Consider the following 72,089-nt stretch of genomic DNA (forward strand, 5'->3'; position numbering starts at 1 on the left):
ATCTATTTGAATTGCCTTCACATTAGTAAGGATTGTGTCTCCTACACTGTTATTGCATATGCAGCAATTTCAAGGGCTGCCAAAAATTAGGACGAACTCCAATACACATTTGAAGAGACGTAAAAAAAAAAAAAAAACACAGCAGGATCTTTTTAGCATAAAAACCAGACTCGACAATGTAACCTCAATGTAATCACATTGTTAAGCTCCTGCACCTCCTCCTCCTCCTCCTGTTCGGCCTCCATCTCCGAAATGACCACATCAATCACAAGCTGGAAGCACTGCAGCACTGACTTGGCCAAGCGGCAACAGGCTGTGCTGAAGACAATACGCTTAGGTGACAAACCGCCCACTGCTGCAGAGTTGTTGAAAGCTGTAACACAGCAGCCTGATCTGTGGCTCTCACCGCTGAACATACAGCCAGGCATGATCGTGTGTGACAATGGGTGGAACCTGGTGGCGGAGAAATGACAGCTGGAGTAGATAAGGTTTCTCTCTATGCCAGTCCTTTCACAGAGCTAAAGATTATGGCTGTGGTGAAATACAACTCTCACCGAGAAGCAGTGTCAGACTGAAAAACATTGGCCCACCAGAGGATTTGATTCTGAGGGCCCACCTTTCTCCCCCACTCCAGAGCTCCATAGCAGCTGCAAAGTTTTCACTATCATGAACTCTCCTGATGGAGAAGCTAGGGCCCACCCGAGGATTCTCTGTTGTGCCGGCCAAACCTTCTGAGAAGCAGCCATGGCTAAGAAAAGTCTGTGGGAAGGTTCCTGGACACTCTATGGCTGCTTCTTTATTGAGGGGGAAACCTACGCAAACACGGGGAGAACTTCGAAAACCCTTGCAGATGTTGTCCTTGGTGGGATTTTAATCCAGGACCCCAGCGCTGCAAGGCTTCAGTGCTATCCACTGAGCCACTGTGCTGCCCTCTCTGTTCTTCCTCTGATATCTAACATGCTGGAGAAACTTGCACCTACTACCACTCAGTATCTTCAGCTCCTTTGTGAGAAACTAATGTACTTGGGCAGAAGAAAAGGAAATTGTGGATGGCTTCGCTATTGGTACTGAGGGCACTGCTAATACCATGGCATTGTGCCATAGTTCACTGGAAATATTCCAGGCTGGTTGGAGCCAAGCTGATTCCCATAGAAAAGTACCAGCAGCAAGCTAAGGAGATGGTGGCCTCTATCATCATCACAACCTCACCTCAGCACTATGAACTCTCCTGAAGGAGAAGCCAGGGTCCAAAAGAAGAGCCTCTGGTTCTCTGGTAGGCCCATCCAACCCTGCCGAGAAGTAGCCCTGGCTAAGAAGGAAGGTTCCCGGACACTCTATGGCTGCTTTTTTACTGTGGACTGGCTCCAGCAATCTATAAGATTGCAATTTATGATCCATCACTAGCTCCCCAGTGGCCAGAGACTTCAGTTCAAAACTGTAACCATGACATGCAAAGCCATCCACAACCTGTCTACTCCATATATCTGTGACCTAGTCTCCCAGTACATACCTGTATGCAACCTCCAATCCTCACAAGATTTCCTTCTCTACTCCCGTCTTCTCTCCTCTTCCCACAATCGCATACAAGATTTTTCCTGTGCAATCCTTCTATTCTTGAACTCTGTACTCCAACATATCAGACTCTTGCCTACTGTTGAAACCTTTAAAAGGAAGCTGAAGACTCACCTCTTCCGACAAGTCTACAACCTGCAGTAACCCTCGTTCCACCATACTGCTGCACTACCAGCTGTACCCTCACCTACTGTATCCTCACCCATTCCTTATAGACTGTTTGTGCGCCCTCACGGGCAGAGTCCTCTCTTCTCTTGTACCAGTCAGTGACCTCTTTTCACACTTAAAGCGCAATGGAATAAATGGCTCTATAATAATAAATAATTATTTTACTACTTGTACTCTGGGTCAATTGAGGGCACTTTCCTGGTGACTGCCCCTAAATTGATGTGTTTTGGCAACTTTTGGTCCCATTTAATGGTATTGTGTATACATTTGGTTTTGGCACCCATTGAATCCAATGACGTTCGGCAATGTTCGGCGAATATTTGACAATTACACTGCGAATATTGCAAAAACAGTGATTGTAATCCGAAATGAGTATTGAAATATTCGCTCGTCTCTAATCAGAAACACCCTTAAAAAATTATGTGGGTGTTGCCTCACGGTCTCCCTGGTGATATGGTGGTGAAGGATGAGGAGAAGGAGGAGAGCGACATAAAATAGAACAATTCCTGAAGGGTATACCCATGTCTGGGTGTGAAGGAGAGCATGGGAATAGACCCCCTAAAAAAATAACCACTGGATTTGAGTTTATGTTTGATGCTATCATCTGGTGGTGTTGAGAGAATGCTGAACCAATCCAGCCCTTGTTCATTTTTATAAGCGTCACCCTGTCAGCATTTTCAGTTGACAGACGGATGTGCCTATTAGTTTTATCAGTTATAATGCCCTCGGCGGTACTAAAAACCATCTCTGACAAAACGCTAGCGGCCAGGACCTCCAAGGTATAGAAAGACAGTTCATGCCCTGTGTCCAGCTTGCATCTTCCAAAACTTTTCCCTCCTTGTCAGAGTACCCCATGTATGAGGGACTGGGCACTGGGAGGGTCTAAAAAAACTGTTCCAGACCTTTGACAGCGTTGTCTTGCCTCTGCAGCATATGGCTTGTGTCTCCCTCACTTGTACTCCTTGGTTGTCCAATGAACTGTCTGATTTTGACCTCTGCCGTCGGCATTGTCAGATGGGTATTTTTTGTTGTTGTTGTAATTCTTCAACAAGAGCCTGAACTTAATATCTCCAAAAATGAACCCCTTCAGTTTCCTCCCTCTACTCATCTACCTATACCTGACTTTGCAATTTCCTTTAGGTGGTGCCACCAAAACTCCCACTCGGTATGCCTGCGATCTTGGAGTAATATTTGACACACAACTTTCCTTTATTCAATGTGGAAAATCACTCACTCGCTCATGTCACCTTCACATTAAAAACTTCTCCAGAAGTCGACCCTTTCTCACTAGTGTTGAGCGATACCTTTCGATATCGAGAAATATCGGATCGGATTGGATCGGACCGATACCCAAAAAATATCGGATATCGCCGTTTCCGATACCGGAAACCAATGCAAGTCAATGGGACACAAATATCGGAATGAAAATAAACCCTTTCTTTCCTTGTAGGTTAATTCTACATGAAGGAAAACAACTAAGAATAATGTAGAATGTATTGGGGGAGGTGGAGGAGACATTAAAGGCATAGAGGTTTAGCCCAATCAAATGGAATAGCAGGAATTAATATTTTTTTTAAGACATTCGGAGTTACAAAGATATTGACTATGTTAAGCTTTTTTATATTTTGTCAGATATTTACTGTATGTTTCACTACTTCCATGCTCTTCGCCTTCTTTTTTACTTCTCCCACACTTTCTCCTTCATCATCCTCAGCAGCAGCATCTTTTTCATCAACTTCTTCTTCACCTTATTCATCTTCTTCTCCTTCACCTTCTTCCTATTATTCTTTTTTTTTACATTCTTCATATTCTTCTTATTCAACTATTATTCTTCTTCATATTCTACTTCTTCATCTTCTTCATATTCTTCTTCTTCATCATATTCTTATTTGTGACAGGCATTCCTGTAGTTGTTATCTATAAAAGTTTGAAGATTACACCTTCCTTTCTGCCTGTCACAAAAGATTTACAACAGGATTTGTCCACGTTCAGTTTGGCCTGCAGCAGCACGTATTTTCCAGGGGCACCACGAGGAGGAACGGACTCACCCACATACACTGCTTAGTCTTTTTCTGCTTATAATTTAGATAATATCTTTTGCTCTGATTTTTAGTCTTATGCTTAATGTTCTTCTGCTTTTTGTTCTGCAGCTTCTTGTTCTTCTGCTTCTTGGTCTTCTGTCTCTTGTTCTTCTGTATCTTGGTGGTTGTCTTCTTGTTCTTTGTCCTCTTGGTCATCTTCTTCAGGGTCATCTTCTTGGTCTTCTTTGGGGTGGTCTTCAGGGTCGTCATCTTCAGGGTCATCTTTGGGGTCATCGTCTTCTTCAGGGTGGTCTTCAGGGTCGTCGTCTTCAGGGTCATCGTCTTCGGGGTCCTCGTCTTCTTCGGGGTGGTCTTCAGGGTCGTCGTCTTCAGGGTCATCGTCTTCGGGGTCCTCGTCTTCTTCGGGGTGGTCTTCAGGGTTGTCGTCTTCAGGGTCCTCGTCTCCTTCGGGGTGGTCTTCAGGGTCGTCGTCTTCAGGGTCGTCGTCTTCGGGGTCCTCATCTTCAGGGTGGTCTTCAGGGTCGTCGTCTTCAGGGTCATCGTCTTCGGGGTGGTCTTCAGGGTCGTCGTCAGGGAGATCCAGAGTGATTACCAAAAACCATTTCAAAAAGCTTGAACTTGGAAATGTAGCAGAAGGTACAAGAAGGCTGAGGAACTGCCGAGAACCAGCTGACGGTACTGGAACCCGGATGGGTAGCAGAAGGCACAAGAGCCAATGGAACTACCGAGGACCAGCTGATGGTACTGGAACCCGGTTACTAAGCAGGAGGTACCTGTGCCAGAAAGCACTACCAAGGACCTGCAGACGTTGGTGGAACTCAGATACCGAGAAGGAGGCATCTAAGCCAAAGGCACTGCCTGGAACCAGCTGATGTTACTGGAACCCAGGGGGACATATTCAAGATTGACTTCCAAAGAAACAGCTAATGGCACTGGAACTCAGATAGGCAGAAGAAGGTACACATGAAAAAAAAGTTGCAAGGCCGCGAGCCGGTCGGAGTTACCAAAACCCACAGTCCTACAGGGGGTGCTTGTCCTATGGGCACTATGGAACCAGCCTTCATTGCCAGATCCCGCAACCCACATAGAAGTCACCTAAACTGCAGGCACCATAGAGTCGGCTAACCCGACCGCAACACGACAGGACAACGTATTGGAGGCAAAGTGACGTTGACACTACCCGGAAACAGCTAGCGTGCTGGAACCAGGCTGGGCAGGAGGAAGTACCCGTGCCAAAGACACTGCTGGGAAACAGCTGGAGGTGCTGGAACCCAGAGTAAATACTAAAAACAGAGTGGAGCCAGAGGCCTAATTGGAGCAAGTATAAAATCAGTAATAGTGTCAATGTGGACAGAGCAGGATAAATTGCCGGACACACAGCAGGGGATCAGCTGACGTTACTGAACCCCAATAACACTGGAGCAAGTGTTGATTGTGAAGATGGCACTTCTGAGCAGCAACTGGCTGTGTTGGAGCCCAGGGTGAATACTGAAAACAGAGAGGAGCCAGAGGCCTAATTGGAGTAAGTTTAAAATCAGTAGTAGTGTGAATGTGGACAGAGCAGGAGAAATTGCCGGACACACAGCAGGGGATCAGCTGACGTTACTGAACCCCAATAACACTGGAGCAAGTGTTGACTGTGCAGACGGCACTTCTGAGCAGCAACTGGCAGTGTTTGAGCCCAGGGTAAATACTGAAAACAGAGTGGAGCCAGAGGCCTAATTGGAGCAAGTTTAAAATCAGTAGTAGTGTGAATGTGGACAGAGCAGGAGAAATTGCCGGACACACAGCAGGGGATCAGCTGACGTTACTGAACCCCAATAACACTGGAGCAAGTGTTGACTGTACAGATGGCACTTCTGAGCAGCAACTGGCGGTGTTGGAGCCCAGGGTAAATACTGAAAACAGAGAGGAGCCAGAGGCCTAATTGGAGCAAGTTTAAAATCAGTAGTAGTGTGAATGTGGACAGAGCAGGAGAAATTGCCGGATACAAAGCAGGGGATCAGCTGACGTTACTGGACCCCAATAACACTGGAGCAAGTGTTGACTGTGCAGACGGCACTTCTGAGCAGCAACTGGCAGTGTTTGAGCCCAGGGTAAATACTGAAAACAGAGTGGAGCCAGAGGCCTAATTGAAGCAAGTTTAAAATCAGTAGTAGTGTGAATGTGGACAGAGCAGGAGAAATTGCGGACACACAGCAGGGGATCAGCTGACGTTACTGAACCCCAATAACACAGGAGCAAGTGTTGACTGTGCAGACGGCACTTCTGAGCAGCAACTGGCGGTGTTGGAGCCCAGGGTAAATACTGAAAATAGAGAGGAGCCAGAGGCCTAATTGGAGCAAGTTTAAAATCAGTAGTAGTGTGAATGTGGACAGAGCAGGAGAAATTGCCGGACACACAGCAGGGGATCAGCTGACGTTACTGAACCCCAATAACACGGGAGCAAGTGTTGACTGTGCAGACGGCACTTCTGAGCAGCAACTGGCAGTGTTTGAGCCCAGGGTAAATACTGAAAACAGAGTGGAGCCAGAGGCCTAATTGGAGCAAGTTTAAAATCAGTAGTAGTGTGAATGCGGACAGAGCAGGAGAAATTGTCGGACACACAGCAGGGGATCAGCTGACGTTACTGAACCCCAATAACACAGAAGCAAGTGTTGACTGTGCAGACGGCACTTCTGAGCAGAAACTGGCGGTGTTGGAGCCCAGGGTAAATACTGAAAACAGAGAGGAGTCAGAGGCCTAATTGGGGCAAGTTTAAAATCAGTAGTAGTGTCAATGTGGACAGAGCAGGAGAAATTGCCAGACATACAGCAGGGGATCAGCTGACGTTACTGAACCCCAATAATCCCAATAACACTGGAGCAAGTGTTGACTGTGCAGACAGCATTTCTGAGCAGCAACTGGAGGTGTTGGAGCCCAGGGTAAATACTGAAAATAGAGAGGAGCCAGAGGCCTAATTGGAGCAAGTTTAAAATCAGTAGTAGTGTGAATGTGGACAGAGCAGGAGAAATTGACGGACACACAGCAGGGGATCAGCTGACGTTACTGAACCCCAATAACACTGGTGCAAGTGTTGACTGTGCAGACGGCACTTCTGAGCAGCAACTGGCAGTGTTGGAGCCCAGGGTAAATACTGAAAACAGAGAGGAGCCAGAGGCCTAATTGGAGCAAGTGTAAAATCAGTAGTAGTGTCAATGTGGACAGAGCAGGAGAAATTGCCGGACACACAGCAGGGGATCAGCTGACGTTACTGAACCCCAATAACACTGTAGAAAGTGTTGACTGTGCAGATGGCACTTCTGAGCAGCAACTGGCGGTGTTGGAGCCCAGGGATTACAGTTCAGGTGGTAGAAACATGAACACAACAGGAGACCTGGATACTGTTGACAACCAATTATTTAATCTGGAAGAGGACTGGCAAATTCATGCGAGATCCAGGCCTTGTTCATTTTCAGAAAAGTAAGCCGGTCAATGTTATCGAAGGATAGTCGGATGCGACGGTCTGTTAGTACACCACCTGCGGCACTAAAGACGCGTTCCGATATTACACTAGCAGCAGGGCAAGCCAGCACCTCCAATGCATACTGTCTAAGCTCTGGCCAAGTATCCAGCTTAGAGACCCAAAACTTGAAGGGGGAAGAGCCGTCTGGGAGTACACTGACAGGGCAAGACATGTAGTCTGTCACCATCTGACGGAAACGTTACCTCCTGCTGACTGGAGCCGTCTGTGATGGTGTAGACATTTGTGGCGGGGACACAAAACTTTGCCACATTTGGGCCATACTGGTCTTGCCTTGTGCTGAGGCGCTGCTTCTGCTTCCTCTTTGTGCAGAGCTTCCTCCACTGCCTCGATGCACTGAGCTGCTTTGTAAAGCACTAGCAGCACTGCTCTCGGGTGGAATGGAGAACATGATGGAATTCACCAATGTGTCTTGGTACTCCCGCATTTTACGCTCCCGGTTCAATGGTGTTATGAGGCTTTGTAAGTTGTCCCAGTAGCGAGGATCTAGGAGGGTGGACACCCAATAATCAGCCATGTTGAGAATGTGGGCGATGCGGCGGTCGTTTCTCAGGCACTGCAGCATGAAATCAACCATGTGCTGCAGACTGCCAACTGGCTAAGAAACACTGTCCCCTGCTTGAGGCGTGATCTCTGCCTGCTCGGCATCACCCCACCCTCACTCTAGATACTGACTACTAGAGCATTGTGTACCTCCCTCCTCTGGACAGATGTCTTCCTCCTCCATTGACTCCTCCTCATCCTCCTCACAAAGTGTCCCCTGCCTAGGCCTTTGTGAGGAACCACGTTGCGCAGACTGTACAGAAGCAGATGGCATTTGTGACTCCTCATCCTCCACCTCTTCCAAAACCTCCTCCCTTAGTGCTTGCAGTGTTTTTTCAAGCAGGCAGATAAGGGGGATAGTCATGCTGACTAGTGCATCATCTGCACTCTCCATCCGCGTGAAATAATCGAAGGCACGCAAAACGTGGCAGATGTCCTTCATAGAGGCCCACTCAGTGGTGGAGAAGAGTTAACGGCGCGCAGTGTGACTTGTTTGCGCCTGCTGCAGCTGGTACTCCATTACTGCTGCCTGATGCTCACACAACCTCTCCAACATATGTAACGTTGAATTCCACCGGGTGGGTAGGTCACATATGATGCGATGTTCCGGAAGGCGTAATCGGCGCTGCAGAGCTGCAATGCGCGATCTTGCGATGCTGGAACGCCAAAAGTGAGCGCACTCTATGCGGACCTTGTGCAGCAGTGCATCAAGATCCGGATAGTCCCTCAAAAAACTCTGCATGACCAAGTTGATCACATGTGCCTAGACATGGGATGTGTGGGATGTTGCCTAGACCCAGAGCTGCCACCAGATTTCGGTCATTGTCACACACTACCATGCCTGGCTGGAGATTCGCTGGCACAAACCACACGTCGCTCTGCTGCTTGATGGCATTCCAGAGCTCCTGTGCTGTGTGGCTTCGATTCCCCAAAGAAATTAATTTCAATACGGCCTGTTGACGTTTGGCCACGGCTGTGCTCATATTGGTCATCATAACAGGTAACCATTCACGGGTCGATGTGGAGGTAGACCGTGACGGCTCCTGCAGCGCTGATTCAGAGGAACTGGAGTATGAGGAGGAGTCAATGTGTACAGACTGGATTCCTACAATCTTTGGAGTTGGCAGAACACGTACAGTGCCACTCTCAAGATCTGAACCCGGCTCCACAACATTTACCCAATGGGCAGTGAGGGAAAGGTATCGTCCCTGTCCATGCTTACTGGTCCATGCATCGGTGGTCAGGTGGACCTTGCTACTGACAGCGTTTTGTAGCGCATGTTTAATTTTTCCCTCCACATGCTGTTGCAGGGCAGGGATGGCTTTCCTGCTGGAATAAAAGCGGCTGGGCACGTTGTATTGTGGGACTGCCAATGCCATCAAGTTACGGAAGGTGTCAGTCTCCACCAGCCTGAATGATAGCATTTCAAGGGACAGTAGTTTTGCAATGCCAGCATTCAGAGCCTGTGCTCTGGGGTGGTTTGTCGAGTATGGGCGCCTTTTCTCCCATGCCTGTGCTAACGATGGCTGTAGACTGGCCTGGGAGCGCGAGGATGACAGGGAACGTGGTGCTGTAGGTGGAATGACACTGTGTCTCTGTACAACAGTGCCAGAGGTTTTTCCATGGCGATCCTGTGAGGAAGCCGAACCAGCTGTGTGTGAGCTGGAGGAAGAGGCTACAACACGAGCTGAAGAGGTGGTAGGTGGCACTGTAGGTTGGCCTAGGTCTTCATTGTGTTTTTGTAACTCCACCATGTGCTTGGCCGCACATGTTTCCACATATTTGTGGTATTGAGGTAGCTGACACTTTTCCCCCTTTTCACTTTCTGATTACACAGCTTGCATTTGACAAAGCAAATGTCATCTGCAACTGTGTCAAAAAAGGACCAGGCACTGCAAGTCTTGGGATCGCCCGTTTTGGGTTTTGGAAGATGCATGCTCCTAATGGGTGCCGAAGTGGAGGCTACAGGCAACTAAGTCTGCCCCCTCCCTCTCCCTCCTTTTTGGGCTGTTCAGGGAATCTCTTCCTCAGAGCTGCTCCCACCACCTTCCTGTACCTCACGCCATGATGGGTCAAGGACCTCATCATCTACACTACCCTCTTCAAACAACTGCTTCTCCTGGGTAGTCTCGAGAGCACAGTACGCACCAGAAAGTGGCACCTGAGTCTCATCATCAGATGCGCACTGAGGTGTGCTGACCATAGGCACTGGCCCACCCGCCTCTTCAGATTCAGAGAGACAAAACGGTTGCACATCACTGCGTACTACCTCTTCTTCAAATTCTAGAATTCTACTTGGCTGACCCCCTCTTTCCAAGCCAAGAGATTCAGAGAACAGAAGTAGAGATGGCTCCTCTCCAGGGCTCTCTGATTGCCTGGGCAATTTGGCAGGTGGTGAAGAGACAGATGGGTGCTCTTCAGTGCTCAGGACCTGAGAGGATCTGGAACTAATTGAAGTCGATGCGTTAGCTGCCATCTATCCGACAATGGCTTCAATTTGGTCCTCCCGCAGCAGTGGGGTACGGCGAGCTCCTACAAAGCTGGGCATAAAGGACTGTTCCCTGGTAAAACTGGGGGATGCTGAGTCACTGGTTCCCGCAGCAGGCACAGAATCCCCACGTCCTCTCCCTGCAGAAACTCCACGCCCACGACCACATGCCTTACTCCCTGCCTTCTTCATCTTGGTAGACTGATAAAGAGAGGCAGAAAAGTACTAAGGGCTTAGTGTGCTTATTCCTGAACAGCTGCTAACAGGTATAAGAAACACTAATTTTATAAAGTGTGAACTAGACTTTAATATGAGCTAATGTGGCCTACACAACTGAAAAGTGGAGTGTTTGGTGAACTTTATTTACGTTTTTTTTTCACAAAAAGACACTGGATGTGCCCAAAGATGTAAAACCGATAGTATCACAAACTTTTTGTAGCTATTACAATGCAGAAAGGTAACCTACAATGCAATAGATGAGGCTACAAAAAATAGGCTAATACTAATCTGGCTCGGGCTGCAGGGCACAAGGCTGCAGAAAGGCTCCTCTATCTACTCCTATATAGTTTGTTTGCAAGCAATCTAGCTGGATACGGATGGAACCACACTAATAGGAGAAATCAGGAAAAATGAGCAGCACTAATGCAAAAAAGGACAATGTATGAGGCAGTGACGCACGCTGAGCGGACTACAACCGGATGTGGCTGCTGAACACACTACAGCATGAGCTGCACTCACACACAGAGACCTCGCAGAGAGCAGTGAACAGTGCAGAGAACTGTGCACTAGCGCTGCAAGGCAAAAGAAAGCTTCTCTATCTACTCCTATACAGTGTGTTTGGAAGCAATCTAGCTGGATATGAATGGAGCCACACTAATAGGAGAAATCAGGAAAAATGAGCAGCACTAATGCAAAAAAGGACAATGTATGAGGCAGTGATGCACACTGAGCGGACTACAACCGGACGTGGCTGCAGAACACACTACAGCATGAGCTGCACTCACACACAGAGACCTCGCAGACAGCCGTGAACAGTGCAGAGAACTGTGCACTAGCGCTGCAAGGCAAAAGAAAGCTTCTCGCACAGCGGTTTATAAAGTAGCCTGGGTAAAGCACAATAAAGCAAATCACTAGCTCAAACTGTCCCTCAGAACAGCAGCGTCCTGTCCCTAACTGAATTCACAGCAGAGTGAACCCAAAATGGCGGCGGCGGCTTTTATAGTGCATCATGACATCATTTCAGCAGCCAATCACAGCCATGCCATTAGTTAACATGCCTAACATGCCTAACAGGATGTGCCCACACTTCTTAGGATCCTCATTGGCTGAATAAAATCAAACACGGCTCATTGCATTATGGGAACTTCCGATTCCGGCATTCGATATTCTAAAAGTATCGGAACTCAGTATCGGAACTCCGATACAGCGAATATCGGTCGATACCCGATATTTCAGTATCGGAATGCTCAACACTATTTCTCACCTTTGATACCGCAAAAACTCTAACTGTAGCTCTTATTCACTACTGCTACTCTCTTCTAATTGGTCTCTCTCTAAACAAACTGTCTCCTTTCCAATCCCTTCTGAATGCAGCAGCCAGGGTCGTATTTCTATCAAACCGCTTCACCAACGCCTCTACCTTGTGCCAGTCATTGCACTGGTTAGGTTAAATAATCACTACAGAATACAATACAAACTCATCTCTTTCACCCACCAGGCTGTCCACAGTTCTGCACCGGTCTGTATCTCTTCCCTCATTTCTATGTATCACCCCTCCTATGCCCTCCATTCTGCAACTGGTCTAAGACTGACATCCTTTTTAATCAGACCCTCACACATCCGTCTCCAAGAATTCTCTTGTGCTGTGTCAGTTTTCTATAATGCTCAAAATGCGTACAACGCGATGGTCATGATAAAGGCAGGGGAACATAAAGTCGGCCATGTGTGCCAGACTGCCAACAGCCAAGACTTCCCTGTTCTCACCAAGAGTACGACTGTCTATGTTCTCTTCCTCCTCCGCCTCCTCATTATCACCCAATCCACGTTGAGATGAGATGATGCTGGGCTGGGTAGCATCACCCTGCATAGTTCCTTGCTCCGCCTGCAATGCCTTCTCCTTAATTGTGAGCATTGAGCGTTTCAGTAGACAGAGAAGCGGAATGGTGACGCTAATTATGGCGTCATCGCCGCTCACCATCTTGGTGGAGTCTTTAAAGTTTTGGAGGAGGGCACAGATGACATCCATGCCCACTCATCAGCTCTTATGTGTGGAGGTTGACCTGAATGCTGACAGATATGTTGAAACTAGTACTCAACAACTGCTCTCTGCTGCTCAAAATCATTTCAAACATCTACAACGTTTATTTCCAATGCGTAGTCACATCGCACATCAAAATGAATCAAGTGATGGAGATGGAGGCTGAAGAGGAGGAGGAGGTGGTGAATTAGGGGCTGTAGAATGTAGGGGTAACCCTGATTGACCCAGGGCCCACAATCCTCTGCATCAGGAGGACGTGTTCTGTCCCAGGGTCAAACTGGGTCCCGGCCTGCACAATATTAACCCAGTGGAATGCATCAGTGAGATGAACCGTCCCTGGCCACATTCACTTGTCCACGTGTTTGTGGTTAGGCGGTCCTTCCCACTTAAGTGCACTGGGGAGGGCATGGGTAATGTTCTGGGACCCGCGCTTGTTGAAGGCGGAGACGATACTGGGAAAAGTAGTGACAGCTGGGGACTGAGTATGGACATCCGGCTGCCACCGCTGCCATGAGGTTGTGGAAAGCTTATACCTCCACGAGCCTAAAAGGCAAAATTTCAAGTGCAAGCAGTCCAGAAATGTGGCAGTTTAGTATTGCAGCCTGTGGGTGGGTGGGTGGGTGGTTGCCTGCATACTTGCGCTTGCATTCCAAGGACTGTGGTAGGGACCAGTGAACACTGGGAAGGGACAAGGACGTGGACGGTGATGGTTGCAAGTCTGACAGGTTCAGGGCGGGAGGCATCTTCGCATGCACCATGGACAGGGGATTGGCGTGCATGCACAACAGTGTAAGAGGCAGTGGTGTCACCTGCAGATACTGTTTCTGGACCTTGGTGTTCAACCCAGCTAGTCGGGTGCTTTGCAGTCATGTGCCCGATCACGATGATGGTGATCAGGCGGGTAGTTTTGGTGCTCTTGCTGATGTGGCCAGGAAGATGTTGCAAATGCCCTTTTTGAGGTTATCTGAACAGTCTTTTGAAAAGAATCAGACTCAAGAAGACCTAACAGTTGTACTGGCAACTTCCGTTTTGTTGGTCTTCCGGGTAGCAGTTACCCGCCTTGTGTGTGACCACCACATTGCTTGTTCCTGCCTGTTGTGGTGCTACGCCTCCCTCCCCCTGTGTGCTGCTGTCCTTGCTCTACATGTCCCCTTGCCAGGTTGGGTCAGTGACTTCATCGTCCACCGCTTCGTGATTCACTTCCGCAACCTGGTCCTCCTCCTGACTTTCTGTCCATTGCGTCTTATCATTATCCACCTCTTGCGACAGTAATTGCACTTTATCACCGTCGCCTTCGGGTGACCATGGCTGCTCAAATCGCTACATGCGATCTTCTGTTGCCCTGCTCAAAGCTAGCCGGTCGAGAGGCCTGAATCTATCAATGGAAAGATGAAAAAAACAGCTCTTTGGAGTGTCCGAGTGTGAGATCAGTTGTCTCAGGGCACTCGGAATGGTGGGAAGAAGGGGGATCAGGGTGAGGAAGATGCTGACTCAAAGTAAAAAAAAATCTCCCGGATCCGCACTTTCCTCAATTACTAATCTACAAAAACATTAGTGCATGCCCTCATCATCTCCCTTCTCGACGACTGCAACCTCCTGCTCTGTGGCCTCCTTTCTAACACTCTCGTATTCCTCCAATCTACCCTAAACTCTGTTGCCCGACTAATCCACCTGTCCCCTCACTATTCCCTGGCCTCTCCTCTCAGTCAATCCCTTCACTGGCTCCCCATTTCCCAGAGACTTCAGTTCAAAACCCTAACCTTGGCATGCAAAGCTAACCACAACCTGTCTCAACCATACATCTGTGACCTTTCCTGGTGAATACATTTTTCACCATTGAAAGCAATGCAAAAGTGCAAAAAGGCATCAAAAACGCTACGTGTAAATACAGCCCAGGGTGTGGAGGAGTATTTTTGTTTTTGGTTATTTATTTTGTCTTATATACAAGTCATTACCCTGGAAAGGATGTTCCTTGACATTTTTCCAAGGAAAATCTATTTTGGTTTAATTTTTCTATGTTTTATTATAAGTCCGTAAAAGTGGCGTAATACCTCTGACAACATTGTTGACAACAGTGACCTGGGAGTCAGATATGCTTCCAGGGGTCTTCCTCATGCTGTTTCCATGTCATTTGAGCACTGTTCCCATCGATTTGGGAAATTTTTAGACCCTCTGCAGACCGCCGGGGGGCGCCGGAAAAATCCTTGAGTTTCCCATAGAATTACATTGGGCTTGTTGCTCGGACAGAGCACTCGAGCATTTCAATTTGCTCAACCCGAGCAACGAGTACCCAAGCATTTTAGTGCTCGCTCATCACTAGTGAACACTAAATGTGGATTAGGCACATTGTGCAGCTCTGAAGAGAGGGGGGCAATTGCATTTGAGACAGCAGAATTTGCTGTATTTCTTTTTGGGGGAACTATAGCGCTTTTTTGGAGCCTTTGTGCTACCAGTAACGTGGAATCCCCTTGTATTTCCATCGACAGATGATGGACCTAAATGGGGGCTTTTTTTGTGGGTTAAGTTGAAGCTTTTTTGGGGAATATTTTTGCATAACATTTTGGATTACATTTATCCTGTCCTCTATGCTGAGCACTTGCATCGGGGTTTCCATCTAAATCTCCAAATGACATGATTCAGATGAAACCAGGGGAGGAGTCCAAAACCAGGGGAGGAGTCCAAAACCAGGGGAGGAGTCCTGAGGAGATAATTTGCATATTCCCACTGCATTTTGGGGTAAGTGAAGAGTCTCCGCGAGCTCAAAGAACACTGGATTTTGGCTGTTGGAGCTGAAAAGAGGACATCGGTAAACCAGGGGAGGAGTCCTGAGGAGATAATTTGCATATTCCCACTGCATTTTGGGGTAAGTGAAGAGTCTCCGCGAGCTCAAAGAACACTGGATTTTGACTGTTGGAGCTATAAAAAGGACATCGGTAAACCATTTTGAAGCTTTTTTTTAAGCTTTTTTCACTGTTTTCAGAACATTAACAATAAGAACATGGAAGAGTCCAGGAGCCATTTGGTGAGCTGCATATCCTGCTACATGTTCACAGACTTGCCAGTGGAAAAGCTAAACTTCACATGCCAGAAATGCAAGCTTGTGTCCCTGTTGGAGGAAAAGTTGCGAAATCTAGAAGAGAGGTTAACTACCTTGAAAATCATTAAGGAAGGTGAAGAGTTCTTAGACAGAGCAGAATTATCTCTTCATGATTCAGAAAGAGAAGAAATTCGAACTGCACCTGACGAAACAGAGGAATGGAAGCACGTGACCCACAGAAGCAGGAGGATCGAGAGGCAGTCAGCACCCATACTGCTCAGGAACCAGTACCAGGCTCTCACGCAGGAGAACCATGAAGAAATACAGCAAAATAAGACTTTGCCAGCAATGAATAACCTTGTAAGCCCTCAGAATCCTCCTGGATGCAGAAAGAAGAATGTTGTGAAGAAAAAACGGAGAGTGGTGGTCATGGGGGATTCCCTGTTAAGAGGAACAGAGGCCGCTATCTGCAGACCAGACATAACCTCAAGAGAAATGTGCTGTCTTCCAGGAGCAAAAATTAAAGATGTGTCTGACAGGATATCAAGACTCTTCAGACCTACAGATCACTACCCATTCCTGCTAATACATGTGGGGACAAATGACACCGCAAGAAAGGACCTGGAAACCATCTGCAGTGACTTTGAAGACTTAGGCAAGAAAGTGAAAGAATTGGGAGCGCAGGTGGTCTTCTCATCCATCCTCCCAGTGGATGGCCATGGAACAATGAGGTGGAATAAGATTCTACAGGTGAACAACTGGCTACGTCGATGGTGCCGTCAACAAGGATTTGGATTTCTGGATCACGGAATGAATTACCTATACGATGGACTACTTGCTAGAGATGGAGTGCACCTTACGAAGACTGGAAAACATGTATTTGGAAGTCGCCTTGCTACACTCATCAGAAGAGCTTTAAACTAGAACAATGTGGGAAGGGAAGCAAAAGGCCAGAAAAAGCCATACAGCTGACAAATACTATTGAGATCTCTGCTACTGGAAGTGGAAAGGAAGAACAAAGACAAAACAATTTAAATAATAAAAATATGGGAGGAAGAGAAACCAATCACAAACTAAAATGTTTTTATACAAATGCACAAAGCATGGGCAACAAACAAGGAGAATTGGAACTACTAATGCAGGAAAAGGAATATGATGTCATTGGAATCACTGAAACTTGGTGGGACGATACACATGATTGGAATAAAAGGCTAAAAGGATACAACTTATTTGCAAGAAACACACTTGATAAACGAGGAGGAGGTGTTGCATTGTATGTTAGAAAAGCGTATATCTGCACAGAGATTGAAGCTTCAGAGACTGGGGGTTCTGTGGAAACTGTTTGGGTAAGAATACAAGGAGAGAACAACGGAAAGGACACCATTGTAGGCATTTACTACAGGCCACCTGGGCAAGCTGAAGATATGGATGAACTCTTTATGTATCAAATGACCAAGTTCTCCAAAAAATATGACGTAGTGGTCATGGGAGATTTCAACTATCCAGACATTTGTTGGGAATCTCTCTCAAGTAAAACTAACAGGTCAAGCAAATTCTTATCCTCTCTTGCTGACAACTTTATCTTCCAAAAGGCAGGGGAGAAAACAAGGGGATCTGCTACTTTGGATCTAATCCTTATAAACAGGGAGGAAATGGTTGAGGAGGTAAAGGTGGCTGGGACCCTAGGAGGCAGCGATCATGCTATTATAGAATTTTGGATAACTAGAAGAGGAAGACATGTGAAGACTCAAACTTCAAGGTTAGATTTTAGAAAGGCAGATTTTAAGAGACTCAGAAAGAGAATAGGAGGGATCCAATGGCTGGATGTCCTTAAGGACAAAAATGTCCAGGAAGGATGGGAAATTTTTAAAAATGAGATTCTCAAAGCACAATCGTTAACAATCCCGAAAAGTAGGAAGAATGGGAAGCATTTAAGGAAACCAGGATGGATGAACACAGAACTTAAACACATGCTAAAAAGAAAGAAAGAAATGTTTATTAAATGGAAAGAGGGAGGCATATCTAAAGAAGATTATAATGCAGTCTGCAGATCCTGTAGGGCACGTATCAGGTTAGCTAAAGCTGACAATGAATTAAGGCTTGCAAGAGATGTCAAAAGCAATAAAAAAGGATTTTGGGGGTATGTCAAAAGTAAAAGAAAAGTCAAAGATGCTATAGGATTTTTACAGGATGAAAATGGAGAAATGGTAAGAGAGGATGTTGAGAAGGCCGAACTTTTTAATTCCTATTTTGCATCTGTTTTCTCTCAGAAAGAAAATGTAACATCAACTGATCTTCACTGTCCTTTTAAAGGAATAGAGGAATCCAAGTTATCTGTAAACAGAAAGATTGTGAGGGAATATTTAGCTAACATAAATGAGTTCAAGTCTCCAGGTCCAGATGAATTACACCCCAGAGTACTGAAGGAGATCGTAGAAGAAATTTTAGAACCACTCTCCATAATCTTTGAAAATTCTTGGAGAACAGGAGAAGTCCCAGAAGACTGGAGAAGAGCAAATGTTGTTCCTATCTTCAAAAAGGGGAAGAAGGTGGACCCAGGGAACTATAGGCCGGTGAGTCTGACTTCTATACCAGGAAAGATCTTTGAACAAATTATTAAACAACATGTATGTAAGTACATGGATAAGAATGAAGTGATTAACCAGAGTCAGCATGGGTTTGTAACTAACAAGTCATGTCAGACTAACTTAATTTCCTTCTATGACAGAATCACTGACTGGGTGGATCAGGGAAATGCTGTAGATATAGTATATCTTGACTTCAGCAAAGCATTTGACAAAGTATCTCACACCATCCTTATTGAAAAAATGACCAAGTATGCAATGGACCAGGCAACTGTTAGGTGGATTCATAACTGGCTTAGTGATCGGACTCAAAGGGTGGTTGTAAATGGCTTCACATCCAGCTGGATGAATGTCTCAAGTGGGGTACCACAGGGCTCCGTCCTGGGACCTGTATTGTTCAACATCTTTATCAATGATTTAGATGAAGGAATTGAGGGTAAACTGATTAAATTTGCTGATGACACAAAGCTAGGAGGGATAGCTAATACTAGAGAAGAGAGAGAGAGGATTCAAAAAGACCTAAATAAACTGGAGCAGTGGGCAGCAAACAACAGAATGGTTTTTAACAGGGAAAAATGCAAAGTACTACATCTGGGCAATAAAAATGAAAAAAGCATATACAGAATGGGAGGAATAGAGCTAAGCAACAGTACATGTGAAAAAGACTTAGGTATACAAATAGATCATAGACTGAACATGAGTCAACAGTGTGATGCAGCAGCAAAAAAGGCAAATACAATTCTGGGATGTATTAACAGAAGCATACAGTCTAGATCACGTGAAGTCATTATCGGTCTTTACTCCTCTTTGGTCAGACCTCATCTGGAATACTGTGTACAGTTTTGGGCACCACATTTTAAAAAAGACATAGACAAACTGGAGCAAGTTCAGAGAAGAGCGACCAGAATGGTGACTGGTCTGCAAACCATGTCCTATGAGGAACGGTTGCAGGATTTGGGAATGTTTAGCTTGCAAAAAAGAAGACTGAGAGGAGACTTAATAGCTGTCTACAAATATGTCAAGGGCTGTCACATTGTAGAAGGATCATCTTTATTCTCATTTGCACAAGGAAAGACTAGAAGCAATGGGATGAAACTAAATGGGAGGAGACACAGATTAGATATTAGAAAAAACTTTTTGACAGTTAGGGTGATTAATGAGTGGAACAGGCTGCCACGAGAGGTGGTGAGTTCCCCTTCAATGGACGTCTTCAAACAGAGGCTGGACAGACATCTGTCTGAGATGATCTAGTGAATCCTGCTTTGAGCAGGGGGTTGGACCAGATGACCCAGGAGGTCCCTTCCAACTCTACCATTCTATGATTCTATGATTCTATGATTCTATGAAACCCCTGAGGCACATATTCACTAGAATGATGTACTAAAGTTACTCTGGACTTTGTCTGGCCTCTGTTCAGCGGTGTCCTTTTCAGACCTGCACAAAACTGTGGCCCTCGGCACTTTTGTGCACAGTTAAAAAGACAGACACCCATGGATCATAGACTAGACATAGTTCACAGTGTCTCCATCTGCCTCATTTTAGGGAATTTTTTTTCAGCGGGTTCCATCTGAATTATGTATTTCAAAGATTTGCTCGGTGTAGACTCTCAGTGTAGAGTGCAGGATGAATGTGAGCTGAACCTTACTGCGATCTTTGGAAGGCAGAATAAACAAATCAACAGCTGTTGAAGAATTGGTTTTATTTACTTTTTATGCCATTTGTCATGCGGTATAAGTTATTAGACGACTTTATTCTTTGGGTCAGTGCAATTACAGCAATACCAGATTTATATTGTTTTTTTATGTTTGGCTGCTATTACACAAAATGCTTTATTTGCAAAAACAAGTTTTTACATCTCCATACTTTGAGAGCAATAAATGTTCTATACTTCTTCTGACAAAGTCATATAGGACTTGTTTATTGGGGGACGAGTAAATATTTTTATTGGTACCATTTTCGGGCACATAACAATTTTTTTATCACTTTCTATTCTGACTTTTGGAAGGCAGAATGAACAAAGAACAGCAATTCAGGAATTGTTATTTTTTATGCTGTTCACCATATATGGTAAACGTGATAAGGCAGTTTTATTCTTTGAGTCAGTACAATTACAGCGATACCACATTTACAGTTGTGCTAAAAAGTTTACATACCCAGGTAGAATTTTTTCTTTATTGGGATGTTTCAGAGAATATGAATGATAACAAAAAAAACTTTTTCTCCACTCATGGTTATTGGTTGGGTGAAGCCATTTATTGTCAAACAATAACAATTTTTATAGTAAAACAAAAATTTTTTTTGCATCACTATATTCTAAGAGTTATAGCTTTTTTATTTGCTTGATGATGGAGCTATATGGTGGCTTGTTTTTTGCGGGACAAGATATTGTTTACAGAAATACCATTTTTATTTCCATTCGACTTTTTGATCACGTTTTATTCCATTTTTTGTTCGGCAATATGATGAAAAAGCATAGTTTGTTGCCCCTTTTTTTCACTGAAGGGGTTAACTTATGTGACAGTTTTATTGGCTCAGTCGTTCTGGACCCAGCAGTACCAAATATGTGCTCTTTTTTTTTTTTTTTTTACATAAATATACTTATTTATGGGTATGATATTATTTTAGTTTTTTTTTTTTATTTTGTGATTTTTAAAAATTACAATTTTTTTCTTTTTTTTACTTAGCCCCTGGCATGGTCTAAAAGGCTTGCTGCTTGCTAACCTGGAGATTGTCATGATAATGATCTGGCCCTTGCGAAGACATCGCAGGGGCGCTGATCGGACAGGAGCCCCTTCCCTCTCCTAGCCTCCTAAATGCTGTGATCGATATCGATGATGGCATTTAAGGGGTTAAACAGTTGGGGGTGGTGCTAGCATTGCTCCTTCCTGTGACAGTCGGGTCTTGACTGTCACATAAGTTGAGCTCCTGGAGGCGATCGCACGGACACAACTCCTGTGCTGCGCACGATCGCCATGACGTACCCATACATTAAAGATCGGGAACCCTTAGCCGATCATGACGAATGGGTACGTCACAAGTTATGAAGGGGTTGAAAGGAACCCATCACATCAGATAACACTATTAACGTGCAGATATGGGGTTAATCTGCAGGTTAATAGTGTTAGAAAGGAGCCTGGCTTTTGTACTGAAAGCGCAACTCCGGGAGAAAAATGAACTTTATTTCTGTTGTGGATGCATCTATAGTCACCCCTCACAGCACTGAGGGCAGAGGGTGTAAGCACTCCCATATCCTAGAACTATGACTAACAGCTGTGTCCTCACTGAAGTACTGCAGAGCCGGTTGTCAGTCAAAGTGCCAGGGCGTGCTTACAGCCATCGATCACTATGCAATGAGTGGTGGCTGTAGCCACGCTGGCACATCTGTATGACTGATAGCCAGTTGCTCCCGGGAGGAATAAAGTTAATTTTCTTCAGGGTGCCGCACTTTCAGTACTGCAGTCGGACACCTACAGTGCATTGTGAAAGTATTTGGCCCCCTTGAACTTTGCTAACTTTTGCCACATTTCTGCCTTCAAACATAAAGATATAAAATTCTAATTTTTTGGGGAAGAATCAACAAGTGGGACACAATCGTGAAGTGGAACGAAATTTATTGGATATTTTAAACTTTTTTAATAAATTAAAAACTGAAAAGTGGGGCGTGCAATATTATTCAGCCCCTTTACTTTCAGTGCAGCAAACTCACTCCAGAAGTTCAGTGAGGATCTCTGAATGATCCAATGTTGTCCTAAATGACTGGTAATGATAAATAGAATCCACCTGTGTGTAATCAAGTCTCTGTATAAATGCACCTGCTCTGTGATAGTCTCAGGGTTCTGTTTCAAGTGCAGAGAGCATCATGAAGACCAAGGAACACACCAGGAAGGTCCGAGATACTGTTGTGGCACAGTTTAAAGCTGGATTTGGATACAAAAAGATTTCCCGAGTTTTAAACATCTCAAGGAGCACTGTGCAAGCGATCATATTGAAATTGAAGGAGAATCAGACCACTGCAAATCTACCAAGACCCGGTCGTCCCTCTAAACTTTCATATCGAACAAGGAGAAGACTGATCAGAGATGAAGCCAAAAGGCCCATGATCACTCTGGATGAACTGCAGAGATCTACAGCTGAGGTGGGAGAGTCTGTCCATAGGACAACAATCAGTCGTACACTGCACAAATCTGGCCTTTATGGAAGAGTGGCAAAAAGAAAGCCATTTCTCAAAGATATCCATAAAAGGTCTCGCTTGAAGATTGCCAAATACAGGACCATTCTGGAAGAAAACCTGTTGAAGTCTGCAAAAGACCTGAGACTGGGAAGGAGATTTATCTTCCAACAAGACAATAATCCAAAACATAAAGCAAAATCTACAATAGAATGGTTCAAAAATAAACGTATCCAGGTGTTAGAATGGCCAAGTGAAAGTCCAGACCTGAATCCAATCGAGAATCTGTGGAAAGAGCTGAAAACTGCTGTTCACAAACGCCCTCCATCCAACTTCAATGAGCTCGAGCTGTTTTGCAATTAAGAATGGGCAAGAATTTCAGCCTCTCGATGTGTAAAACTAATAGAGACATTCCCCAAGCGACTTGCAGCTGTAATCGCAGCAAAAGGTGGCGCTACAAAGTATTAACTCAAGGGGGCCGAATAATATTGCACACCCCAATTTTCAGTTTTTAATTTGTTAAAAAGTTTAAAATATCCATCGTTTCACTTCACGATTTTGTCCCACTTGTTGTTGATTCTACCCCAAAAAATTAGAATTCTATATCTTTATGTTTGAAGCCAGAATTGTGGCAAAAGGTAGAAAAGTTCAAGGGGGCCAAATACTTTCACAATGCACTGTATATAAAGGTAGTCTGTTGTGTATAATCTAAGTGCAATATTTAAGTGTACTGCAATTATTTAAACTAGAATTGAACCAGAAGAGAACTGAAGATAACTGGATACATAGTCACAGTAAACGATGTTTCTGTTTGTTTTCACTCTCATCCCTATTGTCTTAGTCTGCGTGCCAACGATGCGAATTTAATGCGTTTCCGCGGCCGCATTTCCGCCGTGAAAACACATTAAAAATGCATGTTAAGTTGTCTGCCATGCTTCCCAATGATAATCCGCATGTTCTGTGCACATGCTGCAGAAATTTTCGCTGTGGATTATCATTGCGGAAAAATCCGCAGCAATACCATTAATTTTGCGGAATCCTGGCAAAATTGCCGCCATTGACTTGCATTGAACCGCATAACATCCGCATGCATACAAGTATTTATGCGGATGTTATGTGATTCAATAAACGGATGGTACCCGGGTCTGGAGAAGAGGAGACTCTCCTCCAGACCCGGGTACCATAGTACCTGTAGTTAAAGAAGAATAAAATTAAAAGAAAACATATATTTACCTTCTGATGGCCCCCTGTCTGCTCCCGGCGGTGCTGCTGGCTCTTTGGCTGCTCACGATGGTGTCAAAGGACCTTCTATGACGTCATTTAGTCATGTGACAGGTCACACGACTGCTGACGTCGGCGGACGCGTGACCTGTCACATGACTAAATGACGTCATGGAAAGTCCCTTTTAGAGCACCTCGAGTGGTCAAAGACACCGGCTGCACCGGAGAAGGAGACTGGGGGCCATCGGAAGGTGAGTATAATGTTTTTTATTATTTTTCAACATTTTTATTCTTTTTTTTACTATTGATGCTGCATTTGCAGCATCGTAACTTGGTCATACAACAAGCCGGCTGCATGGATTTATATAATGTGACCAAGTTGTCAAGCACTTTTTCAAGTGATGCTAAAATCGCTTGGAAAAGCGCTTGACAACCCGCATGCGAAATTGCATGTTCAAAACGCTTCACAAACGCTTCTTCCTAGCAGAAAAAACACATATAAAATCCGCATGTGTTTTTTTTCTGCCAGGGAGATGCAGAAACGCTCCGCAGCATTTCTGCATTGTGGGCACTTAGCCTTACACTTTCTACTAAACCCCATAATCCATACACCTATTAATGAACTGGTTATCTCTCCCTCCATCCTCCTCATGCTTATCACCTCTTCTGTTCCTCAACATAAAATCCTCTGTCTCCAAACATAGACAGCCATATTATGCCCTCTCCTGCTCCCATCTACTAACACTTTCTCTGCTCCTCCTCACTGCTGGTAATATCTCTCCAAATCCTGGTCTTCCTCACCACATCCCCACAGTCACTTCTACTTCTCATCTATGATCTATCACAAATATCCACCACCTTTCTAACCTTATATACCTCGCTTCTCTAGTACCTCTAATAGGAGCTCTATGGAATGCTCGCTCTGTCTGCAACAAACTTTCATACATCCATGATCTTTTCATTACTAACAAATTTTCCTTCCTATACCTGGCTCACCCCCTCTAGCTGTAATTTCTTCTGGTGGATTCTACCTTTCTCACACCCTCCACCCCAGCAGCAAGCATGGTGGAGGAGTTGCTTTTCTCCTGTCAGATAACTTCTCCTTTCCCCAAATTTCACTGCCACCCTCCGTTACTCTCCATTCTTTTGAGGTGTAGTCTGTGCAGATCTACTGCCCTTCCAACCTCCAACTGGCTATCATTTACCGCCCCCCCAGGGCTAGCCACAACCTTTTTTTGACCATTTCACCACCTGACTACTTCATTTCCTTTGCGCTGACATCCCCACTATCATGGGTGACTTCAACATCCCCATTAACACTTACCACTCAGCTGTCTCTAAGCTTCTATCTCTCGCTTCCTCCTTCGGCCTCTCTCAATGATCTTTTGCAGCCATTCACAAGGAGGGCCACATACTGGATCCTGTGAAGGTATCCGCCATCTTGAAGTGGTCTTATCCAGACAGTCTGAAAGCTATCCAGTAGTTTCTCGGATTTGCAAACTATTACTGCCAGTTCATTCCACATTTCTCCTCTCGGACTGCTCCTATTTATGCCCTGACTTGCAAGGGGGGCATCCTAAGATTTGGACTTCAAAGGCAGAGAAAGCCTTTGTCTTTAAAAAAAGGCCTTCTCAGCTCCTGTGTTGCATCGTCCAGACAATAAAAAGTAGTTCTTTCTGAAGATGGATGCTTCTTCCTCAGGAGCCGTTCTGAACTCAGAAATCTTCTTCCGGACGCATGGAGACCTGTGGCTTCCTTTCCAAAATCTTCTTTGCACCAGAACACAATTATTCTACAGTTGATCGAGAACTGTCAGTGATTAAACTGGCTCTAGAGGAATGGTGGTTTTTGCTAGAGGGAGCGATGCTTCCAGTGGTTATCTACACTGACCACAAGAATCTAGCCTATCTGCCATCCGAACAGTGGCTTAACCAACGACAAGCCAAGTATTCTCTGTTCTTCACCTGCTTCAACTGCACTCTTTATTTTCAGCCGGCAGATAATATCAAGGCGGACGCTCTCTCTAGATCTTTCCAGTCTTATGTTCAGGAGGAGAAGCCTCAACACATCATTGAGCCCTCTAACATTCTTATTGTAGCTCCTTTGGATTTGTCTCTGCTCCCTTCCAGAAATATTTACATTGCTGAACCAGATAGGAAGCGGGTTGTTCTGTGGTGTCACTGGTCTAAGTTAGCAGGTGATGCCAGTCATAAAAAAGCGGCTCTCCTCATTTCTCGACAATATTAGTTTCCGACCCTGCATAAGAATGTTGTGGAATTCGTCTCTGCCTGTCTCTCTTATGTCCAGAACAAAACCCCGAAACAGCTTCCAACTGGTCGGCTACTTCCTTTGCCCATATCAGCCGCTCGCTGGCAGTATATTGCAATGAATTTCATCACTGATCTTCCAGTATCAGCCTGGTGTACCATTATCTGGGTGGTTCTAGATTGCTTTTCCAAGATGGCACATTTCACTCCACTGTCTGGTCTCCTTTCTGCTCCAGTGCTTGCTGAGAAGTTTATTCTACATATTTTCCATTTCCATGGTCTACCGCTCCATATTGTCTTAGAGGCATCCAGTTTACTTCCCACTTCTGGAGGGCCACCTGCAAATTACTAAATGTCACTCTGGATTTCTCTTTGGCCTACCATCTGCAATCCAATGGCATGGTAGAGCAGATCAATCAGATCTTGACCAACTTCCTGCTGCACTTCGTCAAAGACCACCACAGTGACTGGTCCGAACTCATGCCTTAGGTCGAATTCTCATACAACAACCACATGAGTGAATCCTCATCCACATCTCAGTTTTTAGTGGTTTATTATCAACATCCCAATATTCCATTCCCTGTCTGTACTACCTCCGATAGTCAAGCTGCTGAATCCCTCATCATGGGTTTTTCCAAGATCTAGGAGGACACCAAATCCTCATTATTGAAATCCTCTGAATGAAAAAAAAAAAACACAGACAAGATACGTTTTTATCCGCCTGTGTTTTGCACTGGGGAAAAAGTCTGGCTGTCGTCTAAGTATGTCTATCTCAAGGTACCACCTATAAACCGGGTCCTCGCTTCATCGGTCCATTTGAAGTTCTAAAACATATCAATCCAGTAGCTTACCAGCTCAGACTTCCAGCCTCTTTACGGATCCCCGATTCTTTTCATGTGTCTCTCTTCAAGCCTGTCGTCCTCAGTCCCTTCTTCAAAGATCCAGATACCACTCCTGCTCCAGTCAGCACTGAATACATTTTCGAGGTAGAGAACATTCTGGCCACCAAGATGGTAAGAGGAAAAATCTTTTCTTCTTGTGGATTGGAAGGGGTTTGGTCCCAAGGAGAGGTATTGGGAGCCCAGGGAAAACATCCATGCACATCTCATCTTGGAGAGATTCTTTGCGGATTTGAAAAAGATTAATATTAAAGGGTGTGGTACTGTGGTGTCGACATCTCTGCACTCTGCCTCACCTCCCCAGCACAGACACCGACTCACTGCCACAGTTCCGCACTTCCTACCTCCTCTCCTGCTGCTGCTGCCAGGGGTCTGCACACGTCTCGCAGATCCCTGAGCATTGTGGTTAGGGCGTGTATACGGTTCCGCCATCTTAAAAGGACACCGTCCTAAAGTGTACCCCGTAAATGGCTGGGAAACACTTATTTAAGGCATCTCGACCTTATGGGAGGTGCCTGAGCAATGTGTTAGTGTGGTCTTACATGCTTGCTAGTTCTTAGGTCCCCATTGCTCATATTCCAATATACCTGCCCTGTATATTCTTGCCTGCTGTGCCCACATGTATTAGTCTTATCTTTCAGTTCACCTGCCTGTACTTCAGCCGTGGACATCAATTATGCCCACCTGCCTGCCTGTATATTAGCCGTGTCGCCTGAATCTGTTGGCCAAAATATCAGTCGTGCCCACCTGCACCTCCTTGTCTGTGTAACAGCCATGCCCGCTGGTACCTGCCCACCAGTGTGTCAGTCGTGCCTGTCATTATTCCAGCCATGTCAGCCAGTAATTGACAAGTCTACCATTCCTAGATGTGCATCCTGTCCCTTGGGGTTCAGTTGCCATCCACTCAAGTTCAGTCCTGGTGTAGCACCTGGTTCCGCCTCCCTCATCTCTCCTCGGAGAGCGGCATCATCAGCTACTGTACATCTGAGGTCGGACTTGATGAGGCACTTAGTTAAGCCCCTCCAGGCTCTCCTTGGGATACTTTGGGTGTGATTCTAACTGTCATATTGGTAATCAAATCACCCCTGTGGCCTCCTTTACATCCGTGAAAGCACCCAACACATTAGATCGATATTGACAGCCACAAGTCCACCACACCGTCCATCCCAGTAAGACATGGTTACCACTACCCAACCACTTCACCAAAGCCAGGCGCTAAATGTCACAATTAGGTTTTCAAGTGATTGCACAGGTACAATACATAGACCAAGAAAGGGGTGTAACCATATCCAACTACTCAAACAAAGGGAAGCCTACTGGATTCACACCCTTCAGGCCTTGGCTCCAAGGGGTCTTAATAGGGAAATTTATTGGCTAACTTGACTCTTCCGTTGCTTTTCAGACATGCTGACAACCCCTAATTTGGCCATATCGTATCCTCTTTATTCTCTTCATGACCTTTGTTGGTAAGTTTATGGTTTCCCAGCTGTCTTCATACTCCTCAATAGTGATGAGCGAGCATACTCGCAAGTACTCGGTGCTCGACCGAGCATCTCAGTACTCGAGATGCTCGGAGCTCACCGAGTACTTGCGAGATGCTCGGGCGGACTCTCGACTCCCCTCCCTGCATGTTTGGCGCTCTTTAGAGCGCCAATCAACATGCAGGGATTGCCTGCCACTCATTGTAATACTGCAGCCATGGTAGTTGTGGCATTACAGGATTGGCTGGCCGCACAGCGTCATCAGGCCTATATCAGACCTGGCGCCGCTGTGCTCTTCACAGTCACTCCGGAATCAGGCAGAGTAGGGAGAGGTGCTGCTGAGCTAAGGAGAGATTTGCTTGTATATTAGGTAGTGTAGGGAGAAAACCCGTGCATTACACATATCCATCTTAACAAACAGTCCTTCTGAGGACTAATCCATCTGCAGAGATATCAGGCAGGCAGTCTATATAGGCAGGCAGTGTATATAGCAGACTGCAGTGCATATAGCACAAGAGGCTCCATTCCAATTATGCCTTCTGCTACTGTTAGATATTTCTATACAAAGGCCCAAGTCTCAGGGGCCAGGAATACTTTTTTGGGATCTTAATCCTCATCATTTGCTTAAAAAGCAATCCAGAGAACACCGTTTTTCTGCACCATTTGCTTGTTGGCACTGCAGAATACAGCCAGGTCCTTTCCATATTACAGAGCTAAAAATCCAGCTTTTTAAACGTGAATTTTCTCCGTCACATGGATCACATATACAGTACAGACCAAAAGTTTGGACACACCTTCTCATTTAAAGATTTTTCTGTATTTTCTTGACTATGAAAATTGTACATTCACACTGAAGGCATAAAAACTATGAATTAACACATGTGGAATTATATACTTAACAAAAAGTGTGAAACAACTGAAAATATGTCTTATATTCCAAGTTCTTCAAAGTAGCCACCTTTTGCTTTGATGACTGCTTTGCACACTCTTGGCATTCTCTTGATGAGCTTCAAGAGGTAGTCACTGGAAATGGTCTTCCAACAATCTTGAAGGAGTTCCCAGATATGCTTAGCACTTGTTGGCCCTTTTGCCTTCACTCTGCAGTCCAGCTCATCCCAAACCATCTCGATTGGGTTCAGGTCTGGTGACTGTGGAGGCCAGGTAATCTGGCGTAGCACCCCATCACTCTCTTTCTTGGTCAAATAGCCCTTACACAGCCTGGAGGTGTATTTGGAGTCATTGTCCTGTTGAAAAATAAATGATGGTCCAACTAAACGCAAAACGGATGGAATAGCATGCCGCTGCAAGATGCTGTGGTAGCCATGCTGGTTCAGTATGCCTTCAATTTTGAATAAATCCCCAACAGTGTCACCAGCAAAGCACCCCCACACCATCACATCTCCTCCTCCATGCTTTACAGTGGGAAGCAGGCATGTAGAGTCCATCCGTTCACCTTTTCTGCGTCGCACAAAGACACGGTGGTTGGAACCAAAGATCTCAAATTTGGACTCATCAGACGAAAGCACAGATTTCCACTGGTCTAATGTCCATTCCTTGTGTTCTTTAGCCCAAACAAGTCTCTTCTGCTTGTTGCCTGTCCTTAGCAGTGGTTTCCCAGCAGCTATTTTACCATGAAGGCCTGTTGCACAAAGTCTCCTCTTAACAGTTGTTGAAGAGCTGTGTCTGCTGCTCGAACTCTGTGTGGCATTGACCTGGTCTCTAATCTGAGCTGCTGTTAACCTGTGATTTCTGAGGCTGGTGACTCGGATAAACTTATCCTCAGAAGAAGAGGTGACTCTTGGTCTTCCTTTCCTGGGGCGGTCCTCATGTGAGCCAGCTTCTTTGTAGCGCTTGATGGTTTTTGCAACTGCACTTGGTGACACTTTCAAAGTTTTCCCAATTTTTTGGACTGACTGACCTTCATTTCTTATAGTAATGATGGCCACTCGTTTTTCTTTACTTAGCTGCTTTTTTCTTGCCATAATACAAATTCTAACAGTCTATTCAGTAGGACTATCAGCTGTGTATCCACCAGACTTCTGCACAACACAACTGATGGACCCAACCCCAATTATAAGGCAAGAAATCCCACTTATTAAACCTGACAGGGCACACCTGTGAAGTGAAAACCATTTCCGGTGACTACCTCTTGAAGCTCATCAAGAGAATGCCAAGAGTGTGCAAAGCAGTCATCAAAGCAAAAGGTGGCTACTTTGAAGAACCTAGAATATAAGTCATATTTTCAGTTGTTTCACACTTTTTTGTTAAGTATATAATTCCACATGTGTTAATTCATAGTTTTGATGCCTTCAGTGTGAATGTACAATTTTCATAGTCATGAAAATACAGAAAAATCTTTAAATGAGAAGGTGTGTCCAAACTTTTGGTCTGTACTGTACGTTGTCAGAAAATACTGCCATTTCTGGCCTCCATTAAAAATTTGTTTCAATGTGTCATCGAAGTTTTTGACACCAGTTTGCTGTTCAAAATCGTTACCTACAGGCCAGGTATTTAAAACAGGCCAATGTGCTCAACCCGAGCATCAATCATTTTTCTGCTCACTCATCACTACTCCTCACATCAACCCCGCACCCTTTTTTCCCCCTTTTCCCTTACACTGTTTCCCCATATTTTCCCTTCACATAACTATCCTTCATACCTATTATACTGCAGAAGTCTGTTTACATGTCCTTTAACATCCCACTTTATTAGTGATGAGCGAGCACTAAAATGCTTGGGTGCTCGATGCTCGGGTTGAGCACATTGGAAAACTCCGGTGCTGGACCCGAGCAACGAGCCCAATGTAAGTCTATGGGAAACTCGAGCATTTTCCAGGCGGCTCTCCCCAGCGGCCTGCAGAGGGCCTAAAAATTGCCCAAATCGATGGGAACAGTGCTCAAATGACATGGGGACAGCATGGGGAAGACCCATGGAAGCATTTATGACTCCCGAGTCACTTCTGTCAACAACGTTGTGAGAGGTATTACGCCACTTTTACGGACTCACAATAAAACATACCAAAACGAAACCAAAATGGATTTTCCTGGGAAATATGTTAAGGAACATCCTTTCCAGGGTAATGACTTGTATATAAAGCAAAATAAATAACCAAAAACTAAAATGCTCCTCCACACCTTGGGCTATGTTCACACGTAGCGTTTTTGATGCATTTTTTCACTTTTGCATTGCTTTCAACCGTGACAAATGCATTCACCAGGAAATGTCATTTTAACATTTTACAACCTTATCTGGCAATGTGGTGTGTGAGATATCATCTGACACATCATGTTTCATTTATGAAGGAGGGGCTCTGAAAATCACAAAGCCTATTTTTATAGGGCCATCAGGCGGCCTTTACTTTTCTTAAAGGGCCTGCAGTCGGCCCTCACTATTCTTAGAGAGCCATCAGCCGTCTATGTTTTATTGTTCCCATTACTAAAGAGTGGGTCTCCTATACTGTTATTGCGTATGCAGTGAGTGCCAGGGCTGCCCAAAATTTGGATGCACCCCAATACCACTTTGAAAATTTGGATGCACCCCAATACTCCTTTGAAGAGACTTAGAGGAGGGCCTCCTGAAAACAATGTTCCCATTATTAGGAAGTAGGTCTCCCATTGTGTTTGCCTATGCAGTGAATGCAAGGGTTGCCAAAAATTTGGAGGCACTCCAGTGCCCCTTGGAAGAGACGTAGAGGGCGTCAAGAAAAAATGTTCCCATCATTAGGAAGTGGATCTCCCATAGTGTTGTCCTATGCAGTGAATGCAACCTTTGCCAAAAATTTGGAGGCACTCCAATGCCCCTTGGAAGAGACTTGGAGGTCAGAGAGCCTCCTGAAAACAATGTTCCCATTATTAGGAAGTGGGTCTCCCATTGTGTTTGCCTATACAGTGAATGCAAGGGTTGCTAAAAATTTGGAGGCACTCCAATGCCCCTTGGAAGAGACGTGGAGGTCAGAGGGCCTCCTGAAAACAATGTTCCCATTATTAGGAAGTTGGTCTCCCATTGTATTTGCCTATGCAGTGAATGCAAGGGTTGCAAAAAAGATGTGGGTGCTTGTTGTGGCACAATTTCAGCTTGCCCACGGCCTTGGCCTCAGCCTCTGCATGCACCAGCACCATCATGCCCAGTTCCCCGTCCCTTGCCACGTGCCTTGCACATTTTAAATGGAGGACAATATCTTCCACGCTCACTACAAATGAATGAATTTGGAGCGAACTTATATGTGATCCGTGTGATGGAGAAAACAGTTTTAAATACCTGACCTGTAGGTAACGATTTTGAACAACAAACCGGTGTCAAAAACTTCGCTGACACAGTGAAAAATGTTTTAATGGAGGCCAAAAATGGCAGTATTTTCTGAAAACGTATATGTGATCCGTGTGACGGAGAAAACACAGTTTTAAATACCTGGCCTGTAGGTAACTATTTTGAACAGCAATCTGGGGTCAATTACTTCACTGACACACTGAAACAAATTTTTAATGAAGGTCAGAAATGGCACTATTTTCTGAAAATGAGATGTGATCCGTGTGACAGAGAAAACAAAGTTTTAAATACCTGGCCTGTAGGTAACTATTTTGAACAGCAATCTGGTGTCAATTGCTTCACTGACACACTGAAACAAATTTTTAATGAGGTCCGAAATGGCAGTATTTTCGGAAAACCTATATGTGATCCGTGTGACAGAGAAAACACAGTTTTAAATAGCTGGATTTTTAGCGCTGTAATATGGAAAGGACCTGGCTGTATTCTTCAGTGCCAACAAGCAAATGGTGCAGAAAAATGGTGTTCTCTGGATTGCTTTTGAAGCAAATAATGAGGATTACGATCCAAAAAAAAATATTCCTGGCCCCTGAGACCTGGGCCTTTGTCTATAAATATCTAACAGCAGCAGAAGGCAGAACTGGAATGGAGCTTCTTGTGCTATATGCGCTGCAGTCTGCTATGTACACTGCCTGCCTGCCTATATACACTGCCTGCCTGATATCTCTGCAGATGGATTAGTCCTCAGAAGGACTGTTTGTTGAGATGGATATGTGTAATGTACGGGTTTTCTCCCTACACTACCTAATACACAAGCAAATCTCTCCATAGCTCAGCAGCACTACTCCCTACTTTGCCTGATTCCTGAGTGACTGTGACGAGCACAGCGGCGCCAGGTCTGATATAGTCCTGATGATGTTGTGCGGCCAGCCCCTGCCTGCCTGCCTGATATCTCTGCAGATGGATTAGTCCTTAGAAGGACTGTTTGTTGAGATTGATATGTGTAACATACTTCTGTTCTACCTACACTACCTAATAAACAAGCAAATCTCTCCCTAGCTCAGCAGCAGCTCTCCCTACACTGATTGCGGAATAGACTGACGAGCACAGAGGCACCAGGTCTGATATAGACCGGATGACGCTGTGCAGCCAGTCAATCACTGTAATGCCACAACCACCATGGCTGCGGCATTACAATGAGTGACAGGCAATCTCTGCATGTTGATTGGCACTCTAAAGAGCACCAAACATGCAGAGAGGGGACCCGAGCATCCGCCCGAGCATCTCGCAAGTACTCGACGAGCTCCGAGCATCTTGTGTACTGAGATGCTCGGGCGAGTACTGAGTACTAGCTTGTATGCTCGCTCATCACTACTCTTTATATGTCCCTCCTATAAGGCACACTACAGGGACTCATTACATATGCTCTCAATATTTCACATTGTATTAGAATGTTAGTTTTTCTTTAAACACTACAGAAGCCCATTATACATGCTTTTTAATATCCAACCCCTGCCAGCATCTATTTTTCTTCTTTTCTTCTTTTTTCTTTCCCTTCATATGCCCCGAGGGCTGCAACCAGGAATTTTAGGGCCCTTTACTGGCAAACTATTCAGGCTCCCTTGAAACTCCACCCATGCTCCACCTCAGCTCCACCTCCACCCCTCAAGCCCTCCACAGTACCACCATTCACTCTTGGAAAAACTCCACTTCTACACCACGTCCTCATCAATCACACTTTAACCGTTCCCATCGAACACTATCACATACAGTACAGACCAAAAGTTTGGACACACCTTCTCATTTAAAGATTTTTCTGTATTTTCATGACTATAAAAATTTTACATTCACACTGAAGGCATCAAAACTATGAATTAACACATGTGGAATTATATACTTAACAAAAAAGTGTGAAACAACTGAAAATATGTCTTTTATTCTAGGTTCTTCAAAGTAGCCACCGTTTGCTTTGATGACTGCTTTGCACACTCTTGGCATTCTCTTGATGAGCTTCAAGAGGTGTTCACCGGAAATGATCTTCCAACAATCTTGAAGGAGTTCCCAGAGATGCTTAGCACTTGTTGGCCCTTTTGCCTTCACTCTGCGGTCCAGCTCACCCCAAACCATCTCGATTGGGTTCAGGTCTGTTGACTGTGGAGGCCAGATCATCTGGCGTAGAACCCCATCACTCTCCTTCTTGGTCAAATAGCCCTTACACAGCCTGGAAGTGTGTTTGGGGTCATTGTCCTGTGGAAAAATAAATAATGGTCCAACTAAACGCAAACCGGATGGAATAGTATGCCACTGCAAGATGCTGTCGTAGCCATGCTGGTTCAATATGCCTTCAATTTTGAATAAATCCCCAACAGTGTCACCAGCAAAGCACCCCCACAGCATCACACCTCCTCCTCCATGCTTCACGGTGGGAACCAGGCATGTAGAGTCCATCCGTTCACCTTTTCTGGTTCACACAAAGACATGGTGGTTGGAACCAAAGATCTCAAATTTGGACTCATCAGACCAAAGCACAGATTTCCACTGGTCTAATGTCCATTCCTTGTGCTCTTTAGCCCAAACAAATCTCTTCTGCTTGTTGCCTGTCCTTAGCAGTGGTTTCCTAGCAGCTATTTTACCATGAAGGCCTGCTGAACAAAGTCTCCTCTTAACAGTTGTTGAAGAGATGTGTCTGCTGCTACAACTCTGTGTGGCATTGACCTGGTCTCTAATCTGAGCTGCTGTTAACCTGTGATTTCAGTTGTTTCACACTTTTTTGTTAAGTATATAATTCCACATGTGTTAATTCACAGTTTTGATGCCTTCAGTGTGAATGTACAATTTTCATAGTCATGAAAATACAGAAAAATCTTTAAATGAGAAGGTGTGTCCAAACTTTTGGTCTGTACTGTACATAGCCATCAGCTTTTATTTTGGCCAAAATATTTTTTTAAGCCTGCCACCACAACAAGGAAGACAGGGCCCTACTCTACTCTAACCTTTTAAAAAAACCTTAAAAATAACCAATAATGTTTTTGTATATTTATTTTTCTTTAAGGAATGGGTCACATGCATTTTTTAAAATGACCAATACCACCACATACAAGGGACAAATACCATCATACCATTGTCGAACCACATATTACCACATCAGAGTGATGGAATAATACCACATACAAGGAATAAATATCACCACACCATGACCAGATCACGTATTACCACACCACATAGTGATCGAATAATACTACATACAAGGGACAAATACCGTCACACCATAACCAGACCAGATATTACCAACACATAGTGAGTGAATAATACCACATACAGGGGACAAATACCACCACAGCATGACCAGACCACATATTACCACCACATAGTGACTGAATAATACCACATACAAGGGACAAATACCGCCACACCATGACCAGACTAGATATTACTAACACATAGTGACCGAATATTACCACATACAAGGAGCAAATACCGCCACACCATGACCAGACCACATATTACCACCACATAGTGACCGGACACTACATTACTCATTAATAAAAAACACAATACTAATATTACCATAAGTGCCAATATGCACAGGAGCTCTGTACATAGTATACAGTGTATAGTGTCATTGTACAGGTAATACAGGGATCACCAGTGACATACACAGGAGCACTGTGTGTAGTATACAGTGTATAGTGTCAGTGTACAGGTAACACACCGACTCACCGGTGACATTTCTAGATGAAATCTGTCATTTTCACTTTTCTTCTTCTCCTAATGTAGACCGCCTTTACATCACAGCCAGGACCCGTCTTTGCAGAAAACACACAGTTATCTAGAGCACCGTTTCCAGAGCACATTCCCCACTTTTTCCCCAACGTCTACACTATGCAGCTGAATACTGAAATGCTCCTACTATTAATATATAATTAATTATCATGAAATCCACCACTGTGCCCCCACTAACTATAAATAGCCACTTTCCCCACCCAATAAATATATAAACAAAATTAGCACCTGTACTCTTTCCCTGAATTCAATACCAGTCACACTCCTGCATCCTCAACGCCCTCCACTCTGGACCTCCTGCTCCCCAGATTCATTATATTTATATGCCACCATCCCCCCCAATTCATTGTCATGTCCTCTCTCTCTCTCTTCCACCTCCACCCTCTATTATCAACTGCTCTCCCCCACCTTCAATTAATCAATTACTCTCCCCCACCCTCAATCATTATTTGCTGCCCTTCACCCACAATTCATCATCATTTGCTCTCCTCCACCTTCAATACATAATCATTTACTCTCCCCCACCCTCAATTCATCATCATTTACTGTCCTCATCCCCCAGTCTCAATATACCATGATTTACTCCTCCCACTCACAATTCATCATTATTTCATCATTAATATTATTTCATCATTATTTGCGCTCCCCTCCGCCCACCTCAATTCATTATCATTTGCTTTCACCCATCCTCAATTCATCATTTGCTGTCCCCCGTCCCCCACCCTCAATTCATTCTTTGCTCTTCCCCAACCCAATTTATCATTATTTGTGCTCCCTACCTCAATACATCATCATTTAATTGTCCCCCTCCCCCACCCTCAATTCATTGTTTGCTCCCCCACATCCATTTAATTCATTTTATTTAATTTTTTTTTTAAGTTTTTCATAGTTACCTCTCATATGATCCCTTGTAGCTCCACTTCGGGTATCTTGATGTTCGTACAAGCTGATGCCTGCGCAATGACGTCATTGTGTAGGCGCCATAACCAGCACGTCACAGGACGTCACAGAAAAGGCAGAGGGAGCCCTCCTGGAGCTGCTGTTCCCTGCTGGAGCCCAGTGAGCAGAAGCAAAAGAGGTGGTATCCAGACTAGGTCCGGGCCACGCCTTTTTGCTTCTGCTCACCGGGCCCCATACAGCAGTGGGGGCAGTAATGCCCCGACGGTCATCCTCTATGACCTTGTTTATCTGCTTTATATATTCAACACGATACTAGCCACCTCTGCGCATGCACTTGTGTTCCCACAACCATAACCACCTCCACCATGCCATTCGGCGCTATGTCTTGCCGCCAGCTTCAAAACTCTCTGCGTGCCACAATCCCCGCCAGATACAGATGACTTAGGCACTAGAGCACCTAGTTTCCTCCTTGGACACAGGTATTTGTACACTCCGGACCATTGCACCGCAACCTCTCTCTCTCTCCCCTTACCCCATACTGGTATTCCTCCTGCCTATATATGACCTACTTTCTCTTGATCATCCTTAGTTCCTGAATCAGGGTATATTACACTCCTCTCTTAACTTGTATCCATGGGTGCCCACGTGCAATGCCCCTTTTTATTACAGATATTCCCCATGCGTTAACTGAAATGACTATATAGACTTACTTATACTATGTGAATTTATGGATAAATATGGAAAATTTTCATTACAGAATAGAATATCCCCGAAAAAATCAAGAAAATCACATTGTATAAATAGATAGCTTTATTTGCCTTTTGCAGTGAGAAATAAGTATTTGATTGCTCTGGCAAACAACACTTGGTGGCAAAAACCCTTGTTGGCAAGCACAGCAGTCAGACATTTTTTGTAGTTGATGATGAGGGCTGCGCACATGTCAGGAGGAATTTTGGTCCACTCATCTTTGTAGATCATCTCTAAATCAATCAGATTTTGAGGCCGTCGCTTGGCAACTCGGAGCTTCAACTCCCTCCATAAGCTTTCTATGGGATTAAGGTCTGGAGACTGGCTAGGCCACTCCACGACCTTAATGTGCTTCTTTTTGAGCCACTCCTTTGTTGCCTTGGCTGTATGTTTTGAGTCATTGTCTTGCTGGAAGACCCAGCCATGACGCATTTTTAATGTCCTGACGGAGGGAATGAGGTTGTCACTCAGGATTTTACGGTACATGGCTCCATCCATTCTCCCATTGATGCAGTGAAGTAGTCTTGTGCCCTTAGCAGAGAAACACCCCTAAAACATAATGTTTCTTCTTCCATGCTCGACAGTGGGGACGGTGTTCTTTGGGTCATAGGCAGCATTTCTCTTCTTTCAAACACAGCGAGTTGAGTTAATTAGCTCAATTTTTGTCTCATCTGACCACAGCACCTTCTCCCAATAACTCACAGAATCATCTAGGTGTTCATTGACAAACTTCAGATGGGCCTGCACATGTGCCTTCTTGAGCAGGGGGACCTTGCAGGCACTGCAGGATTTTAAGGCGTAATGTGCTACCAATGGTTTTCTTGGTGACTGTGGTCCCAGCTGCCTTGAGATCATTAACAAGTTCCCCCGTGTAGTTTTAGGCTGATCTCTCACCTTCCTCATGATCAAGGATACCCCACGAGGTGAGATTTTGCATGGTGCCCCAGATCGATGTCGATTGACAGTCATTTTGTATTTCTTCCATTTTTTTACTATTGCACCAACAGTTGTCTCCTTCTCACCCAGCGTCTTACTTATGGTTTTGTAGCCCATTCCAGCTTTGTGCAGGTCTATGACCTTGTCCTTGACATCCTTAGAAAGCTCTTTGGTCTTGCCCATGTTGTAGAGGTTAGAGTCTGACAGATTAATTGAGTCTGTGGATAGGAGTCTTTTATACAGGTGACTATGTAAGACAGCTGTCTAATGCAGGTAAAGAGTTGATTAGGAGTGTCTACCTGGTCTGTAGGAGCCAGAACTCATAATGGTTTGTAGGGGATCAAATACTTATTTCTCATTGCAAAATGCAAATAAATTTATCAAATTTATACAATGTGATTTTCTTGATTTTTTTAGATATTCTATCTCTCAATGTTAAAATGAACCTACCCTTAAAATTATAGACTGTTCATGTCTTTGTTAGTGGGCAAACTTACAAAAACAGCAAAGGATCAAATTATTATTTCCTTCACTGTACGTATTTAACCAAATGAGGGTTGAGTCCAGGTGGAAGTGTCCAGTCTGACCTCTTCTTTGTGGTCAAGATCCCTCATCCTTCATTCCGGGTGGGTTCTGAATCTTCTGTATCATTGAAATATTACCTCAAGCGCAGTTTCCTGAAGTCTGGACCGCATAATCCTCACCCTGATCCTCCTACCTCCCACCATGTTGAGTCCCATGAGCTAAGTGATCCCACACTTGAACACTCTGAGGAGCTCTTTACATTTCTATTTACTGATTCTGGACTCTTGCCCAGCACATTTCAAGAGGGTCATGAGGAGATGGTGTGTAGTGAAAGTCCAAATATTTGAGCAGCCATAGTCAGAAAAAGCCGATGGTGAGGAACAGCAATTAGTGTCTCAAAAGGTAGATGGTGATGAGACACAGTTGTCAACAAGTGATGTTGTTAAGTCAACAAGTTAGGAAGAGGACCAGAGTGCGGAAGACAAAAGTGGTGGATGATGAAGTCACTGATCCAACCTGGGAAGGTGCCTTGCAGAGCAAAGCCAGAAGAGCAGAGGGGGAGGGATCGGCTGCACTGCAATAGGCAGGCAGAGGCAGTGGGGTGGCCAGAAGGCGAAGGCGGGCAACTGTGCCCCAAAGCACTCACACTCAGCAAGATCCCATTATAAGGGTTAGGTGTACCCCAGTCTGGGCTTTTTTTTTACAGAAAGTCCAGACAAGAAATTGATAATTTGCAACCTGTGCTGTACCAAGATCAGCAGGGGCCTGGACACTACCAGCCTGACCACCACCAGCATACTCAGGCACATGTCATCCAAGCACCCGACCCAAGTGAGCTGAACTCCTGGGTCCACAATCTGTGTCTACTGGTTACACCACTGCCTCTTACGCTATGCTAAGTGCTTGCCAATCCCTTATTCAGGATGCAGGCGTGAATGCCTCCTGCCCTGCACCTGAGGTTTCACAATCGCAACCACCATCAGCAACCACATCCACTTCCTTGTCCCAGCGCAGCATTCAGCTGTACCTACCCCAGACCTTGGAATGCAATACCCAGCCACCCACCCACAGGCCCAAACACCAAATGCCCACATTTCTGAGGCATTCCAAAATCTCATGGCAGTGGTACTCGGTCCCCTGCCCCCACTATATACGAGGGCGAGAGGGAGGAGGAGGAGATGGAGAGTCGTCCTCCTGGTAAGGGCGGGGAAGTCTTGCCTGTTCGGAGCCTGGTACACATGGCTGACTTTATGTACCACTGCCTTTGTACCCTCGCATTATAAACATTTTGGCCAACACTCATTACTGGTTGTTCACCCTTCTTGACCCACACTACAAGAAGAACTTTCCATCTCTCCTTCATATGGTGAAGAGGGCTATTAAAATACCAGTAGGCCCTAGTTTAACAATTAGTCAAAAAATTCTCATCTGACAATGCTGGCGACAGAAGTCAGAGTTCTTTTGACAACTAAGGAGTGGAGATGAGGGAGACACACACCAGGTTCAACAGAGGCAGGGGAACAATACAGTCTGGGATACTCATTAGACCCTGATACATGGGGTACTCTGACTAGGAGGAAAAAGTTTCGGAAGATTGTGAAGGAGTACCTAGCCGACCCTACCAGCGTCTTCCATGATTCATCTGTGCTGTATAACCATTGGGTATCCAAGCTGGATACGTGGTATGAACTGTCCCCTCTATGCCTTGGAGGTGCTGGCCTGCCCTGCCACTAGTGTTTTGTCTGAGTGGGTCTTTAGTGCCTCCGAGGGCATAATAACTGATAGGTGCATCAACTGTCCATTGAAAATGCTGACAAGTTGACTCATATGAAAATGAACAAGGCCTGGATTGGTGCAGACTTCTCAATACCACCAGATGACAGCAGCAGAAGATCAAGTCAGCTGACTTCTTCCTTTTTTTCTGGTGTATTCCCATGTACCCCTTCCCACCTAAACAAGGGTGTACAGTACTTGTACTCTAATTTTTCATGTCATCCTCCACCATATCTACAGGGTCATGATCCAACCTTTGCTCTTAATTTTTCCATTGTGTGTATGATGCCCCACTACATAATTTTTACAGGATATGTATGAGGCCTACCTCTGCCTCTCTCTTACATATATATGTACACTGCACAAAAAAATAAAGGGAACACTCAAATAACACATCCTAGTTCGGAATGAATGAAATATTCTCATTGAATACTTTGTTCTGTACAAAGTTGAATGTGCTGACAACAAAATCACACAAAAATCATTGATGGAAATCAAATTTATTAACCAATGGAGGCCTGGATTTGGAGTCACCCCCAAAATTAAAGTGGAAAAACACACTACAGGCTGATCCAACTTTGATGTAATGTCCTTAAAACAAGTCAAAATGAGGCTCAGTATTGTGTGTGGCCTTCACTTGCCTGTATGACCTCCCTACAATGCCTGGGCATGCTCCTGATGAGGTTGCAGATGGTCTCCTGTGGGATCTCATCCCAGACCTGGACTAAAGCATCCGCCAACTCCTGGACAGTCTTTGGTGCAACGTGACGTTGGTGGATGGAGCGAGACATGATGTCACAGATGTGCTCAATTGGATTCAGGTCTGGGGAACGGGCGGGAGAGTCCATAGCTTCAATGCCTACATCTTGCAGGAACTGCTGACACACTCCAGCCACATGAGGTCTGGCACTGTCCTGCATTAGGAGGAACCCAGGGCCAACCGCACCAGCATATGGTCTCACAAGGGGTCTGAGGATCTCATCTCGGTACCTAATGGCAGTCAGGCTACCTCTGGCAAGCATATAGAGGGCTGTGCAACCCTCCAAAGAAATGCCACCCCACACCATTACTGACCCACTGCCAAACCGGTCATGCTGAAGGATGTTGCAGGCAGCAGATCGCTCTCCACGACGTCTCAAGACTCTGTCACGTCTGACACATGTGCTGAGTGTGAACCTGCTTTCATCTGTGAAGAGCACAGGATGTCAGTGGCGACTTTGCCATTCCTGGTGTTCTGTGGCAAATGCCAAGCATTCTGCACGGTGTTGGGCTGTGAGCATAACCCCCATCTGTGGACGTCAGGCCCTCATACCACCCTCATGGAGTCGGTTTCTTTTTTGTGCAGACACATGTGTGGCGCCCCTGCGGGTTCAGTCGCCACAGAGGTACTGCATCTCACCCAGAGGTGTGGTGCCCCACTCTCAGGTAAGGATGGAGTACTGCCCGGGACCCAAACACCTGCATCCAACACTACACCACTCCAGACAAGCAGGAGGGGCAAGATGCACTGCTGCACTGCTTAGCCCTGACCCTGGCTGGAGTGGGGGGAACCAAGAGAGGAGGAATCATGTAGTGGGTGTGGGTGGAGGAAGAAGGTCAGGGGAGCACTTGAGAAGGAGGATATAAAAAGGGGAAGCCATCTTGGGTGTGGGAGTGAGTCAGTTCAGTCAGAGGAGGAGAGTGAAAGGAGCAGGAGCTCTGAAGGAGCTCTGCTCAGGAAGAAGAGAGACTGAAGGGAAGAGAGGAGTAGGGAGAAAGGCTCCAGAAGGAAAGAGGGGATGCTAGTGGTATGGAAAGTGCTGGAGGCCACCCATATGCCCGAATCTACCACGAGTGGAAGGATCAGGCCGCAGAGGGGACCGGCCCCTAACTAGTGAGAATTGCAATATTCAACTAGAAACCGGAGACTTCTACATTTCCAGGGTGTAGTTGCCACAGCTGCAATTAATCACCAAAAAAGTAGCCATGCAAGATCCAGGGAACTCCAGGTTGCCGCCAAGATCTGCAGTTACCGGCTTGGGACACTGTTTGCGAGGCGCAGGGCAGGAGGGTGAGAGCCAGCGCAGGAAGACGACCAGGAGGGACATACAGAAAGGGCTCCCTCTAAGTGCTCTTGAATTACCTGAGGGTTTGCTGAATCCCTCCCTGAGTAAACACCGGGCGACGTGGGTGGTTATGAACTGCAGTTGTAACCAGGAGCAACGTGAAAATCGTGAGTAAAACCCTAAAGTCTGCACCCCACTGTCTCTGTGAATTTTTATTGCGCCATCATCCCTTGCACCACACTGCACCACCACAGTTACTTCATCATTCACCATCACAGCAACGCCCTGGAGCTTAGCTCTACCTGTGGAGAGCTGAACCAACTCTGCTGCATTAACAACAGCTCCAGAGGACCTGCTCTGCTGCGGCGGCTCTATATAGCCGCATACCACAGGCGGCGTCACAAACATTAAACATAAAAACTATAATTCCTTATCTTTAAATCCCCTTTTATTGACCGCCCTGGGTCATGGACTGGGTCACCGCCACTGTGACATCTCCCCTAGTAACGACCGGCCCGGCTACCGAGTACCCCACGGCCCAGGGGGCGCGTTATACATGCACATTTGTGGCATGCTGGAGGTCATTTTGCAGGGCTCTGGCAGTGCTCCTCCTGTTCCTCCTTGCATAAAGGAGGAGTAACGGTCCAGCTGCTGGGTTGTTGCCCTCCTATGGCTCCCTCTACAACTCCTTGTATCTGCTCCATGATCTGGACACTGTGCTGACTGACACAGCTACCCTTCTTGCCACAGCTCGCACTGATGTGCCATCCTGGATGAACTGCACTACCTGAGCAACTTCTGTGGGTTGTACGGTAGACACTGCCTCATGCTACTGTACCTCTAGGGGTGAGAGCAATGGCAAAATGAAAAAGTGACCAAAACAACCGGCAAAAAGGATGAGAACAGAGAAATGCACTGTGGTCACCACCTGCAGAACCACTCCTTTATAGGGGGTATCTTGCTAATTGCCTATCATTTATACCAGTTGTCTGTTCCACTTGCACAACAGCAAGAGAAATTGATTGTCAATCAGTGTTGCTTCATAACTGGGCAGGTAGATTTCACAGAAGTGTTATTGACTTGGAGTTACATTGTGTTGATTAAGTGTTCCCTTTATTTTTTTGAGCAGTGTATATCCCCCAGGGGTAAATGTTTTTCAGCCCTTGCACATATGCTTTACCAGTCTAGGGCTCCCACTCCTTAATAATGTGAACAAATGTTTTCTGAGGCCCTCCTATACCTGTCTTCCAGGGGTATTGCAGTCCTTCCTTCTAATTTTGGCATCCCTTGTACTTAGTGCATAGGCTTTATGAGTAGGCTTTATTAGTGTAGGGCTAGCTGCTGGAGTAGGGATAGTTTAGCATTAGAGGCAAATAGGCAGGGTTTATTGCCTTAGAATCCCAGGCTGCATCTATTTTCCCTTTTAATACTGCTGTTACCTGCATTGATTGTAGGGAGAGTTGTCAGAGGAGGGACAGTATAGTATTAGAGGCATATAGGCAGGGTTTATTGGCTTCCACTCCTTTCATAAATCTACTGCTGCAGCAAGCTTAAAACAAAAGTCTTTTTCAGGGCTACATATTTTATTTTCCCAAATTATACCATAAAGTTTGCAGGCATTTATTACTGAAATAATTTAAAATGTGCAAGGCGTGTGGTAAGGGAAGGGGAAGTGGGCGTTCTGCTGATGGTGGTGCACACAGAGGCCGTGCCCGTGGATAAGGGCAAATTGTGCCTGCTGCGGCAGTGGGTCTTGGAGTCCAACTCTTTTTAATATTGTCAAAAAATGTATTCTGAGGCCCTCCTCTACATCTCTTCCAGGGTGTATTGCAATCCCTCCTTTAAATTTTTGCTAGGCCTTGCACTAAATGCATAGGCTTTGGCAGTGTAGGAGTCCCACTGTTTTTAAAAGCCTCACTCTGGATGTCAGTCTCTGATAAAATGGCCATGGACAGTGACTCACCACATACTTCCTGCACGTGTAGGCCCTCCTCTTCAGGAGCCTGTCCTCTGACACGCTGCCAGTCACTCTCTTCAACTGAACTGCTCTGACCCTCTGTTCTTCACTAGTTACAGTGAATGTGGCCTTCTCCATCCCATCATTATTTTATGGTGTTTCTTCAATACAGCAATAGTGGTAAGATCTTAACTTCCCACATAGTCTTCACTTAGCACGTCAACAGCTTTAGTTTCATTCAAGTTCTTGCTCCCCCCCCCCCCTTGTTTTATTTCTCGTTGTCTCATGTCAGTATCATCTGATGGAAATGAATGTTCCTTCTGGTCACGTCAATCTCTTCCACAGTACACAACATGATTGGAAAGAAGCTTTCACAAATTCTGCGTCTTTGTACAATCTTTTTAAAATTGTCAATATGTATTCTGAGGCCAACCTCTACATGTCTTCCAAGGTTTATTACAGTCCATTCTTAAAGTTTTAAGGCCTTGCATTTAGTGCATATGCTTTATCAGTGTAGGAGTCACACACTTTTTAAAATTCTAAAAAAATTATTCAGAGACGATCCTCTACGTGTCCTCCAGAGTGTATTGCAGTGCCATCTTTACACTTTTACTAGGCCTTGCACTTCATGCATAGGCTTTACCAGTCTAGGAGTCCCAGTCTTTTTAAAATTGTCAAAAAAATCTATTCATATGCCCTCCTCTATATCTCTTCCAGGGTGTAATGCAATCCCTCTTTTAATTTTTTGTCAGGCCTTGCACTTAGTGCATAGGCTTTACCGGTGAAGTCATTTTTAAATGGCATAGGCTTTGCGAGTTTCAGAGTCCCTTCTTCATGAATTAAACAGGATGTGTCTCATCATGTCTCACACACCATATACCCAGATAAAGTAGTAAAATGTTAAAATTACATTTACCATTGAATTTTTTTTCACCATTGAAAGCAATGAGAAAATTCAAAAACGCAGCAAAAACTCTACTTGTGTAATTTTATCTTTGGTTTTGGATGTTTTATTTTCACTGTGTGAAAGTGGCGTATTACTTTGACATACTTTAACATTGTTCCCAGCAGTGAACTGGGAGTCAGATGCATCTTCCCCATGTTATTCCCATTTCATTTGAGCGCTGTTTCCACCCATTTCAGTGATTTTCCTGCCCCCCTTAGACCTCATGGAGGGCCTGCCAGAAAAATACTCAAGTTTCTTATTGACTTCTATTATACTTGATAGTTGAGTCGAGCACCCAAGCATCCAACCTACTCGATTCGAGTATCGAGCACTCAAGCATTTTAGTGTTCACTCATCACTATTTGCTACCCATGGACTTGTATATATTGTGTTTACTGTGTAGATTGTACATACGTAACATACAATGTTCACTTTATTTATCCACATTACTGGCACTCATGTTATATTTTCTTTTCCCTCTAGCAACACTGTGATAAAGACCCTGAAGGGGTCGAAACATCCAAACTTATCTATGCCGCTTATCTCCTAGAACCTTTGATATCTTGCACATGTTTGCCTCTCAAACTTCACTTGAAATAAAAATGTCTGCATCTTTTGGAATAAGAGTATGCGGTGAATACTCCTTCCCATATCACAATTAAGGCCTGACGAAGGCAGTAGTGCTATGCCGAAACGTGTGGTGGTCCTTGTAGGTACTATAAAACTTTCTTTCTACAATTCCTATAATCGTTTTCATTGGATGGACAGTGCTTGGATCCCCCCTCTGTATGTACCCTTGTCACATACAGTTTAGCTGTGGCACTTGAGGGTGCACTAGTGATGCACCAAAAAAAGCAGGAGAAAACTTCTATCATGTTGACGGCGGCTCTTACAGCAAATTATATTGAATTTTCAGAATGTATCTCTTCATCCATGCAGCACAACCAATAGAGTGCATTCACGATCATTCCTAGATCTGAAATAAAGTGACATTTTCTAGGTTCAGCCCTGAACGTCTTAGTGACAGAATGACATCAGACAGACTTGTCAGCCTATCCTAGCACCAGAGTACAGGGCAAGGTGACATTTCATTTGTTCAGACATTTCTAAGCCCACGATGTATGGCATTAAATATTTAATCCGTGACATTTGCTTGACAGTGTAAACAGTGCATGAGTCAGGATATACACATGTTGCAAAGGAAACTTTATTCTTTTTTACATTTTAGATAATATTTTATGTCCAGCATGGAGACAGATGTGTACTAAACCTTAAAGAGAACTTCTCGGTTTTTCTCATGTGTCTGTTTTACTAAATACTTTTTTTCTTCTTGAAATAACAGTTCTATACGACTTTGTATTGAGCTCTCCTCCATTATTCCTCCTGCCATGGGTTTTACCATTCCAGTAAATAGATTTTGTACCTGCATACTCTTGACATTTAATGCTAACTGAACAGAATTGTATCTTTCAGTGTGAACATGTGCATACACTAAGGGTATGTGCCCACGTAGCGTTTTACAAGCGTATATGCTGCGGAATTTCTGCAGCGTAAACGCTTGTGAAACGCTTGGTAATCCGTCCCCCATGGTCCCCAATGAGAATCCGCAATTTCAATGCCCATGCTGCGGATTTTTTCGCAGCGTTTTTGATGCACTCAAAAATCCGCAGCATGTCCATTAAGGCTGTGTGCCCACGTAGCATTTTTCAAGCGTATATGCTGCGGAATTTCCGCAGCGTAAACGCTTGAAAAACGCATGTATATCCGCACCCCATGGTCCCCAATGGGATTCCGCAAGTTCTATGCACATGCTGCGGATTTTTCCGCAGCGTTTATGCCGCGTTCAAAAATCCGCAGCATGTCATTTAATTTTGCGTTTCCGCAAGCGGAATTGCCTTAGTCCAATGCATAAAAAACGCAAGGCAATTCCGCATGTGGAAAACGCGTGATAAACGCGCGAAAAATGCGCGATAAACGCGTGCGGAATTCCGCATGCGTTTTTCCAGGAGAGGACTTGCATTTATGCAGCAGAAATTTTCTGCTTCATAAATGCAACGTGGGCACATAGCCTATTTGTGCGTTTCTGCATGCGGATTTGAGGTCCCAATGCACTAGAAAAACGCATGGCAAATCCGCATGTAAAAACGCTGCAAAAACGCATCAAAAATGCTTGTAAAATCTGCAAGCGTTTTTGACTGCCAAGAACATGCAGAAACGCTGCAGAGATTTTCTGCTTCATTTCTGCATCGTGGGCACATAGCCTAAAACGGACATGTCAGGATCAGGAAGAGATGCTCTTTAATGACTGAAATACAAAGTTCATCTAGTGGGTGGGGGGCAATGGCACCAGTATGAGGTTGGCATCTCATCTGATGTATATGGGGGCTTCCCAATTCTCCCCAGAAAAATAGTGCGGTGAGATAAGGGTCAGCCATTCTGAATTATGATTCTTTTCCTTCCATGTGAGAGAAGCTGTGTTGCCAATCGTCCAGAAATTCCAGGACAGTCTGTAAAAGCAGGGCACTTTTTTTTTCCTGTTCGTAAAAAAAATGAAGGCAGCCGTGATTTTTTGAAGCTGAAGAAACTTATCCAGATTATTTTTTCTCATCATTTTACAATTTACAGTGAAAGCAGCTAAAGTCTTCTTTTCAGAAATATGGGCTGTAGACATATATCTGTTATAATCATCACGATTTATTATGGTTTTCCAATGTGTCCATAAAAAATATTGTCCGTCCCTGATTCTTTGATAAGCTGTCCAGTAAAAATAACACATCAACTTGGCATCCCTGGACGTCCCAACCAGATGTCTAGTAGCAGCTTTTTTCTTTCTGACCATTGAAAACACATGAAAGCTGTGCCATAATGGGGTAGAGCATTCAGCTTACCACTGTGTAAGATGTGTAAACATAAGAGTGCCAACTATAAATCTCTATACTACTACTGTCTTCTTGCAGATTTGCACAAAGGGAGGATATGAAGAGTTGCAGACACCTTGCACTTCTCCCAAACCTCATCTTGTAGATTGTGCGCACCCGCGGGCAGGGTCCTCACTCCTCCTGTACCAGACGCCATCACGTTTTGTTCAAGATTACTGTAATTGTTTTCGCTATGTATATCTCTTTCTCACATGGAATAAATGGCAATATAATAATAATAATAATAACAATAATATACTGTACATATGCATGCTTGGTTCAGGATGTGTTCTGAATTGGGTAAGGAGTATAAGCCACTGCTAGATAACTCTGGCTCTTTACTTTATCATCTAAAAAAAAAAAAAAAAAAAACACTGGCCATGTTAAAATTCATCATGCCCGATCCTTCTTTCAGATGGCCGTCGTACACAAACTAATCAACTGGTCCCACTGAAATCAACAGGTTCGGCTAAAGATGCCTTTAAGTGTTTGGATACCTTATGGAATATCTGTAGCGTCGGCGTCCCTGCCTCCTGCTAGGCAGGGACGCTGTTCCCCTCACCTCTCCGCTCCGTGCCCGGTGTCCTCCTCCCGCTCAGCTGGCAGCGCGCGCTGCTTCCCAGCCACTGTGCTTAGGGCGCGCGCGCTCCCCCTCTCTTAAAGGGGCCGCATGCGCCATCCTAAGGAGTCCCCGGCCAATGGCCGGAGGACCTCACCATATATAAGGCACCTCCTCCAAAATGGAGGTGCCCGAGCAATGTTGTTGCAAAGCCTTCACTCTGCTTCAGCCCTCAGGTCCCGTTACCAGTTACCTGCCAGTCACCTGCCAGATTCCTGCTTGTTACCTGCCAGTCACCTGCCAGATTCCTGCTTGTTACCTGCCAGTCACTTGCCAGATTCCTGCCTGTTACCTGCCAGTCACCTGCCAGATTTCTGCTTGATACCTGCCTGATATCCGCTTACCTGCTTGCAAGCCTGCGGTCCGACGGTCTGCCTTCCGACACCTGTCTGTCTGTCTATGGACCAGCCTGCCCGCTCACCTGGGAGCGCTCACCTGCTACCTGCCTGCTAGCCTACCTGGAGGCTCTGCCGTCACTTGCCGTGACAACCTGCCTGTCCAGAGACTCTTGCCCGCTCACCTGGGAGCGCTCACCTGCTACCTGCCTGCTAGCCTACCTGGAGGCTCTGCCGTCACTTGCCGTGACCACCTGCCTGTCCAGAGACTCTTGCCCGCTCACCTGGGAGCGCTCACCTGCTACCTGCCTGCTAGCCTACCAGGAGGCTCTGCCGTCACTTGCCGTGACCACCTGCCTGTCCAGAGACTCTTGCCCGCTCACCTGGGAGCGTCCACCTGCTACCTGTCTGCTAGTCTACCTGGAGGCTCTGCCGTCACTTGCCGTGACCACCTGCCTGTCCAGAGACTCTCGCCTGCTCACCTGGGAGCGCTCACCAGCCACCTGCCTGCTGTCCTTCTACCCAGAGACTGTCCCTGTCACTTGCCCTGACTACCTGCCCTTCTACCCAGAGACTGTCCCTGTCACTTGCCGTGACTACCTGCCCTTCTACCCAGAGACTGTCCCTGTCACTTGCCGTGACTACCTGCCCTTCTACCCAGAGACTGTCCCTGTCACTTGCCGTGACTACCTGCTCGTCTTCCCTGGGAGCCACCCGCTTCCTTACAAGGACCGCCCCCTTGTATAGTTGCTCAGAGGTTCCGCCTCCCAGACCCGTTACAGTTTGCTTGGGCCATGGAACCCGGTGGAACCCAAGCTCCCTCGCTCTCGGACCTATGTCATGAACTGTCCCGTCAGAGGTCCCAACAGGAGTCCATCCTGAGTCATCTGCGGAATGTCAACTCTCGCCTGGACACTCTGACTGCTCCACCAGCAACCACCGCAAGTGTCATGACTCGCAGCCCGGCAGCGCCGCTGCCCACCAATACCATGGCATCCTGCCCCGGACCCCGGCTTTCTGCACCTCCTCGCTTCGGAGGCGACCCCGCTCAAGCTCGGGGCTTCATAAACCAGTGCACCCTGCACTTTGAACTCCTGTCCCACCAGTTTATCTCCGACCGGGCCAAAGTAGCCTTCATCATGTCCCATCTCACGGGGGAGGCGCTGGCTTGGCTAAATCCTCTATGGGAGAGAGGAGACCCCCTGGTGTCCAACCTGCCAGCCTTTCTCACGGCTTTCCAGAAAGTCTTCGACGAACCCGGACGGAAGACCTCATCCGCATCATCTCTGCTACGCCTCCATCAAGGAAATCTCACCGTGGGCCAATATGCCATACGGTTCCGTACCCTTGCTTCGGAGCTGGCCTGGGATAACGACGCCCTGGTGTTTGTCTTTTGGGAGGGTCTGTCCGGCCGTATTAAAGATGAACTCGCCGGTCGGGACATACCTACCACTCTCGATGACTTAATAACTCTTGCCACCCGGATTGACATCTGGTTCCAGGAGCGCGCCAAAGAGGTCACCCGTGAGAGGAGGTTTCCATGTCTAGCCCCTACCTTTCAGAAACCTGTCACTTCTCCCGCTACTCCCCAGGCGCACTCACCCGAGCCTATGCAGGTCGACCAGACCAAGATGGTCAAGACCCGTCAAGAGTTACGCCGAGCCGAGGGGAGCTGCTTCTACTGTGGCAGTAAGGAGCACCGGATCCGTTCCTGCCCGGAGAGGTCAGGAAACGCCTGTGTCTAGGATAGCTCAGAGAGGTCGTCCTAGACAAGAGTAAACCCTCTCCATCTCTGTTGCTGTCGGTCTCTATCCTCTGGGGGGAGAACCGTTATTTTGAACTAGCCCAACTTGACTCTGGAGCTGCCGGAAATCTCATTTCTCAGTCCCTGGTAGAGAAATACCGCATTCCCACCAAACCTCTAGCTGTACCCTTGTCTGTCGCTGCCGTAGATGGGGGCCTCTTACCACATCCCATCCAACTCATCACCAAATCCATAACCCTGCAGGTGGGAATGCTGCACTCTGAGAGCATCTTCTTTCATGTTCTGCCTGGACTCTCTCACGCCCTCTTGCTAGGCCTACCTTGGCTTCAGAAACATGCACCCATGCTTGATTGGCAGACCGGAGAAGTCCTTCGCTGGGGACAGGACTGCCATAAGTCTTGTTTAGTTCCCATCCATCCTGTCCGTCCTTCTCCTACCCCAGCCAATCTACCTGGTCTTCCGGTTCCTTATTGGTCTTATGCGGACGTCTTTAATAAAAAGGAGGCAGAGACATTACCCCCTCATAGACCATACGACTGCCCAATCGACCTGATGCCCGGCGCTACTCCTCCCCGTGGGCGTATTTACCCTTTGTCCGCTGCTGAGACCCGGTCCATGTCTGAATATATTGAGGAGAATCTGGCCCGGGGATTTATCCGGAAATCGACCTCCCCGGCGGGAGCAGGCTTCTTCTTCGTCAAAAAGAAGGACGGCTCACTCCGTCCCTGTATAGACTATAGAGGCCTTAACCAGATCACGGTGAAGAATAAATACCCCCTTCCGCTCATTCCGGAATTATTTGACTGTCTGAGGGGGGCTAGAATCTTCACCAAGCTGGACCTCCGTGGGGAGTATAACCTGGTCCGTATCCGTCAGGGGGGTGAATGGAAGACGGCATTCAACACCCGGGACGGCCACTATGAATATCTGGTAATGCCCTTCGGTCTCTGTAACGCTCCCGCCGTTTTTCAAGAGTTGGTCAATGACATCTTCCGGGACCTTCTCTACTCCTGCATAGTGGTGTACCTGGACGACATCTTGGTCTTCTCTCCGGATCTTCTCACTCACCGGAGGGATGTTCGTCAGGTCCTGCTCAGGCTCAGGCAGAACCACCTCTACGTTAAATATGAGAAGTGCCTCTTTGAGCAGACCTCGCTTCCATTCTTGGGCTACATAATCTCTCAGACCGGCCTACGAATGGATCCTGAGAAACTGTCTGCCATCCAGAAGTGGCCCCGACCAGAGGGGTTGAAGGCTATTCAGCAGTTCCTGGGCTTCGCCAACTACTACCACCTCTTCATACCGCACTTCTCTTCCCGGACTGCCCCAATCTCTGCGCTCACCCGTAAGGGTACTAATCCCAGAGAATGGCCGCCCGAAGCTGAGGAAGCCTTTCTTTCCTTAAAACAGGCTTTCTCTTCTGCCCCGGTGCTGCATCGTCCGGACGGCAACAAACAATTCTTCCTGGAAGTGGACGCCTCCTCCTCTGGAGCCGGAGTGGTACTTACCCAAAAGTCGTCTTCCGGAAGAATGGTAACTTGCGGCTTCTTCTCCAAACTCTTCTCCCCTTCTGAGCGCAATTATTCTATAGGAGACCGAGAGTTATTGGCCATTAAGCTGGCACTGGAGGAGTGGCGTTACCTGCTCGAGGGGGCTCTTCACCCGGTAATTATTTACACGGACCACAAGAACTTGGCTTACCTCCAGAGCGCCCAGAGACTTAACCCGCGCCAAGCCCGGTGGTCCTTGTTTTTTGCCCGCTTTGATTTCGTTCTTCATTTTCGCCCGGCAGACAAAAACATCAAAGCTGACGCCTTGTCCCGATCCTTCCTGGTGTCTGATCTAGAGGAGGAGCCTAAGCACATCATTGATCCCGCCAGAGTAATGCAGGTGGCCCCCGTGAGTCTAAATCGTCTCCCTCCCGGTAAGACGTTCGTAACAGTACCTGATCGGAAGAAGATCCTACACTGGGGTCACTCATCCAAGCTAGCTGGCCACGCCGGTCAGAAAAAGACCCTCCAGCTTATTATCCGGCATTACTGGTGGCCTACCCTGCACAAGGACGTAATAGACTTTGTTTCAGTCTGTGTGTCCTGCGCCTGCAACAAGGTTCCGAGACATCTGCTAGCCGGTCGCCTCCTTCCTCTTCCAGTACCTGCTGCCCCGTGGCAGCATATAGCTATGGACTTTATAACGGATCTCCCTGTCTCTGCCGGTTGTACGGTCATTTGGGTGGTCGCTGACCGCTTTTCCAAGATGGCTCACTTCATCCCCCTGCCGGGTCTCCAGTCTGCACCCGAGCTGGCTAAAGACTTTATCCGCCACATCTTCCGTCTCCATGGCCTGCCCCTCCACATCGTGTCGGATCGTGGGGTTCAGTTCACCTCACGCTTCTGGAGAGCCACATGTAAGCTGCTGGATGTCACCCTGGACTTCTCCTCCGCTTATCACCCACAGTCCAATGGTCAAGTGGAGCGGATCAATCAGATCCTGACCAGTTACCTCCGGCACTTCGTTAATGCCCACCATTCGGACTGGGTGGATCTCCTACCATGGGCCGAGTTCTCTTACAATAATCACGAGAGCGAATCTTCCTCCAAATCCCCGTTTTTTGTAGTCTTCGGTCAGCATCCTCGGATCCCATTTCCCGTCTCCACCTCGGTGGACAATCCGGCTGCGGAATCTCTCGTTAGCGAATTCTCCTCCATTTGGGAGAGTACCCGATCCGCACTCCTTCAGTCGTCCGAGCGGATGAAAAAACACTCTGACAAAAAACGCCTGGATCCTCCACAATTCCGTCCTGGAGATAAAGTCTGGCTCTCGTCCAAGTATGTCCGGCTCAAGATTCCTTCCTACAAGTTAGGGCCTCGGTTCATCGGCCCACTGGAAGTTATCAAACAAACCAACCCAGTGGCCTATAAATTGAAACTCCCGGCCAACTTGCGGATCCCTAACTCCTTCCATGTATCTCTCCTCAAACCTGTGGTACTTAACTCTTTTTCCAAGTCTACAGGTATGCCTCCTGCTCCGGTTTCCGCTGAAAACGAGTTTGAGGTAGAGAACATTCTGGCCACCAAAAGGGTAAGAGGAAAAACCTTTTTTCTAGTGGATTGGAAGGGGTTTGGTCCTGAGGAGAGAACTTGGGAGCCTCGGGAGAACATCCATGCCCCTCTCATCCTTGATAAATTTCTGTCTGGCCTAAAGAAGGGGGGGCCTAAAGGGGGGGGGGGTACTGTAGCATCGGCGTCCCTGCCTCCTGCTAGGCAGGGACGCTGTTCCCCTCACCTCTCCGCTCTGTGCCCGGCGTCCTCCTCCCGCTCTGCTGGCAGCGCGCGCTGCTTCCCGGCCACTGTGCTTAGGGCGCGCGCGCTACCCTCTCTTAAAGGGGCCGCGCGCGCCGTCCTAAGGAGTCCCCGGCCAATGGCCGGAGGACCTCACCATATATAAGGCACCTCCTCCAAAATGGAGGTGCCCGAGCAATGTTGTTGCAAAGCCTTCACTCTGCTTCAGCCCTCAGGTCCCGTTATCAGTTACCTGCCAGTCACCTGCCAGATTCCTGCTTGTTACCTGCCAGTCACCTGCCAGATTCCTGCCTGTTACCTGCCAGTCACCTGCCAGATTCCTGCTTGATACCTGCCTGATATCCGCTTACCTGCTTGCAAGCCTGCGGTCCGACGGTCTGCCTTCCGACACCTGTCAGTCTGTCTATGGACCAGCCTGCCCGCTCACCTGGGAGCGCTCACCTGCTACCTGCCTGCTAGCCTACCTGGAGGCTCTGCCATCACTTGCCGTGACCACCTGCCTGTCCAGAGACTCTTGCCCGCTCACCTGGGAGCGCTCACCTGCTACCTGCCTGCTAGCCTACCTGGAGGCTCTGCCGTCACTTGCCGTGACCACCTGCCCGTCCAGAGACTCTTGCCCGCTCACCTGGGAGCGTCCACCTGCTAACTGTCTGCTAGTCTACCTGGAGGCTCTGCCGTCACTTGCCGTGACCACCTGCCTGTCCAGAGACTCTCGCCCGCTCACCTGGGAGCGCTCACCAGCCACCTGCCTGCTGTCCTTCTACCCAGACACTGTCCTTGTCACTTGCCGTGACTACCTGCCCTTCTAACCAGAGACTGTCCCTGTCACTTGCCGTGACTACCTGCCCTTCTACCCAGAGACTGTCCCTGTCACTTGCCGTGACTACCTGCCCGTCTTCCCTGGGAGCCACCCGCTTCCTTACAAGGACCGCCCCCTTGTATAGTTGCTCAGAGGTTCCGCCTCCCAAACCCGTTACAATATCCTTATCTATCCTTCGCTCAGTGACTTGAGAGACACTGGGATTCCCTCTCTTCATTCTTACTGCACAGCCCCTTCAACTTATATAGCAATTAAGCAATTCAGGACAGCATTGTAGCACTAGTTAGCCCCTTACAATACACTGGTGTAACCCTGAATAATAAGCTTATTTTAAATGTTCATGCTCATATGGTATTTTTATTAATAGGTAGCAGGAGTCTAAATTGAAATGGAAAAGTTTAGGTACTTATTTCGGTGACTGTAGACATTTGCCATGTTTACGATTAATCCCCTTCTAAGTTTTGCTATAGGACATTTTGAGTAAGTGCTGTACATTTGCTGGATTACATTTTATACATTTTTTAGAATGACCACTATCATGAGCATTGTGCAATAGTAGAAGATTATGAAGATTAAGCAATTTTGTTATAGAGACAACAGTATTCAGAACATGATGCCAAGGAGTATGCATAGAACTTCCAGTTTTGGAACAGTGGAAATTGTATTTTTTTCAGTTGAACTTGATGGACTTTTTTCAACTGTATTACATGTAACCATGTAATTCAAGGTAAAATTGCCAGTTCAAAAGAAACTTAAGCAGCAGTACAAGTGTAACACGGGTACTTTAGATGCAGGGACACAGAAACACAGAGCAGCCAATACGGGGTTAATAAACAGGGGAGGTTTATGATAACAGGGTCAACCTCCATGCTGGGAGTAACAGGGGAAAATATGGGGGAAAAACAAGGGAAGTAGCAGGTAAAAGTCTATTACTGACAGTTCACCGTTTAACTAGATGTAGCAGAGTCGAACCGGTTGTAATCAACAGTTTTTTCACTTAGCTGACTCTTGCTCCTCACAAGGCAGTTGCCAGCTGATGCTGGTGTTGATTCTTTTCAGGTGTCCCCACCCAAACAATGCTCCGTCTTCTGGCAGCAGCGGGCGGTCTCCGGTTTTACCCGCTGAGCCCCTAGTCCATAACACGGCACCTCATGTGCTCGGCTCCAAGGACCCTATGTCTCTTCTCCCTCTAGTCGGCTTGACTACTCCAGTCCACTGCACTCGGATCTTGCTCCAAGTACTGTAGCCAGGAGCCTGGACCCTCTCACACTGCTCTGCTGAGCAGGACCCAGCTCTTCGTCTCTTCCTCTCTCTAGCCACGCCACCAGTTCCCCGGCCACCTGTGCTCCCAGCTCTCACTCTGGACACACCCCCAGCTTCCCAGTCACCTGACTCCTGTGCTCGCAGTCTGTCTTCCCCCTGCAACCAGAGGCACGGCCCCGGCAGTTCCGGATCCCTTGCTCTGAAAGTACTTACACCCCGGTCTTCCCCCTTACGCAAGGTCAAGGGATAAAGGCCATCAAGGCCAGATGAAGCCAAGAGATCAGGACCTAATAATAGGAATTTCAAAGATAGCACTGGAGGAAGAAAACCAATAGCAAAAAGAGCCAAAGATATGAGGCAGATTTGAACATTGTGTTCTAATGTGGATGGGTGCCATGAACTCAGAGAAAATTTACTAAAAGTTGTATTCTTTGATAAGTAAGCTGAAGTAAGAGGAAAGACTACCACATCTCGGAACGTAACCCTTTCACGCCATGGCTATTTTCCATTTTAATTTTTTCCTCCCTTTCTTCCAAGAGCCATAACTTTTTATCTTTCCTTCAGCATAGCCGTATGAGAGCTTGTTTTTTACGGGAAAAGTTGTACTTTTGAATGACATCATTAATTTTATGACACTGTACTGAAAAACAGGACACAAATTTCCAGTGCATTGAAATTGCAAATATTGTGCAATTTCACAATTGTTTTTTTATTTACCTTGTTCACTATATGGTAAAACTGACCTGGCAATAAGAGTCTCCAGGTCAGTATGAGTATACAGATACCAAACATGCATAGCTTTCTTTAAATCAGCCGTCATGTCCTGGGAAAGATGTGGGTTCGGCGTGCGAGCCTGCAGCAAAGTTAAGAAGCCGGCATATGACGTACTTATACATCATATGTCGGTAACAAATTAAAGGGGTGGCTCGGCACCTAAAATGTATTATCTAAATATTAATTCTTACACCCTAACCACTTTTGCAATTTTCTTTATTACACAACACTCTACACTTCTCCCTTTCTACCAAATTTCTTAATGTGCTTTTTTACAGTTCTTCCTGTGATGTTTCATTTGAGAGGAGTCCCAAACGTGATGTCACATGGTGCTGGGGATGCACTCAGTCCCAGCAGCATCCACCACCTCTCCTGGAACTAGACCTCATAGGGGGCAGCAGCGCAGTTACTCACTAGATTCTAGCATTGCTTGCTGCGACTTCTTAAGACTTCCTGGATCCTGGGTGATGGACGCTGTGGCAGATGTGAGTGCAGTGTCAGCTCTCTGCTTCTGTTTCTGGTGCGGTATCTTCTGTGAAAGAAGATGTCATCAAGGGGCGGAGACAGAAGCTGTGAGTGGCACAAGTGCCACTCCAGAGCTTGTAGCACCGTCCTTATAGGATTGCCCTCTTCCTGTCACACTGCATTTGCTGGATTGCCCTCTTCCCTAGGTGTGTGGCACCCTGCAATGTCAGGCGTCACAAATTACTGAACTCTGATGGTGTGAAAAACCAGCTCTTCAGCCATTTTTACATACACACATGTAATTATTATAAAGGCTATTGTGAAGTCTGGTGGGTAGCAGCCCCTACAGGAGAACTACCAAGCCCAGGAGAAGCAACCCTGCACCCCTGGGATTGAGTGGTGCTGGAGATAAAGAAGGCCAGCCAGTGTCTTTACTGTGGTCGCTGTCGGGACTCCAGCAAAATCAGTGTAGCCACATGGGACACAGTGTCCAGCGTGGTTCAAGAAGTACCCAATTGTCAGACACCAGTAAGGGATCAGGGAGGAGGAATGTATCGATACAATCCTTCGTTTTCAGTAGAGGGAAGAGAGCTGAGGTATTTTCCTGTAAGCCTGAGGTGCCATGGATGCCAAGGTCCAGGCTGAGGGGAGAATTTTAGTGCACATATAGTGCTATATGCGGGGAGAGTGAGGAGAGCTGCTATACATTGCCGGAAAAGAGCTGGGTTCATCTCACCATGAAGGGCTGTTGGCTCAGTGTACTGAATCACTGTGGAGAGCAGTAATCATGATCTACTGCTCCAGTAAAACTTAGTTTTTTTCCTATTGCACCTAAGGTCTAGACATTGCTTGTTGAGAAAGGCTGATCCTGCATTCCTTCTACAACTTTCCTTTTTTATTCTGCTGAGGATAGCCGGATGACTGGCAAGACCGCTGTGACCTTTGGTCACTATTACGCCCTGACTTTGTGGCAGCCAACCCAGACAAAAACTGGAGTCCCAAAGGCCAGCTTACAGTCCATGGCTCTTGAGTGTAGCTGATGCCAGCCTCTGAATGTGCAAATCTACAGGTACAGGAGTGTATGGGTACTGTTCATGCTCATCTCGTAGTACCCTATATAGAGAGAGCAGGAAGGTCCTTGCTAAGTTGTGATCGGTAACATATTTACATTTCAAATAACAGTTTGGTGTATTACTTACATATACAGGACAGATAGATACAGACAGTAACTAAAGTGTCTAACAGGTAACTGGCCTTGGGTATAGTGTTCTGAGCGGCAGACAAGGGCAATACTGGGTTACTGGGCAAGCTTCTTCTAGACACTGGACTTACCAAGGGTGTGGCAGGCTCCGGAGCATTCACCATTGCTGAGGGGTCTTGATTAAAAACCAACGTGGGTATTACTATAGCTTTTCCGAACCTTAACAAACTGTCAAGGAATGTACCAGTTACAGTTGGCATTTCTTCTTTTCTCTCTCCTTGTTGTTAAGGAGGTCCAGTCCACCCAGGTTTTTCTTCTTGACATAGTTGTGATGGACTCAGCTTAAAATTATCAACAGAAATCACTTTGTACGTTTTCCCTCCATCTCTTGTGATCCAGTAGACTGTTTGATCCTGATGTTCTTGGGGACAGTTGGTGTATGGTTCTGTTTCTCATTGATCAGCCAATATATGGATCCTGGCTTTGCACTTTAGAAAGTGGTATCCAGCTTGCAGTGGCTTCACTGGCACGTGTTTATTAAATTCTTGCTCTTGCTTTTGTCTTGCTTTGTTCAAATGTTCCGCAATGCACTGTTGTACTTTCTGACACTGTTCTTCTTGTTCTTGGATTCCATGGGTATTGGAAGGGTTAGCGATTAGTGTTGAGCGAGCATGCTCGACACTGCTCGGTACTCGCCCGAGAATCACGCTACTCGGGATGTTCGGCGAGCACCGAGCATTTCCGGGTTACTCGGGCGGGAGCTCGGGTCTCCGCCCTGCATGTTTGGCGCTCTTTACAGAGCCAATGAACATGCAGGGATTGCCAGCCAGTCACTGTAATGCTGCAGCCATGTTGTTTGTGGGCATTACAGTGATTGGCTGGCCGCACAGCATCACCTCAAGTATTTAAAACTGGGCGCCGCCATCTTGGACACAGTCGTTCCGGATCAGACAGTGTAGGGACAGCGCTGCTGATTTAGGAAGAGATATATCCTGCAAAATAGTTAGTGTAGGGTCTGTAAAGGCTGCCAGATCAAACAAACAGTCCTTCTCCGGACTAATATCCATCCCAGATATCAGGCAGGCAGGCTGTATAGGAGACGCAGTGGTTATACCAGCAAACGCTGCATTACAGTCCTGTGTGCTCCTATTGCTGAAATTGCTGGACTTAGCTCCAGGTTTCGGGGGCCAGGAAAAATCCTTTTTTTTATCTAAATCCTCTTTTTTTTTCCTCCTCCACACTGTACAAATACCCGTCTTATTAACCTTTTGGTGCCCCCCCCCCCCCCCCAAAAAAAAAAGTGTGTCTATGATTTTTCAGACACAAATATATCTGTTTAAAATAGTCTGGTGTAGGCTAGAGAAATAGAAGTGTGGTTTTGCAGGTCCACGGTTCAAACCTCTGTATTATCCACTTTTGGGCCATTTGTATCTAAAAAAAACAGTTTGAGTGTGTCTCTCACTGTTCAGCCGCAAATATATATATTTAAAAAGTCTGGTATACACCGGTAAATTATAAGGCTATGTGCCCACGATGCAGAAATGCTGCATATTTTTTACGGTTATCAAGCGCTTTTCCAAGCGATTTTAGCATCACTTGGAAAAGTGCTTGACAACTTGTTCACACTATATAAATCCATGCAACCGGCATGGATTTATAGTAGTGTGACCAAGTTAGTTAAACAAAAGAATAAGAATGGTGAAAAATTAAAAAAATAAAGTTTATACTCACCTTCCGATGTCTTACCGGTGTTTTGTCTGCTCCATCCAGTGTCTTGCACTGCTTGCGGTGGTGTGAAGGACCTGCGGTCATTGAGCCATGTGATGGGTCACATGACTCAGTGACGTCATGGCAGGTCCTTCACAACAATGCGAACATTGCAAGACACTGGACTTAGCAGACAAAACACCGGGAAGACATCGGAAGGTGAGTATAAACTTTATTTTTTATTTTAAATTCTTTTTTTTACAGTTTCTATGGTACCCGGGTCTGGATGAGAGTCTTCTCTCCTTCAGACTTGGGTACCATCTGCACATAGAAACGCATAATATCCGTGTGTACAAATGTACTGACACAGATATTATGCGTTTCAATGCAAGTCAATGGCGGCGATTGCGCTGCGTGTCCGCAAAACGAATGGACATGCTGCGGATTTTTGAGTGCAGCATAAACGCTGCGGAAAAATCCGCAACATGGGCATTGAAAGTGCGGCTTGTCATTGGGGACAATGGGGGGCGGATTACCAAGCGTTTCCCAAGCGTTTATGCTGCGGAAATTACGCAGCATAAACGCTTGTAGAACGCTACATGGGCACACAGCCTAACTGTGGTTTTGCTGTTCCACGGTAAAAAATCTCCATTATCCTGCTTTTGGCATTTTTTGCCGAAAAAAAAAACTAATAGTGTCACCCTGATTTTTCAGACACAAATATATCTGTTAAAAATAGTCAGGTGTAAGCCCGAGAAATACAAGTGTGGTTTTGCAGTTCCACGGGTCAAATCTCTGTATTATCCTGCTTTTTTGCATTTTTTGCCATAAAGAAAAACAGTAGTGTCTACTGAGTGTTCAGACACAAATATATCTGTTGAAAATAGTCTGGTGTAGGCCCGAAAAATACAAGTGTAGTTTTGCAGTTCCACGGGTCAAATCTCTGTATTATCCTGCTTTTTTGCATTTTTTGCCGTAAAGAAAAACACTAGTGTCTCCTGATTATTCAGGCACAAATATATCTGTTGAAAATAGTCTGGTGTGGGCCAGATTACTAGAACTGTGGTTTTGCAGTTTCACGGGTCAAATCTCTGTATTATCCTTCTTTTGGCATTTTTTGCCGTAAAGAAAAACAGTAGTGTCTCTTGATTCTTCAGACACAAATATATCTGTTGAAAATAGTCTGGTGTAGGCCCGAGAAATACAAGTGTGGTTTTGCAGTTCCACGGGTCAAATCTCTGTATTATCCTGCTTTTTTGCATTTTTTGCCGTAAAGAAAAACACTAGTGTCTCCTGATTATTCAGGCACAAATATATCTGTTGAAAATAGTCTGGTGTGGGCCAGATTACTAGAACTGTGGTTTTGCAGTTTCACGGGTCAAATCTCTGTATTATCCTTCTTTTGGCATTTTTTGCCGTAAAGAAAAACAGTAGTGTCTCTTGATTCTTCAGACACAAATATATCTGATGAAAATAGTCTGGTGTAGGCCCGAGAAATACAAGTGTGGTTTTGCAGTTCCACGGGTCAAATCTCTGTATTATCCTGCTTTTTTGCATATTTTGCCATAAAGAAAACATTAGTGTCTCCTGATTGTTCAGACACAAATATATCTGTTGAAAATAGTCTGGTGTAGGCCAGATTACTAGAACTGTGGTTTTGCAGTTCCACGGGTCAAATCTCTGTATTATCCTTCTTTTGGCATTTTTTGCCGCACAGAAAAACAGTAGTGTCTCTTGATTGTTCAGACACAAATATATCTGTTGAAAATAGTCTGGTGTAGGCCCGAGAAATACAAGTGTGGTTTTGCAGTTCCACGGGTCAGATCTCTGTATTATCCTGCTTTTTTGCATTTTTTGCTGTAAAGAAAAACAGTAGTGTCTACTGATTGTTCAGACACAAATATATCTGTTGAAAATAGTCTGGTGTAGGCCCGAGAAATACAAGTGTAGTTTTGCAGTTCCACGGGTCAAATCTCTGTATTATCCTGCTTTTGGCATTTTTTGCCATAAAGAAAAACAGTAGTGTCTCCTAATTGTTCAGACACAAATATATCTGTTGAAAATAGTCTGGTGTAGGCCCGAGAAATACAAGTGTGGTTTTGCAGTTCCACGGGTCAAATCTCTGTATTATCCTTCTTTTTTGCATTTTTTGCCATAAAGAATAACAGTAGTGTCTCCTGATTGTTTAGACACAAATATATCTGTTGAAAATAGTCTGGTGTAGGCCCGAGAAATACAAGTGTGGTTTTGCAGTTCCACGGGTCAGATCTCTGTATTATCCTTCTTTTTTGCATTTTTTGCCATAAACAATAACAGTAGTGTCTTCTGATTATTTAGACACAAATATATCTGTTGAAAATAGTCTGGTGTAGGCCCAAGAAATACAAGTGTGGTTTTGCAGTTCCACAGGTCAAATCTCTGTATTATCCTGCTCTTTTGCATTTTTTGCTGTAAAGAAAAACAGTAGTGTCTCCTGATTGTTCAGACACAAATATATCTGTTGAAAATAGTCTGGTGTAGGCCCGAGAAGTACAAGAGTGGTTTTGCAGTTCCACTGGTCAAATCTCTGTATTATCCTCCTTTTTTGCATTTTTTGCTGTAAAGAAAAACAGTAGTGTCTCCTTATTGTTCAGACACAAATATATCTGTTGAAAAAAGTCTGGTGTAGGCCCGAGAAATACAAGTGTGGTTTTGCAGTTCCACGGGTTAATGGAATTGCTGCCTTTTAGGCTGGTGGAGACGGAATCCTTCTGCAACCTTATGGCGGTGGCCGTCCCTCGGTACTCGGTCCCCAGCTGACACTATTTTGCCCGGTGTGCCATGCCCGCACTACACAAGTATGTGTCCCAAAACATCTGCCGTGCCCTCAACAACACAGTTACTGGGAGAGTCCACCTGACAACGGACACTTGGACAAGTGCTTGTGGCCAGGGATGGTACATCTCCCTGACAGCACACGGGGTAAACATAGTGGAAGCCGGGACCCAGTCGGACCTTGGGACGGAACACATCCTCCCCACACCGAGGATTGCGGGCCCTATGTCAGTCAGAGTTGCCCCCACAGTGTACAGCTCCTGCGCATCATCCTCCTTCTCCTCATGTTCAGCCTCCATCTCAGATATCACCACATCAGTTACAAGCTGGAAGCACTGCAGTACTGCCTCCGCCAAGCGGCAACAGGCTGTGCTGAAACTCATAAGCTTAGGTGAGAAACCTCACACTGCTTGTGAGTTGTGAACAGCTGTGAAAGAGCAGGCAGATCTGTGCCTGAGACCGCTGAACCTACATCCAGGCATGGTCGTGTGTGACAATGGCCGTAACCTGGTGGTGGCTCTGAGGCGAGGCGAGATCACACAGTACCATGCCAGGCTTATGTGCTTAACCTCGTGGTTCAGCGGTTTCTTAAATCCTACCCCGAGTTGCCAGATTTAATCGTCAGAGTACGCCGCCTGTCAGCTCATTTTGGCAAGTCGGCTACAGCTTCCGCCGCCCTTGCTGTGTTGCAGCAGCGTTTGCAGCTTCCGGCACACCGACTGGTGTGTGATGTCCCCCCACGTTGGAACTCTACCCTCCACATGTTGCAAAGGATTTGTGAGCAGAAGAGAGCAGTTGTGGAGTACCAGTTGCAACAAGGCCGTCGATATTCAGGTCAGACTCCACACATAAGACCTCAGGAGTGGACCTGGATGTCTGACATATGTACCATCTTGACAAACTTTGAGGAGTCCACCAAGATGGTGAGTGGCGATGACGCCATCATTAGCGTCAGCATTCCACTTGTCTGTCTTTTGCAACGCTCTCTGCAGAGAATTAAAGAGGAGGCATTGCAGCCAGAGTATGATGAGATGGATCAAGAAGTCATAGCGGTCGATTACACACAGCCCAGCCTCATCTCATCCCAACGTGCATTGGGGGACAATGAGAGAGAGGAGGAGGAGGAGGAAGAACAGGAGCTTGTATCATGCGCTGTAGACGGTAGTACCTGTACAACTGTCATACCGTCGGTTCAGCGTGGGTGGCCTGAGGACAGGGGGGAGGAGGAGGAGAGCATGGTCATCTTGGTGAGGACACGGAAGTCTTGCCCGTTACCAGTCTGGCACGCATGGCTGACTTTATGTTACGCTGCCTTAACCGTGACCCTCGCGTTGTCAAAATGTTGGGTGACAGTCATTACTGGTTGGTGACACTTTTAGACCCCCGCTACAAAGAGAACTTTCACTCTCTTATTCCTGAGGTGGAGAGGTCTACAAAAATGGGGCAGAAGGCCCCAGCTGCAGAATTGTTAAAAAAATTCCCATTTGAACACGCTAGCGGCAGAGGTCACAGTTCGTTGACCAACCAAGGCGTACAAGCGAGAGAGAGGCAACTCCAATACAGCAGAGGAAGGGCAACACTGTCAACGTTCTGGGACAGTTTTCTGAGACCCGCCCAGCTTACAGGCCCTGAGGCGCAGGGTGCTCTCACAAGGAGTGGAAAGTTTCAAAAGATGGTGAGGGAGTACCTTGCCGACCGTACCAGCATCCTCCGTGATTCCTCTGTGCCTTTTAATTATTGGGCATCCAAGCTGGACACTTGGAATGAACTCGCTCTGTACGCCTTGGAGGTTCTAGCCTGCCCTGCCGCTAGCGTGTTATCGGAGCGTGTTTTTAGTGCCGCTGGGGGAATTATAACTGATAAGCGCACTCGCCTGTCAACTGACAATGCTGACAAGCTGACCCTTATCGAAATGAACAAGGGCTGGATTGGGCCAGACTTCTCATCACCACCAAATAACAGCAAAGTAACAAAGTCAAATCCACTGTGTTATTTCGTGAGGTGTATTCACATGCACCGCTTCACACCCACACATGGGTATACGCTTCCTAATTTCGTCTGTTTTATGGTCTTCGCCTTATCCTCAGCCTCCACCACCACTATACCACCAGGGTGACCGTGGTCCGTGTTGCCATTATTGAAAGTTCCTCCGTCGTTATTTTTGTCAGCTTTTGCTTGGAAGGCATAAGCAAAGACTGTGGGAGACCCACTCCCCAATAATTGGAATAATATTTTTAAGATGCTGTACTGTATGGCTCTTGTAAGGGGCATTAAAAGCATCTTGTTAAGCTACTGCGACCTCCACCACTTTTCCGAGGGGCATTAAAACCGTCTTGTTAAGCTACTGGGACCTCCAAGTCTCTTCTGAGGGGCATTAAAAGAGTATTGTTAAGCTACTGTGACCTCCACTACTTTTCAGAGGTGCATTAAAAGTGTCTTGTTAAGCTACTGGGACCTCCACCACTTTTCCGAGGGGCATTAAAACCATCTCGTTAAGCTACTGGGACCTCCATTTCTTTTCTGAGGGGCAATAAAACCGTCTTCTTAAGGTACTGTGACCTTCACCACTTTTCCAAGGGGTATTAAAACCATCTTGTTAAGCTACTGGGACCTCCACCACTTTTCCGAGGGGCATTAAAACCATCTTGTTAAGCTACTGGGACCTCCACGTCTCTTCTGAGGGGCATTAAAAGTGTCTTGTTAAACCACTCTGAACTCCACAGCTCTTCCAAGGGGCATTGAAATGTTGTTTTTAATTAATTCTAACCTCCACGATTCTTCGAACGGGCATTGCATTTCCTCCTAATTTTTGGCAGCTTTTGCTTGGAAGGCATAAGCAAATACTATGGGAGACCCACTCCCCAATAATGGAAATAATGTTTGTAATATGCTGTACTGCATGGCTCTTGGAAGGGGCATTGCAAGTTCCTCCGTCCTAATTTTTGGCAGCTTTTGCTTGGTAGGCACAAGCAAAGACTATGGGAGACACACTCCCCAATAATGGGAATAATGTTTGTAATATGCTGTACTGCATGGCTTTTGTAAGGGGCATTGCAAGTTCCTCCGTTCTAATTTTTGGCAGCTTTTGCTTGGAAGGCATAAGCAAAGACTATGGGAGACACACCCCCAATAATGGGAATAATGTTTGTAATATGCTGTACTGCATGGCTCTTGTAAGGGGCATTGCAAGTTCCTCCATCCTAATTTTTGTTAGCTTTTGCTTGGAAGGCATAAGCAAAGACTATGGGAGACACACTCCCCAATAATGGGAATAATGGTTGTAATATGCTGTACTGCATGGCTCTTTTAAGGGGCATTGCAAGTTCCTCCGTCCTAATGTTTGGCAGCTTTTGCTTGAAAGGCATAAGCAAATACTATGGGAGACCCACTCCCCAATAATGAGAATAATGTTTGTAATATTATGTACTGTATGGCTCTTGTAAGGGGCATTAAAACCATCTTGTTAAGCTACTGTGACCTCCACCACTTTTCTGAGGGGCATTAAAACCGTCTTGTTAAGCTACTGTGACCTCCACGTCTCTACCAAGGGGCATTCAAACCGTCTTGTTAAGCTACTGGGACCTCCATGTCTTTTCCGAGGGGCATTAAAACCATCTTGTTAAGCTACTGTGACCTCCACGTCTCTTCAAAGGGGCATTAAAAGCGTCTTCTTAAGCCACTCTGAACTCCACAGCTCTTCCAAGGGGCATTGAAATGTTGTTTTTAATTACCTCTACCCTCCATGACTCTACCAACAGGCATTGCATTTCCTCCTAATTTTAGTCAGCTTTTGCTTTTCAATGCAAAGGCGAAAGCTAAGGGAGACCCACTCCCCAATAATGGGTAGAAGGTTTTTAGTACGCTGTAATCCACGTCTGTTTCAAGGGGCATTGCAGTTCCTCATAATTTTTGGAAAGCCTTCCATTCACTGCTTAGGCCAACAGGGTACAGGAGACCAAGTTGCTATAAATAGAAACAAAGGTTTAGTTAACGCCCTCTGACCACCATGTCATTTCCAAGGGGCATTGGAGTGCTTCAAAATTTTTGGTAGGCATTGCACTCACTGTATGCCCTATAACTGTGTAGCCGAACTGCTCCTTTTGTTACAGAAACATATCCTACAAGACATATGTGGTTGACTGGCCTGATATTGATGTGAATGGTCCCTGTTCCTCCTGCTCTTTCTCCTTTGCCACTACCTCATCCATCATTTATCACCTGAAGCTTTGTTTTAACGGGAGTTACAGAACTGGGATAGTAGCAGGAAAACATCCAGCAATCCTCGGAGGAGGTAGGATATGCGCCAAAACGCTGACCACCTCAGGCCTAGCCGCTACTACATACATGCACTTGCATTCCAAGAAAACAAAGCAGATGCTAACTTCTATCATTATCATCATCATGGTCCTCACCTTGGCACTCTCAGCTCCCCTGATGGAGAAGCCAGGGCCCACCGGAGGAGTCTGGTTCTCTAGTGGGCTCGTCCAATGCTGCCCTAAAGCAGGCCGGGCTAAGAAAAGTGTTTGGGGGGAAGTTGACAGGAGAAATAGGGTCGGCTGGGGACCGTTTATGGACACTCGGCTGCCCCCAGGCGGCTGGGGACCGTGTGTGGACACCCGGCCGCGGGGTGGCTGGGGACCGAGTATGGACACCCGGCCGCCCCCTGGCGGCTGGGGACCGAGTGTGGACACCCAGCCGCCAGGCGGCTGGGGACTGATTATGGATTCCAGGCCGCCAACGCAGCCATGACGTGGTGGCCAGATTCCGCCTCCACATGCCTAAAAGGCCCAATTTCAAGTGCAAGCAAGCAGTATGGTATTGCAGCCTGGGGGTGGGTGGGTGGTTGGCTGCATATTTGTGCTTGCATTGCAAGGAATGGGGGAGGTACAATTGAACAGTGCCCTGGCACAAGAACTTGCACGGGGATAGTTGCAAGTCTGCATCTTCTCATGTGGCAAGGATGACTTCTGAAGGGCACACTTTTAGGCAGTGACCTGGGTGTCAGAGATGCTTCCAGGGGTCTTCCCCATGCTGTTCCCATGTCTTTTCAGCACTGTATGCATGTGTCACACAGCACATGGCCAGATAAGGTTGTAAAATGCATTCCAAGTGAATGCATTTGTCACGGTTGAACGCAATACAAAAGTGCAAAAACGCATAAAAAATGCTACTTGTGAACATAGCCGAAGGTGTGGAGGAGTATTTTTTTTTTGCGGTTATTTATTTTACCTTATGCACAAGTCTTTACCCTGGAAAGGAACTTCCTTAACATATTTCACAGGAAAGCAGTTTCAGTTTCGTTTTTGAACGTTTTATTGTGAGCCCTTAAAAGTGGCTTAATACCTCTGACCACGTTGTTGACAGCAGTGACCTGGGGGTCAGAAATGCTTCCTGGGGCGATCCCCATGCTGTCCCCATGTCATTTGGGCACTGTCACTATCGTTTTGGGCACTTGTTAGGCTTTTAAAAGACTGCCGGGGGTGCCGCCGCAAAAATGCTCGGGTCTCCCATAGACTAACATTGGGCTCGTTGCTCGGGTCGCGCACCCGAGTATCACGGCAAGCTCGGCCCGAGCTTCGAGCACCCAAGCATTTTAGTGCTCGCTCAACACTATTAATGATATCTTCAGGTCTGATGGCTCCCATTTGGTGATCTACTGGCAACTTGCCTGGTCTCACACTCACCAAGTGCACAGATGAATAACCGATGGAATTGATAGGGACTTGATTACAAATGTCCACTAAGTCAGGCAAATTCTCTGGCCACTGGTTACTCTGTTCCAGAGGTAGAGTCTTCAATAGTCCTAGGACAACCCCATTCATTTTTTCACATAATACATTCCCTTGCGGGTGGTAAACTGTCGTCCTTATTTTCCAATATCTGTATAACACAGAATTCTTGGAAAAGTTTTGCTTCAAAGATTAAACCTTGGTCAGTCAATACTTGGTTGGGGTAACCATGAGGGTGACAAAAATGTTCTTTGAAGGCCTTAGCTGCTCTCTTAGAAGTCAGATCCTTATCTGGTACGACTACTAGACACTGGGAATAATGGTTTACAATAGTAATGCGTTATGATGTCCTCATTGACTGGGTATCAGCTTCACATGATTCAGGGGTACCATCTCCAATGGCTGTCTGGTGAGGATCGGCTGTAGAGGAGCCCTCTGGCTTGTCAGATATTTTCATTTTAGTGCATAGGGACCACATTCGTTGCACTTCTCAATGGAGCTTGGCATGCTGGGCCAGTAGAAGCGAGTTTTTTCCTGTTGCACAGGAGGTCTGGACATTACTTATTGAGACAGGCTGATCCTGCATCCCTTCTACAATTTTCCCCTTTTTATTCTGCTGAGGACGGCCTGCAGGCAAGCAAGACCACCATGACCATTGGCTGCCAGTAGGTCTCAGCTTGGTGGAGGCCGATCCAGACAGGTGCAGACTGGAGACCAGGAAGCAGGTTGCACAGGTACTGGAGGCTGCAGGCAAACAGGAGACTGTGAAGCAGGTAGCAGTGGTACCAGAGGCTGCAAGCAAACAGGAGACTGGGAAACAGGTAGCACAGGTACTCTGGGCTGCAGGCATACAACACCCAGGAACTTTATATTGTTCATGTGGTGGGATATGACTGAGCCAAAATTGCTATGTACACTACATCATTTCTGTATTGTGCAAATTTGTCCACTACATGTCATATCGAACATAGGATTAACTTCTGTGTATATGCCTTTTCTAAAACTGGTGTTTAAAAATGATAATTTACCTCTAGATTACATAAGTACACATTCATATGACGCGCCCCCTGGGCCATATTCTTTAGGGGAATACCCGGAGCCGGATCAGATGGGGGTTGTAGTCTTCCGAGTGGCTGTGACCCGGTCCGTGCCCAGGGTGTCAAACTCAGTTGTATGTGGCAGTCCTACAGATGTTATTAAGTTCTTAATGTCGACTACGCCACCCGTTGTATTGCGGTCACTATGGCCGCCGCTGCAGCAGGGTCCGCTGAGGCTGATGGTGTTGGTGCAGCTTTTGGTGGTATAACCCCCAACGGGTGGGGTATAGCCTCAGGGGGTCAGGTGCAGAGGATGGGGGTTGTGGTGGTGCAGCATAGATGGTAATGAAGACAGAGTCGGGTTGTGCAGTTTAGGGTATTTACTCACTGCTGATGTTCCGGTCACTCCAGCTTCAAGTGACCACCCGAGCCGTGCTGCGTCCACCAGGTCCTGGATCCAGCCAACCCCCAAGCAAGTCCGGAGCGTGGCCCTGAGCTCTCCTTCTGTCCTTTCCTCTGGCCGTCCCCACTAGTGATCCACCTAGGTCCAGCTCCCTCGGGCCTTCTGTTGGGAGACCCTTGGCCTTGGGTTCCCTGACCCTCCACGTGGTCTGCCTTCGGGGTGGATGTGGTGGGTGGCCGTGGCAGACGCTGCCCACGGCCTCCGGTCTCTGGCTAGGGTGTGCTTTTGCCCCCACCAGCTTGGGATCCGGTACCCTATTGCCGACTCTTCACCCGGAGATTGAATTTGGGTTCTCAGAGTCCTTTCTTTTCACCCCCTCTGGGTCTCTCCTTCTTCTCCTCTCTCACTCTGGCTCAGGCCGCTCTGCTCCTCTGCTCTCCTTACTGACTCTGACAGACTGACTGACCGACCAGCCTTCTGCAAAAGACTCCTCTGCAAAGACCCTGATCTAAGATGGTGCCCACCTTATATACTCCCTCTATGTGTGAGCTCAGGTGACCAGCACCCAATGAGCTCCTAACCTTACCCAGGCTGCTCCCCCTATCTGCCCCTACACTACTTGGGATATACCACCCCCCTCCCACTCCAGCCAGGAACAGACTCGGTCGTACCTGCACATTTCTAAGTGGGAGTACCGTTGGTCTGTTCCCCGGAAATGGGATGTGTGTAGTGCATGCAGCCTACCGAGCTCAGATCCACACTCCATCCTTACCCGGGAGTGGAATATCACACCTCTGGGTTGAGGTGCAAT

The sequence above is a fragment of the Phyllobates terribilis genome, unplaced genomic scaffold (genome assembly GCF_046119375.1).
Source record: "Phyllobates terribilis strain yellow unplaced genomic scaffold, ASM4611937v1 Scaffold_13__5_contigs__length_258822181, whole genome shotgun sequence".
Lineage (NCBI taxonomy): Eukaryota > Metazoa > Chordata > Amphibia > Anura > Dendrobatidae > Phyllobates > Phyllobates terribilis.